This window comes from Fundulus heteroclitus, unplaced genomic scaffold (assembly GCF_011125445.2).
Source record: "Fundulus heteroclitus isolate FHET01 unplaced genomic scaffold, MU-UCD_Fhet_4.1 scaffold_123, whole genome shotgun sequence".
Lineage (NCBI taxonomy): Eukaryota > Metazoa > Chordata > Actinopteri > Cyprinodontiformes > Fundulidae > Fundulus > Fundulus heteroclitus.
Genome location: NW_023396535.1, coordinates 372,116 through 423,062, shown reverse-complemented (window position 1 = coordinate 423,062; position 50,947 = coordinate 372,116). Strand labels below are relative to the sequence as shown.

The 50,947-nt window shown below is 38.1% G+C and overlaps 2 protein-coding genes and 2 long non-coding RNA genes across 5 annotated transcripts; all 4 read left to right on the top strand.

Annotated features, from left to right (window-relative positions):
- Positions 1–9,513: 9,513 nt before the first annotated feature.
- Positions 9,514–18,599, top strand: LOC118558331. 2 transcript variants are annotated; one of them, XM_036128849.1, is made up of 8 exons: positions 9,514–9,807; positions 9,911–10,003; positions 11,028–11,126; positions 12,726–12,803; positions 12,894–12,922; positions 13,318–13,329; positions 14,049–14,105; positions 17,970–18,599. In XM_036128849.1, exons 1-8 carry the CDS (start codon positions 9,753–9,755, stop codon positions 18,084–18,086), a joined length of 540 nt encoding a protein of 179 aa, XP_035984742.1. In that variant the 5' UTR covers positions 9,514–9,752; the 3' UTR covers positions 18,087–18,599. The 2 variants fall into 2 exon arrangements, with proteins under 2 accessions (XP_035984742.1, XP_035984741.1); XM_036128848.1 differs by having other exon boundaries at positions 9,911–10,249.
- Positions 18,600–23,046: 4,447 nt separating this feature from the next.
- Positions 23,047–34,936, top strand: LOC118558341. Its single transcript, XM_036128856.1, has 6 exons — positions 23,047–23,232; positions 25,463–25,560; positions 25,664–26,002; positions 34,254–34,484; positions 34,719–34,817; positions 34,914–34,936. Exons 1-6 carry the CDS (start codon positions 23,168–23,170, stop codon positions 34,934–34,936), a joined length of 855 nt encoding a protein of 284 aa, XP_035984749.1. The 5' UTR covers positions 23,047–23,167.
- LOC110367477 lies at positions 26,041–28,105 on the top strand. Its single transcript, XR_004928315.1, has 4 exons — positions 26,041–26,370; positions 26,602–26,697; positions 27,493–27,566; positions 27,884–28,105. It is a non-coding gene; the product is annotated as an uncharacterized LOC110367477 (long non-coding RNA).
- A 3,212-nt stretch (positions 34,937–38,148) lies between the features above and the next one.
- Positions 38,149–42,663, top strand: LOC105921631. The gene is made up of 3 exons (XR_004928314.1): positions 38,149–38,171; positions 38,566–38,634; positions 41,107–42,663. It is a non-coding gene; the product is annotated as an uncharacterized LOC105921631 (long non-coding RNA).
- Positions 42,664–50,947: the final 8,284 nt, after the last annotated feature.

The following is a 50,947-nucleotide window of genomic DNA, read 5'->3' as shown; positions in this document are numbered from 1 at the left end:
TCACTCTAACCTGCTGAACATCCTTCCCATCTCTGTGTTTCATCCTCGGCAGCCTATGAATCCTTCTTTCCCTCCTTACTGTCCAACCTATCATAGAAGTCAGTGTAAACCCTTTGATTGGCCTTAGCTATCTCTACCTTCACTCTCATCTCTATGTACTCTTGGTGACTCCCTTCAGTCCTCAGTGTCTGTGCCCAACTTCTTTTTAGCTGATCTGTGTCTGTAAAGGCGACCCTTAACTACTTTGTTCCACCACCAAGTCTCTTCATCAACTTTCTGTCCCAAAGCTATGAGGGCTATCGTCCCCTGAGAATCAAATAAATCACCAGTTCATAGTCTGTTACATGTTTACAAACATGCTGCTGGTTCCACAGTTCTAGATCCGATTGAGAATTATTTACTCTGTCATATACTACTGTATATTTGCATGGTTTTAGTTTCTCAGGGAGTGTTTGTTTGGACATCCATGCAAATTACACAGTTCATTCACTGAAGACTCAAATGTTTTGCTATTGTTTATTTATAATGGTGGACATGGTCATGCTAATCTGCAAACAAATAATTGTGGTGCTAACTTTTCATTCATCATATTATTGTTCTTTTATTTTTACAGTCTTACCTTTTATTAATATAGTCATACCTGTGGGATCTTTGCAGGCAGGCAATGAAGAATGCTGGACATCTACTCAGTGAAGGGTTTTTAATAATCTGGTATCATGATATTGTGGGAGACCAGTAGATAAAGGCAGGCAGGTGAACAGGCGTTAGTACTTAGCTGGTGTAGGAGCTGCTGCCAGATGATCACAGGTGAAGCAGAAAAAGAGGATAAGAAATTCCTTTATTGTTCCACAATGGAGAAATTTGGTTGTGACAGTGGCAAAGACGAAAACAGAGTTACACACAATAATTAGTGATGAAAAATAACAAACTAGACTAATTTAAAGTTAGTTCTACAAAAAAAATGTAAATACCAGGGTAAATATTGCACAATTGTTGATAATATGACACACTTGGGTAAAAAAAGGAGGAATTATTCAAGTTTAACAGTGGAAAAAACTCCAGCCCATTTAAAGAACATGCATGATAGTGCAGCAGCATCTCAAAGTAGCTAAGGTGACTGCAAGTTTACCTTATTATCTGAAAGACAATGACAACAATTCATGATCAGATCAGAAACTGTTCAACCATTAGCATGTTGTAAACACTTATTGAGTCTTTTATGAGCCGCAGAGATTATAAAGTCTAACTCAGCAGATGGCATGAACAATCAGCGGAAACATTCCTTAGAGCATCTAGGGTGCAGCAGTATGTCACTAATAGAGCTCTCCATTTCTGCAGCAGCTCCATGCATGGGGTGAGAGACATTGTCCATCAGTGATGTGATTTTCCTTACAGTCCTTCTGTCTCCCACCACCAGCACTAGGTCCATGGGGGCATCCCTGGACAGAGCTGGCTCTCCTAATGAGTTTGTCCAGCCTCTTCCTGTCAGCTACAGATAGGCTGGTGCTCCAACAAACCACACCGTTAGAAGGCAGCTGATGCCACAACAGAGTTAAAGAAAGTCTTCAGGAGCGCCCAACTAAACCTTGTCAGCCCCCTTTGGGAAACGGGACCCTGGATTAGACTGAGTTGAAATGTTTAAATCTTCTTTTGTGCTTCAAGGTCACTATGCAGCTTGGGTGAAAATAGAACATCATTGTATGCGTCTGCAGATCTGTTGCTACCTGCTAACTGTTTATAACTGCTCCTACATCGAAAGTCTTCTCACTTTCTTTTTTCTGTTGGGTTGGTTGCTCATCTGTGAGAGACAAGAGCAACCTGAACAGCATCGTTAAAATGAGCTCTAGAATTATCGTTCGTCAAAGAGATCTGGTCTCACTCTGGGAGTCGCCAAGAAGGCTGGTCAGGTCATAGACTTGGATCAGAGGCATGTCTTATTGACAGGATTTAGTTTAATGCACTCAGGTCGCCGTTATTGCATGCATATAATCAAAACTACTCGTTATTCTAAATCTTATATACCTTCTGCAATTAGGTTCTTAAGCTTGAATTAAGTGTCTTGGTGGAATTTCTGGCCGTTGTGTATGAAAGGTTGCAGCACCTGTCTGCTTGTCTGTTTCTGATTCAAATGTGTTGTGTTGCAGTATTACTATAGGAGACATTTCTATGAGATCTGGAGATGAAAATAAAATCTAATTTAGTCAAACAATGTTAAATGTTTGCAACAGCAAAGCTAAGAAAAGCTAAGAAAAGCTGAGATGTTGTTGGGATGCGACTGATGAATAAACAGAAGCTTCCTGGTTTTGCAACATGTGATCATGTTGTCTATAAAATTATTTTTGTTTAAATCCTAATTAACTATTGTGCTTATTTAATTCATAGCCTTTAATCTGCATGTATAATCTGTTTTCACATCTTTTCTTGTTCATAAAGATATTCTCCCATGATACTCATGAATAATAGAGAATGCGTTTTTGTCTTAAAATGTGTGACTTTGTAGCTGCAGGTTTTAAAATAAACGGACTTGATGTGAAAAATGTCACCATCAATGTGCGAACCGCATGTATTTTGCTGGTCACTGTGGGTCAAACCCTCCAGAGCTCTGCTGCTGCTGTTCACCACATTCTCATCAAATACTTCCTCATCAGTTCACAGAAAAAAAGTTCTGAAACTGAAAGCCACTTCTTTGGTGTTGTGTCATATGAAGGGCCACCAGTCCTTGAACTAGAAGAGTCTGAGTTAACCTTAACCTTATGTAAAATAAACATATTTTCCATGCTTTGTTTGAGACATTGTCATTTGTCTCAAACAAAGGGGACCACATGTCGGCATGTGGTCCCCGGGGGCTATTTGGTGCCCATGGGCCCTGTTACGCCCCAACTCGTCTAGGGGAGGGGAAGTAGCATTTAAATGTCACAACCAGGAAGGTTTTTTAAAAACACGGTAATTTATTGTCCAGTTCGGGGTATGAACAAAAGAGGTTGAAACAATAAATACACCCCCAAGGGACACAACACAAATGACAAAAGAAAAACCCACAATGACTTAAGGCCACAAAACCTAGTCCTGATGCTGCAAACAGCATCAAGGCTTAAGCAAAATAAAAAAGGGCAAAAGCCAAAATAAACAAAGCCTACACAAAGCCTTCAAGAGACAGCTACGAATAAGACCTTGTAGCACAACCGTCACCAGGTTCACAAAGTATCACATACAAACAATATTGTTCTGACAGTCAACAGGCTAAACCACCCAGCAAAGAGGCAAGCTGCTCTAAAACACAGCTGCCCTGTCTGTGTGGGAGAGCTGGGTTTAAATAAAAAGGTCTCTCCACAGATTGGTGGGGCAATCAGGTCTTGTCCAATCCAAATGAGGATATTTGCAATAGGGAGTGGCTGAAGGCAGACCAGAAAGCGACACATGAAGGTTGGAGGTCTGGAGGTTCCCACAGTGGCACCAGCTGGCAGGAAGATGCACCTACACCTGCAAACTTGCACCAAGAAAGAAACACAAAACAAAACAGACAAAGGCCACTGGCCGTAACAGGCCCCATGTTGGTGACCCCTGCTTTAGAGGTTAAACTGGGAACCAGCAGGTTTTTGAAAACTAAAATACAATATTTCCTGTGTGACAGATCTGTAAAACTGGACCTCTGATATCCTGCAAACACTTATCAGGTCTCCTGGATTCTTCTTAATTCTTCAGGTTTCTAAAACATCCAAACAAACGAGGAAGTTCATTTTTTCACAACATTTTATCTGAACTAAAAATCTTTTCACGCTGGTCTTCTTCCACTTTTAAAAGACTTCTTGCACGTTACTCTCTGTAATGTAATTTAATAGGATTGGACAAAATGCCCTCTTCATGTCTTTACTTCTTAAGTCATCTTGCTGCCCCGAAGATGGATCTAGAAATTGGTGCATTATGATAAATGTGATATTATTTAGTCCTGAATTCTGAGTTAAAGCAACTAATTGATGTGACCAAATAAAGCAATGAGCTGATCATCAGTCAGTGAGGAAGTGGTGAGTCTCAGGAAGTAGAAGCTGCATCTGTGTTCAGGAGGCAGTCAGACAGTTCTGAGGGTGAGAGCAACAGACGCACAATGGCTCAGCTCACATGGATTCAAGGGTTTTTATTAATGATCCTGCAGCTCACAGGTAGGAAGACAGAAAACATTTCTATAGAGTTAGAACATTATAGATCTGCTTTATTCACTGTGTTCAGATTTAATATTTATGGTTCTGTTTTATCTTCTAACAGTCACTGCAGATGAAACATCAGTTTTAACGAGAGCTGGAGATGAAGTCACATTGTCATGTTCAACAGTGATCAAATGTCAACAGCAGTGTGACGGTACTACATGGATGTTCACTGGTTCAGGAAACAGAGCAGCAGTAGAGCTGGTTAATCTGGGTCAGATTAATCAGAATAACAATATTAAAGCAGACAGACTGAAACTAGCAGCAAACTGTTCTCTGGTTATAAAGAAGGTCAGAGAGGAAGATGTTGGACGTTATGACTGTCAACAATGGAAACGAGGAGATAACGGTCCACACACTCTGGTTCATGTCTCCACTGTAGCTCTGTCTGTTCTTCACAGTGAGTATCAACATTTGTTAAATAAATACTAACATATCTTCATGTCAGATTATTTAGTTTCATCAATAAAGGAAAACTGTTACAGTGATGGAGGTAATTTATCTAATTCTGTGTTGTTTTACTATTTCTGTCTTCATCAGTGACTGAACAGAAGGAGAATCAGAACGTGACAATAAGCTGCTCTGTGGTGACCTCTGACCCCTGTAGATACAAAGTGAAGTGGGTTTATCAAGATGTGGACAACAGCCAAACTCCAGCAGAGACTGGCTGCTCTGCTACTTCCCCTTTATTAGCAGGGTCTAAGTTACCTCAGTGTAAAGTGACTCATAGTTCTACTAATGAAGAGTTTACCTTCAGTTTTCAGTCCTCAGGTGAGAAACAGGTTAGAAGATGATGAACTGTAGAAGATGACTGACATCACATGAAACTCTGACTAGCTTCATGATCTGGATACACTTAGACTGTTTCCTCATTTAGTTACTAAGGAATTGTTGTAAATTATTAAATCACCAAATGTAATTGTGTAATCTGTTGAAGTTTTTTGAAAACTTTAAAATAAACTAATATGAACATTGTCTGATTGTGAGACTTCCTTCTTGTTTCTAGAAACATCAGGAGGAAAAGTTCAGCTAACAACAAAACCTGGAAACAAAAACTCAGAGACAACCAAACCAAATACGGACAACGTTCCACCAACCTTTCCAGGTATTGATCTTATTAATTGTCATGTTTGGTTTAAGATGTATATATATATACATAAATATATATATATATATATATATATATATATATATATATATATATATATATATATATATATATATATATATATATATATATATCAACCTAGGAACGTATTATTTTTATGCAAATTAATGTTAATGGATTGTTGATAGTTTTCTCCTCCTCCTTTATACATTTTTGCTATTTCTGTAACTGCTGCTCAACTCTTTTTTACATCCCACTCCCCGACTCTTTTGTTTTGGGTGGGTTGCCTTTCTCATCTAACTAACTCCTGATTAATCAGTCCTCTCTGACAAACTGTATTCCTGTGTACCTGGTGAGAGATGAAGATAAGTTGATCTATTGGAGATGCATGTTAAAGGAAAGTGTTTGGAGAAGATATGCAGCAGGAAAACAGATGACCAGTAACCGACTGAACTTCTGGTTATTAATGAACCAGAGTGAAGCAGCAGCAACACCAACAGAGTAGAAGAACAAAGGAAACACCACCACTCTGACCATTTTATATTTATTTAATTCTAGACCTGCATCACAATGACCCCCCCCCCACACACACACACACACACACACACACACACACACACATACACACTGTGCAATTGATTGCAGCTTAGTTCCATCTTCTAAGCTGAATATAAGTTTATAAGTCTAAAGTTTAGTTTAATTAGTATAATTTAGAATTTAAACAAATCTGACTGCTGATAAATAAGATTAAAAGAAAAAGTCAAATTGAACCAAATTAATATAATCTTTTAAACAGGTTTGTGGTACATCGTCATCGTCTCTGTGGGGTTAGCAGCACTTTCAATAACTGTTGTAAGCGTCAGCATTTGGGTGAGAACTAAAGGTGAGGAAGATAAAAAAAAAACCTTTATAATCTGTTTAATAAAAAAACTCACTTCACATGTGATTAATTAAAACCGTTGGCATATTACTCAGAAACTGTATATTCATGAGTATACTGAGAGAACGGTTTATTCTGTGTGTTGATTTAAGCTATGAGATTTTAATGGCACTATTTGTATTTTTAAAGTCCTCTAAGGCCCTGGAATTACTAAGAAATTAGTTAAAATTGTTTAACAGTGATTTTATGGCTTCTAAAAGCGCTTTTATTTTAGCTGGTTTTAAAAGAACTAATGCATGTTTTTATTTTTCACAAACAGAATAAAGAAGATGACAGTGCACTGATCTGTAAGTGATGACTTGTTAGTTTCTCTGAAACTTTTCTTAACATCAGCTTCATCTGAAAAACAGTCATTGATTTATATTTTCACTGCTCACTTTTTGAGAAAAATGTTGGCAATACAGTTTCTGTTGTACCACAGCTGTAAAAAAGTATACTAAATGTTTTAGATAGATCAGGTTTTAGGTTTTTATGTGTCGTACAGAAGTTATTCTTTGCTTTTTTTTTTGCAAAATGTTTAATCTGTCAGATGACATTTTACTGCAACAGGAAAAAAGCAATCGTCACCTTAAAAAACACAATCAGACACAATAATAATGTTTGTACAAATGCTTTATGATACACTCTTACTATGTCTGCGGTTAGCATTAGACCTGGAGATGAAAATAAAATATAATTTAGTAAAACAATGTTAGATGTTTGCAACAGCAAAATTGAAGAAAGCTAAGAGGTTGTTGAGTATGCAGTTTGCGGTTGACGAGTCAGAAGAGGCTTCCTGGTTTTGCAAATTATTTTTTATTTAATTGTTTAATTATTCAGGGTTTGTATCCTGATTAAACATGTGTTTAGCTCTTGAAATACTTTGTGTTTAATAAAAATGTTAACTACACTCTGTAAGAATGTATTTATTTCTGACAATTATGCCAATTTAATTTACTACCTTCAAACCAGTGGTTTAAGTGGAAAGAAATAAGTGTCGGTACTCCCCCTACTGTCAGATACAGATGTGACAGTAATATGGGTAGCATTTAGCCTCTTTTGTTAGAATTTTTTTTTTATTGTTTTGGTGGGTGGGGATGGTACCAGCCTGAGTAAATGTGTTGTATTTATAATAACAACATATTTATAATAAAAACATATACTTAAAACGTTCCTTTTTGACAAAGCTTCTAGTTAAAGTGGCTTATGTTACTCTGAGCTACCTCTGTAGTTATGCTGCTATAGGCTTAGGCTGCTGGAGGACATCAGGGTCTATTTCTCTCACTCTGCTGAGTTCTACTGTTCTCTAATTTGCATTGTTTGTCGTCATTTAATCTTTTCACTTTTTGTTCTCTCTCTTTTTCTCTCCATAGAAGGTACACCTGGTCTGACGTTCTGTTAGCTGTGACATCATCCAGGGAAGACAGATCATCCTCTATTACCATCTAACATAGAAAGTACCCCTGGGTCAATGTGAGCTTCTGTGCTTTCTGTGTCTCTGCTCTGTCTTCTCTAAGCCCCAGTGGGTGGAGGCAGATAACCGTTCACACTGAGCCTGGTTCTGGTTCTGCTGGAGGTTCTCCTCCCCGTTAAAGGGGAGTTTTCCTCTTCACTGTTATGCAATACAAAAATATTTGCACAACAAAAAGATGGAGATTTCTCCTGTGGTGCCCCCCTCCATGAACCCAATATGTAATTGAGTTGTGAAGAAAGGTACCTCTAAAGGTTTACTATGAGCAGCAGTGTTAAAGTCTGCTAATTTAAAGAATTATGGAGAAGTTTTGTAGACTTTGAGCGTCTTTAGTTTTAATGAACTCCTCCTAATGACTGTTCCTTGGGAAAACTAAACTTCTTACTATCATAGGGACAGATTTTCTCTGTAAAGTCAGATATTTTCAAAGTTTCTGGAGTTTAGCATCAAACAATTACAACATATGAAAATAACACAAAAAAGTAAGTATTTTTCTAACAGATATTTATAGGATGAGTCCTGGTTCTGTATTTTACTCTCTGTTGTTGCAGTCCATTCATTGTACTTTATTTGTTTCCTCATTTTGATCCCTATTAAAATCTATTGTCTTTGATAATTTTCCTCCTTGATAGATAGAAAACAGTTAGCTTGACTGGAAGTATATGAACCATTGTTGATATAAAATTGGTTTAGTTTTGCATGATTTTAATTCCTCCTCTTAATTGTTCCAACTATTTTCTAAACATTAATATTGAGAAGTGATTTCTGAAATAAAGAGAAACACACATAGAAACCCTGTATTGTTTTTTTTTTTCACGTGAGGGCACCATAGAGCATTTGTGCTTAGGGCCTCCAAATGGCTAGCACCACCCCTGATCTTATCAAAGCGTTTGTGCAACAGCAGGTTCCCTGTTGGACGCGCTAATGTCAGCTGAGTCCGACTTCCGTTTTCTTGTGTAGTGAAGGACTGTTCAGAGTTATCATTCAGCTCTGCTCCAATTCAGGACCTCTTTGAGCCTCTTGGAGTGGTCATGCGAAGTGCCTACATCCATTTAAATGTACAGCGTGCATTGCATGCCAAGGCAATAGGTTTGTGATGAGGCAATTTTTTTTTTTACATCAATAAGTAGGCCACAAGCTGTAAACTGCGCAGAGGTCGGCAGGGATGCGAGTAGAAGTCCAGGTAAACTAAGGGGTGAAATTGCTGGCCCACTTAAAACACTGCTTAAGTCTGTATGGTCAATCTGTATTCACATTTTTCCTTTTCTTAAATATATTCTCCATTTTTCCCATTTAGTATTGAAGAAAAGTAATCCCCTTTAACAATAGGAAATTGTCTTTTGTGTGAACATGTGTGACTTTGTAGCTGCAGCTTTAAAATAAACTCAATTGATGGGTGTATAAATGTCACCATCAATGTGCTAACCACGTGTGTTTCACTGGTCATTGTGGGTTAAACCCTCCAGAGCTCTGCTGCTGCTCTTCACCACATTCTCATCAAACACTTCCTCATCAGTTCACAGTAAAAACACTTCAGATGTTAAACTGGGAACCAGCAGGTTTTTAAAAACTAAACTAAAATCCTTCCTGTGTAACAAATCTGCAAAGCTGGACCTTTGATCTGCAGCTCTTCATTAACACTAATCAGGTCTCCTGGATTCTTCTTAATTCTCCAGGTTTCTAAAACATCCAAACAAAAGAAGAAGTTCATTTTTTCACAATATTCAGACTAAAAATCTTCTCACGCTGGTCTTTTTCCTCTTTTGAAGACATCTTGCATGTTACTGTCTGTAATGTCATCTAATAGAAATGGACAAAATGACCTCCTGACGTGTTTACTTCTTAAATTGTCTTGCTGCCCTAGAAATTGATGCATTAAAAGGAATAATGTGTTTAGCCCTGACACCTGAGTTGAAGCAACTAATTGATGTGACCAAATAAAGCAATGAGCTGATCATCAGTCAGTGAGGAAGTGGTGAGTCTCAGGAAGTAGAAGCTGCATCTGTGTTCAGGAGGCAGTCAGACAGTTCTGAGGGTGAGAGCAACAGACGCACAATGGCTCAGCTCACATGGATTCAAGGGTCTTTATTATTGATCCTGCAGCTCACAGGTAGGAAGACAGCAAACATTTATATAGAGTTAGAACATTATAGATCTGCTTCATTAACTGTGTTCAGATTTAATATTTATGGTTCTGTTTTATCTTCAAACAGTCACTGCAGATGAAACATCAGTTTTAACGAGAGCTGGAGATGAAGTCACATTGTCATGTTCAACAGTGATCAAAGGTCAACAGCAGTGTAACGGTACTACATGGACCTTCTCTGGTTCAGGAAAAAGAGCAGCAGTAGAGCTGGTTATTCTGGGTCAGATTAATCAGAAAGTCAACACTAAAGCAGACAGACTGAAACTAGCAGCAAAATGTTCTCTGGTTATAAAGAAGGTCAGAGAGGAAGATGTTGGACGTTATTACTGTCAACAATGGAAACGAGAAGATAACCGTCCTGACACTCTGGTTAATGTCTCCACTGTAGCTCTGTCTGTTCTTCACAGTGAGTATCAACATTTGTTAAATAAATACTAACATATCTTCATGACAGACCATTTAGTTTCAGCTCTAAAGGAAAACTGTTATAGTGATGGAGGTAATTAATCTAATTCTGTGTTGTTTTACTATTTCTGTCTTCATCAGTGACTGAACAGAAAGAGAATCAGAGCGTGACATTAAGCTGCTCTGTGGTGACCTCTGACCTCTGGCGTCAAACTGCTCATTAAAATTAACCAGTTGAATCTATGAAGAAATTAGGAATCATCAGCACAACATTGAATAATATCTGTGAATAATTTACCTATAAATCAAACCTTAGTCTTCATCAGTGACTGAACAGAAGGAGAATCAGAGCGTGACATTAAGCTGCTCTGTGGTGACCTCTGACCCCTGTAGATACAAAGTGAAGTGGGTTTATCAAGATGTGGACAACAGCCAAACTCCAGCAGAAACTGGCTGCTCTGCTACTTTCCTTTTATTAGCAGAGTCTAAGTTACCTCAGTGTAAAGTAACTCATAGTTCTACTAATGAAGAGTTTACCTTCAGTTTTCAGTCCTCAGGTGAGAAACAGGTTAGAAGATGATGAACTGTAGAAGATGACTGACATCACATGAAACTCTGACTAGCTTCATGATTTGGAAACATTTAGACTGTTTTCTCATTTAGTTGCTAAGGAGTTGTTGTAAATTATTAAATCACCAAATGTAATTGTGCAATCTGTTGAAATTTTTTAAGAACTTTAAAATAAACTAATATGAACAATTTCTGCTTCTTGTTTCTAGAAACATCCGAAGGAAAAGTTCAACTAACAGCAAAACCTGGAAACAAAAACTCAGAGAAAACCAGACCAGAAACGGACAATGTTCCACGAAACTTTCAAGGTAGTGATTTAAATAATGTCCTAAATATATTCATATATTACATCATATGTTGAGATGATTAATATATTTATTTGCCAAATTTGCATTTCAGTTTCTCAATTTCTTTAGGGACTAAACATGCGTCAAACTGCTTGTTAAAACTAATCAGTTAAATCCATTAATAACGAGGAAATATCAGCATAATTTTGTATAACGTCTGGTAATAATTTCCTCATAAGTCAAACCTTAGTCTTAATGAGACATTGTGTTGCAGCTTATTTAGAAACTTTAGTCTGTTTTCTTATTTCTCCTGGAAACTCAACAAATAAAGCCACCCAGATCAATGAGGTCTGATGTGGGAGAGACATTTGTTTTTATAAAGACGCGGTCACATGTGTACATGGCCTGATTAGATCTCCAGTGGTCCTTTCCTACTTTAACAATTATTGATCAATTCTTGTTTTCTGGTTTTCCTTGTCTTGCCTTTCTGGACATTGACCTGGACTGGTTCTGACCACATTATTCACCAAATCCATTGGACCTGTCAGCTGTCTTTTACCCGCCTCAAAGTGTATAATCCAAATTCTGACTAACGGACCTATCTGCAGCCTCAGCCATTTTCCACCATTCACCCCCTGCAGGGAGTTGTCACTTGTCACCCTCCCCAGACTCCTGTTAGGGTTCTGTCTGTCTGCACCAGGGTTTCTTTATTGTTGTGATAAACATTTTATAACGCAACACTGTCTCCAGCTGAATCTTGATCTGATGATTTTCTATGGGCATTACATATAATGGGAGATTCCCCGAAATAAAACTCAGATTCTGATGCAACAAACCAGATTTGTTGCATTTTTTGTCATTTGAACAAATAATCATTTAAATTAAAATGGATAAGTTAGCGAGGAAGGCTGCAGGTTCAGATGGCATCAGCTCCAGACTCCTGAGGAGCTGCAAAGATGAGCTGTGTTGCATCAATGGACACATAGTCAGGATCATTCTTAAGCAGAGGAGAGTACCACAGCTGTGGATGACCTGCTGTGTAGTACTGGTGCCCCCTCCAATAAACTGGACTGGACTCACAACACTGATGTTCTTTACAGGAAGAGTCAGAGCAGACTCTACCTTCTAGGGGGTTTACATTAAATTGTGTGGTTTACATTAGCTTTCTATTCATATTACATAATCTAGTGTGCTACTCTGGTGTATCCTGTCTTTGTGTTTTTGCCACTGTCAAACCTGAATTTCTCCATTAAAGGACAATAAAAGTATTTCCGTAATTTAAAGTAGGAACATATTTGATCCCAATTTACTTGCTACTAAACAAAATGTTCACTTTACATTTATTTAATTAACTCTTTGAGAAAATTTTATTATATTAGTTAATAAGGTAATATCATATGTTATTAATACTTTTTTGAGACACTCAACCACAGCAGAGACAACAACTAATGTTAAAATCACAAAATCGTCAACTAATTTAAGTGAAGAGTTTTGCAGCTTCTATGGGAAAACCAATTTTTTCATATGACGAACCTGTTGCTTGTAGGACCTCTTAAAAAGCTTAAATACCTTGATTTCTACAATCACACTAAAATTTAATTATAAATTATTGCTTTTCAGCTCCAATTATTGCCGTAGCTGTGGTTTCAGTCATTATCTTGATTGTTGTCCTGGTGATCGTCAGATGGAGAGCTAAGGGTGAGAGCGCTGACTGATAAAACTAAAAATACATCTTTCTTGTCTTTCCTGATTATCTGGTTAAAATATATCAAGCTCTTGTTCTTTCAGGAAAGAAACCTCCAGCTGATGAAAATGCTGTGAGTTCAGTTTACACAAATTTCAACTCATATATCTCTGTGCTACACTTTCTATTCTATTCTCAACAACTGACATAAAACCTCAGACATCTCAGCCTGAGCCCTGATCTAATCAGGACTCAGTGTGATCACTAACTACACTCTGAATAATTGTTCCTGAAAGTGAAAACTCCAGGGATGAAACTTTAGAGTCTGACAGCATTAAAAAGGTTTTATGTTGCAACAGAGTGAGCAGCTGTTTAAAAGCTGTGGTTCAAAAGAATAAAAAGAATATATGAGAACTTAGAAGAACTGTTTATTTTCCCCTTTTTAGGAGAAGAAGTTAAGCATTTTAACCATGTAAATTAATAAAAGATATTGATCTTATTTACATCTTAAGTCTTCCTTCTGTCCAGGTTGATCTGGAGGTGTGATGAATTTAGGAGGACCCAAGAAATACCCAAAAACAAGTGAGTACAAAATATTATCAGTCTTTATTTTGACGCTGGCGGCGCGGTCCCCTGGCTCGGCTCGCACTCTGCGACTGGCCGCTCCTGAAGGCAGAGTCGCAGGTTAGTGACCAGCAGATATTAACAGGTTGGTTAGAGAGAAGTGGGGTCACTAACCTGGACGTGCTGAGGGCAGAACTCTGACTCCTTATGACGAAGGCGTCTGAGAGGGGGTTATCCAGGGCTCTTTGTCCAGGTCCGGTCCAGGTCTTTGTCAGGGGAAAATCCGTTTAACTCAGGCAGCGGTTTCCAAGGGAGAATCCAACAGGGCGTCCAGGTCCAGGTCACAATCCAGAAAGCACAGACAGAACAGGGGGCAGGCGAACTCGTTTTACTCACGGACAGGCTGGGGTCAGAAACACGGTGAGGCAGTCCAGATCTCTGAGGCTGACAGGCAGGACCCAGGCAGGCAGACAAATCCAAAGGGGCAGGCAGGTTTCCAAAAAACAGAGGCAGAACAGGTCGAGAGGCAGACAGGCAGACAGGAATTCAAAAATGCTGGAAGCGCTCACCGTATGGCTAGAGACGTTCTGGCACTGGAGGCTGCGAGGAGCAGAGCTTATAAGCAGCCAGGGCGGAGACAGACACAGGTGTGCTGATTGCAATCAGCAGCTCCAGTGCCAGAAACGTTACAGGAGGACAATGTTTCCTACGCCACCATCAGTCATGGAAAGAACACCAAAAGAAACGCTGAGGTAAGATATTTGTTATATTGCTATAATTAATGTCATCTTGTAAAAAAAGAAACAAAGACTGAAAAAAAGCAAGACGTTTCGATAAGCCTGACAGGACAGCCTTATTAGAATATTGTGAGATTTACACCAGGGCATTGTCTCCAAGACCTTCAAAGCTGGTTGATAGATAACTATGGTCACAAACTATATCAGTAATATTGGTAAAAGAGGATGAAAATTATTTAAGTTCTTCTGTTGCTGGAGAAATGGACATCTGGGTCTTCCTCTGGTCTTCCCTTCAACATGTCCAACATCACTGTGTTAAGGCCAGGCTTGGCATCCACAGAGCTCATCTACCTTGATAAGACATACGAGTAAGAAGCTTTATTTTAGATTGTACAGAAAACGCAACATTTTTGTTTGTAATCATATATTATGGGTGCCCTGATCAATAGTTTTTTGGCTGCTCATTAATCACTGGCAGCAGTATTGTCAGAGGTTAATAATGGCGGATGAAGGTGTGACTTTCACTCTGTTCAATTAAAACTGTGAAAAAAATACATCACTGAGCCCTTTGCATAGTGTGGCATTGAATCATAGCATCCTTACAGCACAGTGACCATGTGGAGGTGAGCTGGGAACCAGGAGACTGAATTAACAACTCCAGCTCTGATCCTGACAGTCTGACCCGTCCTGTCTAAGTTCTCTGGTCTAAAACGCTCACAGTACATAGATAACCGACTCACAGCTGTTTCCAGAGCTGTCGCAGCTCTGGAAACAGCTTTGTTTGGACAGTGATGTTATAATGGGTAAATACAATCATATGTGTTCATTATTACCAGTGAAAGGTAATTCCCGTTGATCTAATTAGAACAAAAGCCTGGATTTTGCTTGATATGGCCCTATAATATAGGACATGAAGGAGATATTTTCAATGCACTTAAACACATGACCTCTGATAGTGTAGATTTAAGATTTTTAAGTTTTGATATCATTTCTTCCTGATCATACAATAAACATGAGTCACTACAGCTGATTATCGGATCCAAAAATAGAAGAAGAACATGAGCAGGATAAAAAGCTCAATGGTGCCCCCCTAAGAGAAGCAGTGGTACTGCCTGTCTCCCCTTGTGATTTTAATGCATTTTATTAAAGGTATACTATGCAACCGGGGTTGATTTTCCAGCGAGGCTCCCCCCAGAGGACGAAAGTAAAAGTGCACTGTCATAAAGATGCACAGCTGTTTCTCCGTCAAGCCAGGCGCGGTTGTTTTGAGCTTAGCAGACAGGCGAACGCAACGAAAAGTGGAAAAAACGGCAGTACAAACAATGACTAACACAGTGAAGGTATGAACATCAGGGTTTCCCGCAGCGCTATCTTGGCGAGGGGGCCGCCTCGCCAAACTCACTCCACCGCCTCGCCAACATAAAAAAAAAAAAATTTATACAAAAAAAAATTTATAATAATAATAATAAAAAATAATAACACAAAAAAAACTTGATATGCTTGCATGTTTATTTGACGTTAACACACGGTTCTTTGTTGTTGCTTTCGCGCGAGCATATAGTGAATAGCAGGGCAAAAACACATGGAGTAAAGCAAGACCGACTCTCGCGGTCTTGCACGAGACTTCTGAGCCTGTGGGTGCGGGCCGAGGGCTCCTGCAAGTACGGTATTTCCCCTACAGACCATCAGGGCGGCCGAGAAAACCTTTGTTCGACCTGAAATGACTCATTTAATCATCCAAAACGGTATCGAACACATTAATTAACTGAAAAATGTTGCATAGTATGCCTTTAAATCACTTCAGTATTTAATCTTTGTTTACTTTTCATACACATCAAACAAAAAACTTTACATAAGAAAAAACAGAAGGCAATAAAAGCCAAACAAGCAAACAATAGCAAAGACAAAACAAAGAAAGAAATAATGTGCTGAACGAAAGATTAGTGCAAAAATGTGTATTTAATTAATGTGCTGGATGGCAATTCTGGGGAAATGCAATTAAGTTACAATGAGCAGAAAGAAAATGTGTTCTTAAAAATATTCTTTGAAATATATGTTGTCCTGTGATGAACTGGTGACCTGTCCAGATTATACTCCTCCTCTCACCTGATGGCTGCTGGAAATAGCCCCTCCACCCCCACCTCATAGATAATGGATGGATAGATGGATGTTTTATGTAAATTGATGGAATAAGGGTAAACTAGTATAATCTAGCACAATTTGATTTTCAGATTAGATTTTGATAACCACAACAACAAAATCAATAAATGTATGCAATTATTTAAAAACAATGAAAAGCCAATCTAAGAGACATTCCTGATTTTTTTTTATGAATAAACTTAATTTGGTTTTGAGAAGGAGGAGAGTGTCAATTCTGCAGAGGTCAGGTGGGAATGAGTTCCAAAGCGGCTGAAGGCTCTGCTCCCCATGGTGACGAGTCGAGCTGGGGGTGGAAGAGGAGGATCTGAGGGAGCAGGAGGAGGTGGCGATGTGAAGGAGGTCTGATAGATATGGAGGAGCAAAGTTATGGATGGCTTTGAAAGGATGCAGAAGGATTTTAAATTGTATTCTGAATTGAACTAGACACCAATGGAGCTGCTGAAGGACAGGGGAGATATGGTGAAAAGAGGAGGTTTTGGTGACGACACGAGCTGCTGAGTTTCTGAAGAAGTTGGAGTTTATGGAGGGATTTATGAGGGAAGAAGATAATTACAATAATCAAGATGGGAGGTGATCAGGCTGTGTATAAGGATAGAGGCAGTGTGAGTGGTGAGGGAGGAACGGAGGAGGTTAATGCTGCGAAGGTGGGAGTATGCAGACCGGGTAATGTTATTTATGTGTGGCTGAAAGGATAGGGAGGAGTGGAGGATGACACCCAGAGTCTTGACCTGAGGGGAGGAGGAGACCAAGGAGTTGTCAATGGGTAGTGAGAAACTTGTTTTTGGATAAGGTGGATTTGGTGACAACGAGGAGGAGTTCAGTTTTATCACTGTTTAGTTTAAGGAAGTTTGAGGTGAACCAGTTTTTAATTTCAAGTAAGCAGTTAGTAAGGGACAAGGAGGGGGGAAGTGAGGAGGTGGGTTTGCTGGATAAATAGAGCTGGGTGTCATCTGCGTAACAGTGACAATGAATGTTGAATTTGCAGAAAATATTGCCAAAGGGATGAAGGTAGATGATGAAAAGGAGGGGACCGAGAACTGAGCCTTGAGGGACACCAGTAATGACGGGGGAAGAGTGGGATGTGAAAGATTTGAGTTGAATAAACTGAGTGCGGTCAGAGAGATAAGAGCAGAACCAGTCAAAGGGGGTGTGAGAGATGCCAAGAGAGGATAATCTGTTGAGGAGAATAGGGTGAGAAATGATATCAAAGGCCACAGTAAGATCGAGGAGGATGAGGAAGGAGAGGAGTCCAGAATCAGCAGCTATGAGAAGATCATTTACACTATTAATGGCTTTTATGGCCAGTTTGCAAATTTTAAAAATATAATCTGAACAGATAAAACATGTTTTGTATTCGATTGAAAGTGAGACCACATTTTACAGCTATACTGAAACTATCATGGTGTACAAATAAAAGTTAACAAATTATCTACAGACAGAGAATCTATAGTGGTTATAATGTCTCTTAATGTCATTATTTTCCTATTCCAAGCACCCACACAGATGCAGCCAGTAGTTTTTAGAGGAGTAAACCTCCTTCAGTCAGTAGGTGTGCTTTAAATGAACAACAGAGCTCTGTTGGTCAGTGGAAAAGCTGAAAACAAACAGCTCTGGGAGGATTAGGAGGTCTGGGTACCTAAATCTGGACCATGAAGGTTCAGGCTAGCATGATGTGAACTTCTCTTTAATAAAGCTGTAACGTTGTGTCTCTGTTTCCAGGCTGGTGGTGATCATGATGCAGTGACCTACAGCACTGTGAGAGCCTGTTCCTCTTCTGCCGCAGCCTCTGATGATCCCAACAGCGTCTACAGTGTTATAACCTCCACAACCAACTGAAACAGCAAACCAGGCCCTACTCCCACTGGTGATAACAGGATTAATGTGGAAAAATATACATATACATATATCTTTTATCAGAGAATCAGCTAAAAGTTTATGTGTCAAGTGAAAGAGAAGAAACAGGGTAATATTGAGGCCTTTTGGTCCCGATGCATCTCAATAACCCAGATAGAAAAAAATAAATTTGATAAGTCCTCTGGACAGGTTCTTCTTTCTTGAAACGTTTCCCTCCTTCTCTGATAGACTTTTGTGTTTGTTTTATATCGTAAATGTACATTCTGGGGATCACAGTAATCCTCATTAACTGTCTTTAAAATTGAACTTTTCATGTTTTGTGCACTCCTCTGTGGAGGGTTGTGCAACAAAATAAAGTACAAGTAGAACCATTATTAATAATTATCTTAAATTTAACTAAAGATCATCAGTTTTAATTGCACTGCTTATCAAAAGGACTTGTAGAAAAACATGCAGATAGATTTTTTTTAAAAACTTTTATATGAAAACGGGTCAGAGATATTTTTTTTCTAACCTGAGATAATCATAATAATCTTTTTCTATTTTCTTTTCCTAATAAAGTATCTTTTATAATGTATTTTTCAGTTTTTGGTTTTGTCCTTTAACCTATTATTGCACTAATATGAGGTTTAAAAAATGGGGAAGCTGAAAAAAAATGTTCAATAGAAACTTTTGTTCAGTAATTCATGTTTTGGGTTCATATGTATTTTCTTTCATGTATAATATATCATTTGAGCATAAATATGAATATTTTTTCTAAGTTAACTGGAGGCTTTTGTATATCAAAGTTTACTGTTGTCAGCTATGCTTTTGAATTTCAATGTTAACATTAGTCTCAATTGATAGATGTGTGTGTTGTATACATAACAGTTAGAAGGAAAACTGTTCTGTCTTTTTGTTTCAGTTCTGTTTGATTTTATTGTTTTTTATTTTATTAAAAGGAGTCTAAGTTAAGTTAGAAAGAACTCAGTGTTGAACTATTTTGGAGACCACAGGTTTCATTTCTTCCACAACAGAATGATGAGATTAACATAAAAAAATTCACTGAAACAATCTAACAAACACGGCTGAAGACCTGTGCTTCTTTTAAAGACTTGTTTTATAATTTACTCTGCTAATAAAATATGATATTTTGTAAGAAGATTTTTTATTGTTTTTTTATATTGCTGATGTTATTTCTATTTTTAAGACTTTCAGACAGTGGATTGGGTTGAGAGATCCACCGATCATATTTTATTGGCCGATATAAATACTGATTTCTGATCTATGGATTTAGATTTTCCTTCTTAAGACTGTAACACCTACAAAAAATTATGTGATTTCAGGTTTTATTCAACATTTAATGATGCAAACTTTGATCATAATATAATATCTGTGCTGCTATGTCCTTCGTAGAGAAAAATTAAGATTCTTCAAATTTATGAATCAAAACATAAATCTTAAATCTAAATTTATCAGATTAAAGCTGATGTAATAAAAGTGGTAGAGAAGTCAAACATTTTAAATATGTTGATGTTGCTGCATAAGAAAATGTGGTTTCAGTTTTCTAGCATTAAAGAAAAAACAATGATTACTAATGAAATTCCAGATGTTGTAAAGAACATTCAGGTCTGTAGAGGTTCTTCAGAACTGACCTTCCCTCCATCCAGGACTTGTACAAGTCTAACATCAGAAATAGGGCAGCTAACGTCTCTATTGATTCACCTGCTTTGAAAACTACCAGACCATCAAAAAGACATTTAAACTTAATATCAATTAAACTTCAGATATAGTTTGTCAAGCATAAAATAACATGTTACACTCAGTGATCTAAGTGAAAAAAGTGCCAGTAGTCCACTTATAACAGCAGTGTGTAACATTTAGCCACTAGGGTAGCTAGACCTGTAACTTGCAGGTTTAGAGCCGCTCAAGGCCACTGGCAGCAATATGCTGGTGAAGATTCTTCTGGCTTTCTCTTAAGTTTCTAGGAGAGATTAATATATTGAAAGAAGCCATTTTAATTTAACCCTTAAAAGGACTTTTAAATCATTCATTAATCCTCCTGTCGTAGCTCCACTTCTGTGGGTGTGTCGGGTAATCTGTCTGTGGGCCTCTTGCTCTGCTCTCTCCTGCTGCTTCTCTGTGAGCTTAAGTTCTGGTTTTACTTTTCAACTTCACAATATCACTGCAAGCATCAGTCTCATGAAGCATTATGTGGCCTTGCAGGCAACAGTGACCTCTGCTGTTTAGAAAGCGATGTTATTATTAGGTAGGACGACTTATTATTTTGGGAAACTGTTTTTACCCTGTGAAATAATTACTTGCATTCAAATATCTTCCCAGAGGGAATAATAAAAAGCAGAAATCCGAGCCAAATCCGGTTCTACAGCCTTCCAAAAATGATCGACAAAGTGTGCGTTCTTTTCTCTCTGGACATTTTTCTTAATGTCCGTAGGGTGGGCTCTGCTTATGTCATGTAAAGGATTGTGGGATTGCTTATAGCTCTTTAGAGCGGTTTGTCTAATCTGCAACGGGCGTAAATAAAATCCAAGCTGAACTGTAAACAAAATAACGGTTAATAATGGTTAATTTTTAACCATTTTGCAACTCTGGTGTGATGGTGTTTCGCAGTCTCGCTCTGTGAGCGCCAGGTGCTGATCAGAGCGCACCACTGATGGATAGGTTGGGCAGACGCCTTTATGGTTGGGCGGGTTGCGCTGTGCGTCTTTGTTCTGAGCGTCGTTTCAGGAAAAACGTCTGATCTACCCTTAGTAGAAAGCTGCTGCTCTGAGTAGTTCTTCCTCCCTTTGTCACACTGAGCATGTCTGATTTCAGAACAGATGATATTAGGTAACTAAACACAGCGCCCGATCAACCATTGAACGTGAGCATGAGCCTGACAAAAATCCCGATCACTGGAACGCAAATAACGTCATTCACCATGGCAATGACAGGAAATAAGGTTGGAAGTACGCATGTCCTACAACTAGAATTAGAAATCTTTAAAGAAGGCATGTGGACAATATTAAACCATAAGAAACAATGCCTTTGCTGTTGAAAACCGCAAGAGAATTGTTGAAAAAGTCAATGCATGCGCAATATGAAAGTTATGTGACTCATTCAACACAAAAGGGGGAGTATGTGTGTGTGTGTGGGGGTGGGGGGGGGGGGGCGGCATTTGAAAGGACATGGCAGCAAAAAATTTGTAAAAAAAATAAATAAAAAAGCTAGTCCACAAGCATCCTCGTTCACATTATTTATTGACTATCTAAAAAAAAAATCAAATATATGTTTAATTCAAATGAAAATATAAATTGATACAGTGACACAGTATCAATACAGTTTGGCAATGTGTCCAAACGCTTCATGACGCCTCATCGACCCATCACTAGTGTGTATACATGAAGAACAGCATACTACTTGGATGTAAAATAATTGCTATCATGGCTTTGTCAAGCTGCTACCTTTGTAAAGCAGGAAAAAGACTAATACAAAGTGAATCCAGTAGAACAAGTGAGTGTCGGGAAAGAGAAGGCTGCGTTCAAGTGACATACAAACATCAAAATGGTATCGGTGCCCTATTTGTTGGTACTCGCCGATACCAATACCACCATTTTAGTGCTGTATAGGGCGCCCGGGCCCAACACTACTTGATATAAATTTACCCGCTGACTGGTGGTTAGACTGTAATTCATCTGTGAATAGACCAAAAAGAGGCCATACCAGGTTGTAACTAGTTTTTTAAAAGTAAATATTTTTATTACATATCAAGCCCACAAATATTTAGTTTTTCTCCTCTTGTTGCAGAAAATGCCAAGCAATGAATTTAATGATTCACATTGACCTCTTAATATAATCCTGATGTATATTTGCATTGTTTTTTTGACAGTTAATTTCCTTTATTTTCTTCTTTTTAAGAAAAAAATAAGTTTCCCACTGTAAATAAAGGGAACACCGTCTCCTTCTTTTAAATTAATGGAAAACATAAAACATTTCAAATGTAGCTTTTCAGATTCTGTATTATTTGTTTTTATTTTAAATATATTTGACAAAATAATCAATTTGTTATGTTCTCAGTGTTAATGGAATAGGATAGCCAACCTTTAAATAAAATAGAAAAAATTGGCAAATGAGATAATTGAACCACATGTTTATTCCTGATGAAGAACATAAATCTTGGTTGTCAGGAACATCTGCCTCTCTGTCTCCGTTGCGCTCCCTCACCGTATCACAACATCCAGTCACTGAGTGGTTGATGCAACGTGAATTGACTGAAAACTTCAGATTTTTTTACTCCAGTGAAATTCACTCCATGTTTGTTGTGGGTTTAACTTCGCTCTATTTGCTCTAATCGCATAGTTTGCATCGCTAGAAAGGCATCCTTTGCATTGCTTTGCTCCTGAATGAGACTCAACAGGGATAACATGTAAATCACTCACTCCATTCACGTTTCGTGTTAACATTAATTTAAGACAGAGGTGGTTATCTCCAGGCTCCAGGCCTCAGGGGTCTGCAACTGTTAGACGTGCCTCTGGTTCAACACGCCTGAATGAAGTGGCTAAATTACCACCTCAGCATGAAGTTAAGTCCTTCAGAGTCCTGCTAATAAACTAATTAGTTGATTCAGGTATGATGAAATAGACATAAAGAGAAACTAATGATTTCACCATTTATGAGACTTTTTGTGTGAGTTTAATTTTTTTTTTGCCGCTCTTATTTGAAATGCAGATTTTTAAACAATATTTTAATTAATATAGGACTTAGTGAATGTCATCAGTATGTTAACCATTTGCTCATCATCACCAGTTAAAACATCTACAGCTCTTATCTATAGTGTAGCAGGATGAAGTGGACAGAGACATCGTCTGCTGGCAGTGTGATGACTTGTTAATGCCAGTAGAGGGCGCTCCCTGTTAAAGCTTGAGTCAATATCTGGTTCAGAGTCACTTCTCGCTGGCTGAGACTTGTCATGGTGCACTTCCCTGTTGCTGGGCTTTCTGAGTGCCTCCTGTCATCGCTCTTGAAGTCTTTTTATTCTGCGCTCCTGCAGACAGATCGGTGGACTTATTTACCTGCACATCTCAATGAGGGAGGAGTGTTTGCTGTCGTTGGTGCTGCCCACCATCCTGCTGCTGCTCTGCCTGCAGAGGTTTGATCTCTTTTTGCTACAAATCAGTGGAATGGTCCAGACTCTCTCCTTTAGGTTTAACTGTTGCTTGTGCTGGATTGAGCTCAAGGATTTATTATTTCACAAAGTTTCTTTTTTTTCTATGTTTTTAACCATATTTTCATAAAGTTGTAATTCATGTGGTGGTGCTGTTAGCCTGGATGTCAGTAGCCATCCCTAGGGCGACTGTGGCTTGATGGGTTGAGTAGTCGTCTGGCAATCAGAAGGTTGTGTGTACCTTAATTGGGGTTTCTTGGGTGGTGTTGTTAGCAACTATCAAACTCTTTATTGTGTGTATTAAGTCTCTCCTAAATTATTTTCTCAGAACAGTCCACCCATTTAGTTCTCAGAAATTAACCCTTTCTTGGCCCAATAAGGAACTGAGATCAGCATCTTAACTGCGTCAAGGACGAGAGCATTCACACATTTATATTTAAAATAGGTTCTTGACATGTTCGTCATCTTCCTCTTTTTGACTGTCGGAAAACTTAATGATCAGCCTGAGGAACATTGTAATTTTATACTTTCGTGTAAAAGTAAGGTTATGTATGGGGGGGCCAACCAGCAGGACTTAGTGACTTATTCTCCTACTGGAGAAAAGCTTTTGGTGAGAGATGCAGTGTCACACAGCTTTTAGCTTTTCTACAACTGTAAACAGGAAGATGGAGAAGTTCTCCATGAATACACTCATGCACTGTCTCAGATGTTCTGTTGTAAAACAGTTTATTGAAGGATTAAGGAATGCCATCCTGATAGGGAGTTAAGAAAACTTTTCAGAGATAAACCATGCTCCAATTTGCTGAAGAGGAGGAATGAAGCTTTCTGTTGGGAAATTCAGGAAAACTGATCTTATTCTGCTAAAGGTGTATTAAATCATATGGTTCAGTCAGAAGCATTAGAAGCTCAGCGTTCAGTGACAAAAACAGCTCCACACATTGACCCATTCTGGTTTCCAAGAGGTGCAGTGGGCTGATACCCAGCAGGGGGAGCAGTTAGCTGAGTTAAGGAACACATTGACTGAGTTCTCAACTGCTGTATAGCTGTACTGTGTAAACGTGCAGAACTGACTTCACTGGAACAAACCAAGAGTCTAACCACAGCCCACATATACAGCAGGGCCAGTGTATTTTTAAATGCAGAAGCTTTGGACATATTGCCAGAAAATGTCTAAGTAGGTTGGCCATCTCTGTTCAACAGGAGAGACTTAAACAGGCCCACAAACAAGTCAGAGAGTATTCTGTGCAAGAATCAGCAGAGCAGATTTTCTCTCTAAACAAGAGAGTCCAGTACGACGAACCATTTGAAGAAGAAGATAAAAGTGAGAAAAAGCCACTGAATGACAAGGGTGAGTCCAACCTTTTAACTGGTAGTGTGTGTATTGTATCTGTATCTGTTTTTCTGACCATTGTCCTTATTTAATTTACTGCCTTCAGTCTGAATGTTTAAACCTTATTTACAACTTTTCTTGTTCTTAAATATATTCTCAGTTTTCCCATTTAGTGTCTAAGAAGTGTAATACCCATAAAGAATAGAGAAACGTTTTTGTTCTGTAAATGTGTGACTTTGCAGCTGCAGCTTTAAAATAAACTGAGTTGATGGGTGTATAAATGTCACCATCAATGTGCTAACCACGAGTATTTCTCTGTTCATTGTGGGTTAAACCCTCCAGAGCTCTGCTACTGCTCTTCACCACATTCTTGTTCACTTCCTCATTAGTTCACAGAAAAACACTTTAGATGTTAAACTTTAATAGTTTAACAGCAACCAGCAGGTTCTTGAAAACAAATTTGTTTGAAATCTAAAATACTATATTTCCTGTTATCAGCTCTAATCAGGTCTCCTGGATTCTTCTTAATTCTCCAGGTTTCTAAAACATCCAAAAAGAAGTGTATTTTTTCACAACATTTAATCTAAAGTGAAAATCTTCTCACACTGGTCTTCCTCTTTTGAAGACTTTTTGCATGTTACTGTCTATAATGTCAGATAACGAGACTGAACAAACTGCCCTCCAAATGTTAATATTTACTTGTCAAATCATCTTGTTGCTTTTAATATGGATCTTGGAAACTGATGCATTATAATAAATAATATGTCTAGTCCTGAATTCTGAGTTGAAGCAACTAAATGATGTGACCAAATAAAACAATGAGCTGATCATCAGTCAGTGAGGAAGTGGTGAGTCTCAGGAAGTAGAAGCTGCCTCTGTGTTCAGGAGGCAGTCAGACAGTTCTGAGGGTGAGAGCAACAGACGCACAATGGCTCAGCTCGCATGGATTCAAGGGTTTTTATTAATGATCCTGCAGCTCACAGGTAGGAAGTCAGAAAACATTTCTATAGAGTTAGAACGTCATAGATCTGCTTTATTCACTGTGTTCAGATTTAATATTTACGGTTCTGTTTTATCTTCTAACAGTCACTGCAGATGAAAGATCAGTTTTAACGAGAGCTGGAGATGAAGTCACATTGTCATGTTCAACAGTGATCAAAGGTCAACAGAAGTGTAACGGTACTGCATGGACCTTCTCTGGTTCAGGAAACAGAGCAGCAGTAGAGCTGGTTATTCTGGGTCAGATTAATCAGAATAACAACATTAAAGCAGACAGACTGAAACTACCAGCAAAATGTTCTCTGGTTATAAAGAAGGTCAGAGAGGAACATGTTGGACGTTATTACTGTCAACAATGGAAACGAGAAGATCATCGTACACACACTCTGGTTCATACCTCCACTGTAGCTCTGTCTGTTCTTCACAGTGAGTATCAATATTTGTTAAATAAATACTAACATATTGTCATGTTAGACCATTTAGTTTCAGCAATCAAGGAAAACTGTTACAGTGATGGAGGTAATTTATCTAATTCTGTGTTTTACTATTTCTGTCTTCATCAGTGACTGAACAGAAGGAGAATCAGAGGGTGACATTAAGCTGCTCTGTAGTGACCTCTGACCTCTGTAGATACAAAGTAAAGTGGGTTTATCAAGATGTGGACAACAGCCAAACTCCAGCAGAAACTGGCTGCTCTGCTACTTTCCTTTTATTAGCAGAGTCTAAGTTACCTCAGTGTAAAGTGACTCATAGTTCTACTAATGAAGAGTTTACCTTCAGTTTTCAGTCCTCAGGTGAGAAACAGGTTAGAAGATGATGAACTGTAGAAGATGACTGACATCACATGAAACTCTGACTAGCTTCATGATTTGGACACATTTAGACAGTTTCCTTATTTAGTTACTAATGAATTGTTGTAAATTATTTTATCACCAAATGTAATTATGTAATCTGTTGAAATTTTTTGAGAGCTTTAAAATAAACTAATATGAACAATTTCTTATTGTGAGACTTATTGTTTCTAGAAACATCAGGAGGAAAAGTTCAACTAACAACAAAACCTGGAAACAAAAACTCAGAGACAACCAAACATACGGACAACGTTCCACCAAACTTTCCAGGTATTGATCTTATTAATATCATATATATATATATATATTTATATATATATATATATATATATATATATATATATATATATATATATATATATATATATATATATATATGTATATATCTATATATATTATAGATATATATATATATATCTCTATATATATATATTATATCTCTATATATATATATATATATATATATATATATATATATATATATATCAACCTAGGAACGTATTATCGTATTATTTTTATGCAAATTAATGTTAATGGATTGTTGATAGTTTTCTCCTCCTCCTTTATACATTTTTGCTATTTCTGTAACTCTTTTTTACATCCCACTCCCCGACTTTTTTGTTTTGGGTGGGTTGCCTTTCTCATCTAACTAACTCCTGATTAATCAGTCCTCTCTGGAAAACTGTATTCCTGTGTACCTGGTGAGAGATGAAGTTAAGTTGCTGCTATTGGAGATGCATGTTAAAGGAAAGTGTTTGGAGAAGGGATGCAGCAGGAAAACAGATGACCAGTGACCGACTGAACTTCTGGTTAATAATGAACCAGAGTGAAGCAGCAGCAGCAACAGAGTAGAAGTACAAAGGAAACACCACCACTCTGCAATTGGTTGCGGCTTAGTTCCATCTTCTAAGCTGAATATAAGTCTATAAGTTTAGTTTAATTAGTATAATTTAGAATTTACACAAATTTGACTCCTGATAAAGAAGATTAAAAGAAAAAGTCAGATTGAACCAAATTAATATAATCTTTTAAACATGAAACTGCAGAAACTTTTTTCTCTTTCAGGTTTGTGGCACATTGTTATCGTCTCTGTGGGGTTAGCAGCACTTTCAATAACTGTTGTGAGCGTCAGCATTTGGGTGAGAACTAATGGTGAGGCAGATAAAAAATAACCTTTATAATCTGTTTAATCAAAAAAACTTACTTCACAAAACCGTTGGCATATTACTCAGAAACTGAATATTCATGAGTATACTGAGAAAACGGTTTATTCTGTTTGTTGATTTAAGCTATGAGAGTTTAATGGCACTATTTGTATTTTTAAAGTCCTCTAAGGCCCTGGAATTACTAAGAAATTAGTTAAAATTGTTTAACAGTGATTTAATGGCTTCTAAAAGTGTTTTTATTTTAGCTGGTTCTAAAAGAACTAATGCATGTTTTTATTTTTCACAAACAGAATAAAGAAGATGACAATGCACTGATCTGTAAGTGATGACTTGTTAGTTTCTCTGAAACTTTTCCAAACATCAGCTTCATCTGAAAAACAGTCATTGATTTATATTTTCACTGCTCACTTTTTGAGAAAAATCACGGTAATACAGTTTCTGTTGTACCACAGCTGTAAAAAAGTATACTAAATGTTTTAAACAGATACAGTTTTAGGTTTTTATGTGTTGTACAGAAGTTATTCTTTGCTTTTATTTTTTACAAAATATTTAATCTGTCAGATGACATTTTAATGCAACAGAAAAAAAAGTAATCATCATCTAAAAAAACAAATCAGAAACAATAATAATGTTTGTACAAATGTTTTATGTTACACTCTTACTATGTCTGCGGTTAGCATTAGACCTGGAGATGAAAAAAAAAATCTAATTTAGTAAAACAATGTTAGATGTTTGCAACAGCAAAATTGAAGAAAGCTAAAAGGTTGTTAAGTTGCAGTTTTTGGTTGACGAGTCAGAAGAGGCTGCCTGGTTTTGCAAAGTGTTTTTTTGTTTGTTTAATTATTTGGGGTTTTTATCCTGATTAAACATTTTTTTAGCTCTTGAAATACGTTGTGTTTAATAAAAAATGTAACTACACTCTGTGAGAATGTATTTATTTCTGACAATTGTGCTTATTTAATTTACTACTTTCAGTCCAGTGGTTTAAGTGGAAAGAAATAAGTGTCGGTACTCCCCCTACTGTCAGATACACATGTGACAGTAATATGGGTAGCATTTAGCCTCTTTTGTAAGATTTATTTATTTATTTTTTGGTGGATGGGGGTAGTACCAGGCAGACCCGGCTGCAGAAACAAATCACAGGGGGGGCATTCCATTTTTTTAGGGGGGCACACTTTTAAAAGTTTTTTATTACTTATTTATTACATATATATATATATATATATAGCAATAGTGTAGTCAGTTTTGTCAAATTAGGCAGGCTTCACAGCAATTAGGCATTTGAACACAAAAGCCTAATTTTTGTTCCAATTAGCTGGAACAAAAATAGTTAATGGGCAGGTTGTAAAAAAATTAGGAAGCTTTTCACAACATTTGTTGGGCTTTTAGAAAGAATTACTAACAAAATATATCAAAATAGTTGTCAACGTCGGACAGGAAACCAAAACATTTTAATAAAATGCCATCTCCTACAACTCATACTGGTCAATTTATTTTTTTAAATAAGTCGAATCTGTCGATCTGACATCATCAATGAATAATAGTTATAATGAATAATATTGATTGGTATGATAAAACAAGAAAAGAATAATGGTTAATCAAGTGTTTGGTCAGTGTAAACGCCCAGGAGGGGTTGAGTTCTACTTATCAACTTAAAAATATTTCATGACTGCATGTAAGAGATATGTTTAATTGACCTATACTCAGAGAAATTAAGTTTATATTAAGGTAGATTTACAACTCATGTTGGGAAGCTATTTATAAATAATTGTTTTCCGGTTGATATATCATGATTGTTAAAGAGATTGTGTGTGTTATGTGGTTGTCTGATTGCATATTTTGTTCGGAGGCCGTATGCACAGTTTTTTTCTTTGCTTCAGTGCAGTTGTGTGCTAATGGCATATTCTTATGTTTAATAGTTCTTATGTGTTTAATAGTTCTGTGCTTTAAACGTGTGAGTTTGAGATTTGGGCTTTTTTTTCTTTTAAGTTGGGCAGGTTTTATGTTGGGTTACTGGAAACTATCAGTGAGATAGGGTAACCTGTAGTGCTGTGTCTTGACTCAAAGTCCAGCATAAGCTACATGCTTATTAGCATGAGATCAGGCTGAACACTGACTGAAGTAAAAATTCACACTAAAAGAGGTTCTGTAATTACAGCAGGTATGGAGCGCAAGGAGCAGAACAAAGCAGAGTTCCCTTCTGTCTGCAAGTAAACCAAGTTTCTCCAGTTTGGCAGTAGATCTGCTCCTGGTGCTGCTAACTGTCGTAGCTAACCCTCCTAGCGTCAATGTTTACGCCACTTTAGACTTCAGTGCTGACATTTCAAACAGTAATTAATCGCGCTGCTTCCAGCTCGCTCTTGTCTGCTTCGTTGTCACTTCTTGTAATTGTTTGGTAATCAGACCAAATTTCCATCCCGCTCTACCAACGGTGACCACAGCCGAACACCGTGTCGGCGACTGAAGGCTATAACTCAGTGTCCCGCCCCACTCCATCTGTGATTGGCTAGCATGTTGCCTTCAGTCGTTGATTTGATTGGTTAAATTGTATGATTGACACATCAAAGATAGTACTAATAGAACGATGGCCACTCCGAGGTATATATATAAAAACAAAAGACAGCTTCCAGTCCAGGGCGGGCACAGCTGGCTCACAGGGCGGGCACGGCCCCCCAATGCCCGCCCATGCCGCCGGGTCTGGTACCAGGCATAGTAAATTTACTGTATTCATAATAACAACATATTTAAAATAAAAACGTTTGAAGCATGTTATTAGAGGTAAGCAATACAAAAATATTTGCTCAACAAAAAGATGGAGATTTCTCCTGTGGTGCCCTCCTCCATGAACCCAGAATGTAATTTAATTGTGAAGAAAGGTACCTCTACAGGTTTACTATGAGCAGCAGTGTTAAAGTCTGCTAATCTAAAGAATTATGGAGAAGTTTTGTGGACTTTCAGCATCTTTAGTTTTAATGAACTCCTCCTAATTAAAGGACTGATGTCTCAGCAGGATCTGGAAAAACTAATCCATGCGTTTATTTTTAGTAGAATTGATTACTGCAACGGTGTTTTCACAGGTCTTCCTAAAAAGTGGATCAGACAGCTGCAGCTGATCCAGAACGCTGCTGCCCGCGTCCTCACTAAGACTAAGAAAGTAGAGCACATAACCCCAGTTCTAAAGTCCTTACACTGGCTCCCTGTATCTCAGAGAATAGACTTTAAAATACTTCTGTTAGTCTATAAATCTCTAAATGGCTTAGCACCTAAATACATCACAGACTTGTTATCAGCGCATCAACCCTCCAGACCACTCAGGTCTTCTGGCTCCAGCCTTCTCTGCATACCTAGAACCAGAACTAAACAAGGAGAAGCAGCATTTAGTTCCTATGCTCCACTTATCTGGAACAAACTTCCAGAAAACTGTAAAAGTGCAGAAAGCCTGAGTTCCTTTAAATCGAGATTAAAAACACATTTGTTTAGAATTGCCTTTGAATGTTCAAGTTAAAATGTTTTACTGTTTTCAAATGTTCTTTTTTGTTTCTACACTATCCCTACTTGCTTTTATTCTGTTTTATTTTCCTATATTTTAATCATGTAAAGCACTTTGCATTGTCTCTGTACTGAATTGTGCTATATAAATAAATTTGCCTTGCCTTGCCTTGCCTTGCCTAATTAATGTTCCTCAGGAAAACTAAACTTGTTATGATCATAGGGATACATTTTCTCTGTAAAGTCAGATCTTCTTGATGTTTCTAGAGTTTTGCATCAAACAATTACAACATGTGAAAATAACACAAAAAGGTAAGTATTTTTCTAACAGCAATTTATAGGATTAGTCCTGGTTCTAGGGATTAAGCGGGTCAGAAAATGGATGGATGGATGGATAGAGTCCTGGTTCTGTATTTTACTCTCTGTTGTTTTTTCAGTGTGTTGTTACAGTCCATTCATTGTACTTTATTTGTTTCCTCATTTTAATTGTCAGGATTCAGCAGGCAGTGCCATGCAGTTTACTGCCGGCTCTTGTGTGGTACACCTCAGTTGGCCAGTGCTAATCCTCGTCTCCTGTCTCTCAAGTCACCTCACACTCTGGATCCCGTTCCAGACGTTTCCCCGTGCTCAAGTTCCGTTCCGAGGCTCCCTTGGTGTTACCAAGCCGGGCTGAGGACTCCCACTGGATCTCCCTGGTTCCTCCAGCTGTCCCCAGACCACTTCTCCCATCAGCGCTGCTCGGGCCACTCATGGGCTACACCTGCCCTCCCATCGGCTGCTCTGTCACCTGCTGCCATCTTGGGAAGTCTCTCGCTGAGTCCTTCTCTCTACTCCGCTCCACCCGGCTAGGTCTTGGTGCTCGGCGGTAAGCTCTCACCTCCATCCTCTAAGCGTTGCTTAATTCTCTGCCTCTCGCCCAAGCTCGTTCTTACATCTCCCTCCAGTGCTGCTTTACAGTGGGTAAGCCACTCAGTCATACGTCTATGAACTGTGTGTCTTAATGAACACCCAAACACCTTGAAACCATGACATTAATCCCTCTTAAAATCTATTGTCTTTGTTAATTTTTCTCCTTGATAGGTAAAACAAAGTTACCTCAATTGGAAGTACATGAACCATTGTTGATATAAAATTAATTTATTTATTTATGGTTTTAATTCCTCCTCTTACTTTACTACTACTTTCCCAACATTAATATTGAGGAGCAATTTTGGAAATAAAGAGAAACACACATACAAACCCCGTATTGTTCATTTGTACGTGGGGGCACCATAGAGCATTTGTGCTCAGGGCCTCCAAATGGCTAGCACCAACTCTGATCTTATCGAGGCGTTTGTGCAACAGCAGGTTCCCTGTTGGATGTGCTAATGTCAGCTGAGTCCGACTTCCATTTTCTTATGTAGTGAAAGACTGTTCAGAGTTATCATTCAGCTCTGCTGCAGTTCAGGACCTCTTTGAGGAGGCAGGTAAACATCAAAGCCGTGATAATTTTCCTCCGCTTTTCTTCTCACATGCGAAGGGCCTACATCCATTTGAATGTACAGCATGCATTGTGCGCCAAGGCGATAGGTTTCTGGTGAGGCAATTTAAAAAAAAAAAAAAAAAAAATCAATAAGTAGGCTACAAGCTGTAAACTGTGGAGAGGTCAGCAGGGATGCGAGTAGAAGTCCTGGTACACTAAGGGGGGAAATTGCTGGTCCACTTAAAACACTGCTTACGTCTGTATGTTCAGTCTGTAGTCATGTCTTTCCTTTTCTTAAATATATTCTTAGTTTTTCCCATTTAGCATTGAAGAAGCATAATCCCCTTTAACAATAGGAAATTTTCTTTTGTGTGAAAATGTGTGACTTTGCAGCTGCAGGTTTAAAATAAACTGAGTTGATGGGTGTATAAATGTCACCATCAATGTGTTAACCACGTGTGTTTCTCTGGTCATTGTGGGTTAAACCCTCCAGAGCTCTGCTGCTGCTCTTCACCACATTCTCATCAAACACTTCCTCATCAGTTCACAGAAAAACACATCAGATTTTTAAAAAATAAAATAAAATCCTTCCTTTGTAACAAATCTGTAAAACTGGACCTCTGATCTGCAGCTCCTCATCAGCACTAATCAGGTCTCCTGGATTCTTCTTAATTCTCCAGGTTTATAAAACATTCAAACAAAAGCAGAAGCTAATTTTTTCACAACATTCAGACTAAAAATCTTCTCACGCTGGTCTTCCTTCTCTTTTAAAAGACTTTCTGCATGTTACTGTCTGTAATGTCATTCAACAGGATTGGACAAAATGCCTTTCTCATGTGTTTACTTCTTAAATCATCTTGCTGCCCTGATGATGGATCTAGAAGTTGATGCATTATAAATACAATATTATTTAGTCCTGAATTCTGAGTTAAAGCAACTAATTGATGTGACCAAATAAAGCAATGAGCTGATCATCAGTCAATGAGGAAGTGGTGAATCTCAGGAAGTAGAAGCTGCATCTGTGTTCAGGAGGCAGTCAGACAGTTCTGAGGGTGAGAGCAACAGACGCACAATGGCTCAGCTCGCATGGATTCAAGGGTTTTTATTAATGATCCTGCAGCTCACAGGTAGGAAGACAGAAAACATTTCTATAGAGTTAGAACATTATAAATCTGCTTTATTAACTGTGTTCAGATTTAATATTTATGGTTCTGTTTTATCTTCTAACAGTCACTGCAGATGAAACATCAGTTTTAACGAGAGCTGGAGATGAAGTCACATTGTCATGTTCAACAGTGATCAAAGGTCAACAGCAGTGTAACGGTACTACATGGCTGTTCACTGGTTCAGGAAACAGAGCAGCAGTAGAGCTGTTTACTCTGGGTCAGATTAATCAGACAGTCAACTCTACAGCAGACAGACTGAATCTAACAGCAAAATGTTCTCTGGTTATAAAGAAGGTCAGAGAGGAAGATGTTGGACGTTATGACTGTCAACAATGGAAACGAGAATATAACGGTTCACACACTAAGGTTCATGACTCCACTGTAGCTCTGTCTGTTCTTCACAGTGAGTATCAACATTTGTTAAATAAATACTAACATATCGTCATGTCAGACCATTTAGTTTCAGCAATAAAAGAAAACTGTTACAGTGATGTAGGTAATTTATCTAATTCTGTGTTGTTTTACTATTTCTGTCTTCATCAGTGACTGAACAGAAGGAGAATCAGAGGGTGACATTAAGCTGCTCTGTGGTGACCTCTGACCCCTGTAGATACAAAGTGAAGTGGGTTTATCAAGATGTGGACAACAGCCAAACTCCAGCAGAGACTGGCTGCTCTGCTACTTCCCCTTTATTATCAGGGTCTAAGTTACCTCAGTGTAATGTGACTCATAGTTCTACTAATGAAAAGTTTACCTTCAGTTTTCAGTCCTCAGGTGAGAAACAGGTTAGAAGATGATGAACTGTAGAAGATGACTGACATCACATGAAACTGACTAGCTTCATGATTTGGACACATTTAAACAGTTTCATATTTTAGCTGTTAAGAAATTGTGGTTAATTATTAAAATCGCCAAAGATAATTGTGTAATCTGTTGAAGATTTTTGAAAACTTTAAAAGATACAAATACAAAACATTTCTGATTGTGAGACTTCCTTCTTGTTTCTAGAGATATCAGGAGGAAAAGTTCAACCAACAACAAAACCTGGAAACAAAAACTCAAAGACAACCAGACCAAAAACGGACAATGTTCCACCAACCTTTCAAGGTAGTGATTTTATTAATGTCCTAAATATATTTATATATATTACATCATATGATGAATATTTGTATCTGCCAAATTTCCATTTGCACTCATTTTTAGATTCTCAATTTTTTGCGGAGTAAACTGGTGTCAAACTGCTCATGTCCTAAATATATTTATATGTTACATCATATGTTGAGACGATGAATATTTTTATTTGCCGAATTTGCATTTCAGTTTCTCAATTTCTTTAGGGACTAAACTGCCGTCAAACTGCTCGTTAAAACGAATCAGTTAAATCCGTAAAACCATTACGAAATATCAATATAACATTGAATAACATCTGCCGATAATTTCCTTATAAGTCGAACCTTAGTCTTAATTAAACATTGTGTTGCAGCTTACTCAGAAACCTTTGTCTGTTTTCTTATTTCTCCTTGAAACAACAACAAATAAAGTCACCAAGATCAATGAGGTCTGATGTGGGAGAGACATTTGTTTTTATAAAGACCCGGTTAAATGTGTTAATGGCCTTAGTAAATGTTCAGCGGTCCTTTCCTGCTCTGACAGGGTATTGATCAATTCTTGTTTTCTGGATTTCCTTGTCTTGCCTTTCTCCCTGTCCTTTTCTTGACATCGACCTGGACTGGTTCTGACCACAATATTCACCAAACCAATTGGACCACTCAGCTGTCTTTTACCCGCCTCACAGTGTATGAACCAAATTCTCACTAGTGGACCTATCTGCAGTCTTAGCCCTTTTCCACTGTTCATCCCCTGCTGGGAGTTATCACCTGTCACCCTCCCCAGACTCCTGTTAGGGTTGTGTCTAACCCTAACAGGATAACGGGAGATTCCCCAAGATAAAACTAAAATCAGATTTGTTGCATTTTTTGTTATTTGAATAAATTAGCAAGGAATGCAGCAGGTCCAGATGGCATCAGTTCCAGACTCCCGAGGAGCTGTGAGGATGAGATGTGTCGCATCAAGAGACACATAATCAGCAGAGAAGAGTACCACAGCTGTGGATGATCTGCTGTGTAGTACTGGTGCCTAAGACCCACACAACAAAGACCTCAGCAGCTTTAGGCCAGTAGCACTAACATTAAACCTGATGAAGAGCCCCAAGAGAATGATCCTCAACCTTTCAACACCATCTAATCATGACTGTGTCTTGGAAGTTCATATTTTGGGCGTAAACACGGTATTCTGTTTGTCATATTACTGTTCTAAAATTAACACTAGCTAGCTCTGTTAAAGTATACATAGATATCCAACATTTTAAACTATGTTGATAATTAGCTATGTTCTCTTTTGATTTAGAACCAGATAATGCTGATGTCTGGTTTGGAGGCTGGCTATTTGATGGTTATTTGCTGTTTTTTGTATTTATTCACTTGTTAAGATACAATTTATTAAGATAATGATGTGCTCATATGATGAAAAACTTATTTGGAGCAGTTTTATGAAAGTATTCCCAGTTGGGGGAGGTTTGTCTCTTGTTTTTGCTGCTGAAAAATACTGTTCTCAGTATCTCTATCTCTGCTGACAAGCTGACTAAACTCCCTACAACAACCCACAAGGCAACAAAATTCAATGTGTTTTTATTTTAAATTCATTGCTCTCAAAATGAAGCAGTCATATGTCCAATATAATGTGAGGAATGGTTTGTGATTGGTCACGTGGTTTTCAATACTAGTTAAATGGAGGTAAGACAGAGGAGCTGGTGGAGGACTTCCGCAGGTGCAGACCACCCCATTCACACCAATTAACTTCCAGGGAATTGTGACTGGACTCACAACACTGATGCTCTTTACAGGAAGGGTCAGAGCAGACTCTACCTTCTGGGGGGGGTGAGGTCTTCGGGAGGGCAAGGGGATGCAGCTGAAGACCTTCTTTGACTCTCTGGTGGCATCAGAATCAGAATCAAGTTTAATCGCCAAGTAGGTTTGCACATACAAGGAATTTGACTTGGTGTTGATGGTGCAAACAAAATAAGAATACAATAAAATAAAATGCAATTTAATAAAATGGATATATATATATGCACAGTGGCGCAGTGAGTAGCGCTGTTGCCTTGCAGCAAGAAGGTCCTGGGTTCGAGTACACCCCTGGGTCTACTCGTTGCATGTTCTCCCTGTGGATGTGTGGGTTCTCTCCGGGTACTCCGGCTTCCTCCCACAGTCCAAAAACATGACTGTTAGGTTAATTGGCTTCCCCAAATTGTCCTTAGGTGTGAGTGTGTGCGTGAATGGTTGTTTGTCCTGTCTGTCTCTCTGTGATGGCCTGCGACAGACTGGCAACCCGTCCAGGTGAACCCTGCCTCTCGCCCAGTGAACGCTGGAGATAGGCACCAGCAACCCCCGCGACCCCATGAGGGATTAAGCGATTAAGCGAGGGATATATATACAGAAGCTATATACACTCAGTAAACTGTGCGTTAATGTAACGAAGAAGCTTGTAAGTCCTGAACAGGGGAGAGAGACAGTGTCCAGTGTCACAGGCAGCTCTTGGCCTTGTTCATAAGGCTGGTAGCAGATGGAGAAAAAACTGTTCTTGTGGCGTGAGGTTGTGGTCCTGATGGACTGCAGCCTCCTGCCAGAGGGAAGTGACTGAAATAGTCTGTGACTGGGGTGAAGGGATCAGCCACAATCCTGTACGCCTCAGAGTCCTGGAGGCGTACAGGTCCTGGAGAGATGGAAGATCAGCCATCTCATATTGTGTAAAAAGCTTTTTAATTATAGCTTTTTATTTATATTATATAATGTAGTGTGTTACTCTGGTGTATCCCGTCTTTGTGTTTTTGCCACTGTTAAACCTCCAATAAAAGTATTTCTATAAATTAAAGTAGGAACATATTTGATCCCAATTTACTTCCTGCTAAACAAAATGTTCACTTTAATTTAATTAACTCTTTGAGAAAATGTTATTATATTAATTAATAACGTACTATCATATGTTATTAATACTTTTTTAGGACACTCAACCACAGCAGAGACGACAACTAATGTTAAAAATCACAAAATCGTCAAGTAATTTAAATGAAGAGTTTTGCAGCATCTATGGGAAACCCATTTTTTAATATGACGAAATTGTAGCTTGTAGGACAAAAAAAAAAAGCTTAAATACCTTGATTTCTACAAATCACATTAAAATCTAAATGTAAATTCTTCCTTTTCAGCTCCAATTATTGCTGTAGCTGTGGTTTCAGTCATTATCTTGATTGTTGTCCTGGTGATCGTCAGATGGAGAGCTAAGGGTGAGAGCGCTGACTGATAAAACTAAAAATACATCACTCTTGTCTTTCATGATTATCTGGTGAAAATAAATCAAGCTCTTGTTCTTTCAGGAAAGAAACCCCCGGTCGTTGAAAATGCTGTGAGTTCAGTTTACACGTATTTCATCTCATATATCTCTGCTATACTTTCTGTTCTTTTCTCAACAACTGACATAAAATCCTGAGACAACTCAGCCTGAGCCCTGATCTAATCAGGACTCAGTGTGATCACTAACTACGGTCTGGATAATTGTTCCTGAAAATGAAACTACAGGAGAGAAACTTTATAGTCTGACAGCATTAAAAAAGGTTTTATGTTGCAAGAGAGTGAGCAGCTGTTTAAAAGCTGTGCTTCAAAAGAACAAAAACAATACATGAGAACTTAGATGAACTGTTTGTTTTCCCCTTTTTAGGAGAAACAGTTAAACATTTTAACCATGCAAATTAATAAAAGACATTGAGCTTATTTACATCTTAAGTCTTCCTTCTGTCCAGGTTGATCTGGAGGACAACGTTTCCTACGCCACCATTAGTCATGGAAAGAACACAAAAAGAAACGCTCAGGTAAGATATTTGTTATATTGGTATAATTAATGTCATGTCGTAAAAAAATAAACAAAGACTGGAAAAAAAGCAAGACGTTTCGATACACTGGCATGCAGCCTGACAGGACAGCCTTATTAGAATATTGTGAGATTTACACCAGGGCATTGTCTCCAAGACCTCCAGAGCTGGTTGATAGATAACTATGGTCACAAACTATTTCAGTAATATTGGTAAAAGAGGCTGAAAATGATTTAAGTTCTTCTGTTGCTGGAGAAATGGACATCTAGGTCTTCCTCTGGTCTTCCCTTCAACATGTCCAGCATCACTGTGTTAAGGCCAGGCTTGGCATCCACAGAGCTCATCTACCTTGATAAGACATAATAGTAAGAAGCTTTATTTTTGATTGTACAGAAAACGCAACATTTTTGTTTGTAATCATATATTCTGGGTGCCATGATCAATATTTTTTTGGCTGCTCATTAATCACTGGCAGCAGTATTGGCAGACGTTAATAATGGCAGATGAAGGTGTGACTTTCACTCTGTTCAATAAAAACTGTAAAACAAAACACATCACTGAGCCCTTTGCATAGTGTGGCATTGAATCATAGCATCCTTACAGCACAGTGACCATGTGGAGGTGAGCTGGGAACCAGAAGACTGAATTAACAGCTCCAGCTCTGATCCTGACTGTCTGACCCGTCCTGTCTAAGTTCTCTGGTCTAACACGCTCAGAGAACATAGATAACCGACTCACAGCTGTTTCCAGAGATGTGTCAGCTCTGTATATTTGGGAAACCTACACAGCATGAAAAGCATTTGCTAAGCAGCTATTAATTTCAATAATTTATTCAAGCTTATTTAGTTAAATAGAAATATATATAGGTTGTTTTCGGGCTGATTTCACAGTAAGAATTCACGGTGTTATGCAGAAGAATTCATGGTATTAACTACTGGGCCAGCATTTACATTTGTTAAATTATGTTATAATGGATAAATACAATCATATGTGTTCATTATTTCCAGTGAAAGGTAATTCCAGTTGATCTAATAAGTACAAAAAAATGGATTTTGCTTGATATGCCCCTACAATAGAGGATATGAAGGAGATATTTTCAATGCACTTAAACAAATGACCTCTGATAGTGTAGATTTAAGATTTTCAAGCGTTGATATAAATTCTTCCTGACCATAAAATGAACATGAGAGTCACTACAGCTGATTACTGATCCAAAAATAGAACATGAGCAGACTTTTCATACACAGCAAACAAAACACTTTACATAAGAAAAAAACAAAAGGCAATAAAAGCTAAACAAGCAAATAATAGCAAAGACAAAAGAAACAATGAGGTGAACGAACGATAAGTGCAAAAATTTGTATTTAATAAATGTGCTGCATGGGAGTGCTGAGGAAATGCAATTAAGTTATTGATGATAATGAGCAGAAATAAAATATATTCTGAAAAATATTATTTGAAAAATTACTCTGTATCTCTATGTTGTCCTGTGATGGACTGGTGACCTGTCCAGGTTACACTCCTCCTCTCACCCGATGGCTGCTGGAAATAGCCCCTCCACCCCCCACCCCATAGATAATGGATGGATAGATGGATGTTTTACGTAAATCGATAAAGTAAGGGTAAACTAGTATCATAATTTAATCTGCAGAACTTGATTTAAAGATTAGATTTTAATAACCACAACAACAAAACTAACTGAATGTATGCAATTATTTAAAATCAATAAAAAGCCAATCTAAAAGATCAATTCCTGATATTTTTAGGAATAAACTTAATTACTGAACATGAACTAAGCGTCAGTTTAAAAAGAACTGTCTAATATCTATATAACACATCAATCGTCTCTGAAGTTTGTTCTACAGCTGAGTTCTGCTAGAACATTATGAGGACTGTTGTTCTTACTTAGGTTATTGGGTTGGGCTTGTTGGGTTTTAGAAGGAACCTTTTTCAGAAGACCTGAGGAATCTGGATGGCATTTTAAATGAAATCACAAGTGATAAAACAGTGTAATTAACACAATTAATGGCTGTTATGGCCAGTTTGCAATAGTAAAAATATAATCTGAACAGATAAAACATGTTTTGTATTTGATTGAAAATGAGACCATATTTACAGCTATACTGAAACCATCATATTGTACAAATTAAGGTTATTTATCTATCTATCTATCTATCTATCTATCTAGAGAGCATCTATAGTGGTTATAATGCACCTCTTAATGTCATTATTTTCCTATTCCAAGCACCCACACAGATGCAGCCAGTAGTTTTTAGAGTAGTAAACCTCCTTCAGTCAGTAGGTGTGCTTTACATGAACATCAGAGCTCTGTTGGTCAGTGGAAAAGCTGAAAACAAACAGATCTGGGAGGATTAGGAGGTCTGGGTACCTAAATCTGGACCATGAAGGTTCAGGCTAGCATGATGTGAACTTCTCTTTAATAAAGCTGTAACGTTGTGTCTCTGTTTCCAGGCTGGTGGTGATCATGATGCAGTGACCTACAGCACTGTGAGAGCCTGTTCCTCTTCTGCTGCAGCCTCTGATGATCCCAACAGCGTCTACAGTGTTATAACCTCCACAACCAACTGAAGCAGCAAACCAGGCCCTACTCCCACTGGTGATAACAGGATAAATATGAAAAAATATAAATATACATATATCTTTTATCAGAGAATCAGCTAAAAGTTTCTGTGTCAAGTGAAAGAGAAGAAACAGGGTAATATTGAGGCCTTTTGTCCCGATGCATCTCAATAACCCAGATAGAAAAAAAAGAAATTGGTTAGGTCCTCTGGACAGGTTCCTATTTGTTGAAACGTTTCCTTCCTTCTCTGAGAAACTTTTGTGTTTGTTTCTCATTTAAACTCATATCCTAAACGTACATTCTGGGGATCACAGTAATCCTCATTAACTGTCTTTAAAATTGAACTTTTCATGTTTTGTATACTCCTCTGTGGAGGGTTGTGCAACAAAATAAAGCTAAAGTAGAACCATTATTAATAATTTGGTTAAATGTAGCTAAAGATCGTCAGTTTTAATTGCACTGCTCATCAAAAGGACTTGTAGAAAAACATCCAGATAGATTATTATTTTTTAAGCTTTTATATGAAAACAGGTCAGAGGATGTTTTCTTTTACTAACCTGAAATAATCATAATAATCTTTTACTATTTCTATATATTTTTTCCCAATAAAGTATCTTTTATGATGTAGTTTAGGGGTTAAAGGCACCAAATGTATTTATTTGAAGGTCCTGCTCCATAGTCTTCCAGGATTTTTTTCTTCCTTAGGACTTTAGCAAATTAGTTCTTCATAAAGGTCGAACAACAATCGCTCAGGATAACCATAACCCTCTTCTTACCTTCAGCTCAGACTGGATTTTGCATGTGTTTTTGGTTTTGTCCTTTAACCTATTATTGCAGAGTCAACTATCATAGTTAGACTGGACTAATTGCCAGATAATGAAAGTTTAAATTGTCTTGGAAAAAGAGACAAACGCATTCACTCAATATTCAGTTTTTTTTCTTTTTTCTACAGTCATAAAATCTAAATAAACCCAGATTTCCATAAATAAACCCACTTTTACTGGTAATGTGAGGGTTAAAAAATGGGGAAGCTGAAAAAAAAATTGTTCAATAGAAACTTTTGTTCAGTAATTCATGTTTTGGGTTCACATGTATTTTCTTTCATGTATAATATATCATTTGAGCATAAATGTGAATATTTTTTAACTGGAGGCTTTTGTATATAAAAGTTTACTGCTGTCAGCTATGCTTTTGAATTTTAATATTAACTTTAGTCTCAACTGATAGAAGGAAAACTATTCTGTCTTTTTGTTTCAGCTCTGTTTGATTTTATTGTTTTTTATTTTATTAAAAGGAGTCTAAGTTAAGTTAGAAAGAACTCAGTGTTGAACTACTTTGGAGACCATAAGTTTAATTTCTTCTGCCACAGAATGATGAGATTAACATAAAAAAAATCACTGAAACAATGTAACAAACACGGTTGAAGACCTGTGCTCATTTTAAAGACTTGTTTTATAATTTACTCTGCTAATAAAATGTTATTTTTTAAAAAGATATTTTTTTGGTTTTTTTATATTGCTGATGTTATTTCTATTTTTAAGACTTTCAGACAGGGGATTGGATTGAGAGATGCATCGATCATATTTTATTGGCTGATATAAATACTGATTTCTGATCTATAGATTACATTTTCCTTCTTAAGACTGTAACACCTACAAACACAATTCTGTAATTTCAGGTTTTATTCAACATTTAATGACGCAAACCTTGATCATAATATAATATCTGTGCTGCTATGTCCTTCGTAGAGAAAAATTAAGATTCTTCAAATTTATGAATCAAAACATAAATCTTAAATCTAAATTTATCAGATTAAAGCTGATGTAATAAAAGTGGTAGAGAAGTCAAACATTTTAAATATGTTGATGTTGCTGCATAAGAAAATGTGGTTTCAGTTTTCTAGCATTAAAGAAAAAACAATGATTACTAATGAAATTCCAGATGTTGTAAAGAACATTCAGGTCTGTAGAGGTTCTTCAGGACTGACCTTCCCTCCATCCAGGACTTGTACAAGTCTAACATCAGAAATAGGGCAGCTAACGTCTCTATTGATTCACCTGCTTTGAAAACTACCAGACCATCAAAAAGACATTTAAACTTAATATCAATTAAACTTCAGATATAGTTTGTCAAGCATAAAATAACATGTTACACTCAGTGATCTAAGTGAAAAATGTGCCAGTAGTCCACTTATTACAGCAGTGTATAACATTTAGCCACTAGGGTAGCTAGACCTGTAACTTGCAGGTTTAGAGCCGCTCAAGGCCACTGGCAGCAATATGCTGGTGAAGATTCTTCTGGCTTTCTCTTAAGTTTCTAGGAGAGATTAATATATTGAAAGAAGCCATTTTAATTTAACCCTTAAAAGGACTTTTAAATCATTCATTAATCCTCCTGTCGTAGCTCGGCTTCTGTGGGTGTGTCGGGTAATCTGTCTGTCGGCCTCTTGCTCTGCTCTCTCCTGCTGTTTCTCTGTGAGTTTAAGTTCTGGTTTTACTTTTCAACTTCATAAAATAACTGCAAGAATCAGTCTCATGAAGCATAATGTGGCCTTGCAGGCAACAGTGACCTCTGCTGTTTAGAAAGCGATGTTATTATTAGGTAGGACGACATATTATTTTGGGAAACTGTTTTTACCCTGTGAAATAATTACTTGCATTCAAATATCTTCCCAGAGGGAATAATAAAAAGCAGAAATCCGAGCCAAATCCGGTTCTACAGCCTTCCAAAAATGATCGACAAAGTGTGCGTTCTTTTCTCTCTGGACATTTTTCTTAATGTCCGTAGGGTGGGCTGTGCTTATATGTCATGTCATGTAAAGGATTGTGGGATTGCTTATAGCTCTTTAGAGCGGTTTGCCTAATCTGCAACGGCAACGGGGCGGGGAAGGCACACTTGGCTCAGCTCTTCTACAAATCAGAACAGCAGCAGGACCAGGTAAATACCCCTGGTTAATACATTTCCAGGGACAGCTTTTGCCGTGGAGAAGTCATCAAAAATGGGGACTTACCCTGGAAATCGGGGACTGGTCACCCTCGGTAAGAAGGGACATCTCAAGGTTCTTATGCTAAATTACCCACGAGAGCAAACATACAGGCTCCTTTTCCTACTACCTTCCTTACTGACTTCACAATTCTGACAACATTTATCATGTCAACCGCTGACACACTTCCGCACCAGTGGCAGGTAAGTGGCTGCGCTCATTACCAGCCACTGGTGGGCAGAGGAGTGAAGAGAGGCAAGAAGGGCGCGAGTCCAAATCCCAGCCCACTCTGGAACACCATGAGCAGCCCAGAGGACACAAAGCCTCAGACCGTCCTACTCACTCAGTTACCTGCATAGATAAATCAAAACCTCCAACAAAGATCAAGAAATTGTCCCCAAACTGATTGACTCTTCGTATCTCAGTGTGTGCTTTACTTTAGTTTAATTGAGCACCTCCTATGTTTGACTGCAGCTGGTTATCTCAAAGTTTAATTCCTTTATGTGGTGGTTTCATCATTTATCAGCACAGTCGGTTCTTGACATTGGCCAAATTGCATAGAGTGCCAGGAGCTGTAGGGGGCGCTGCTGCAAAAGCAGACAAAAAAAAATACAACACATTTAAATAATAAAAAATAACAATAAAGAAAAACAGCACCAGTGTGAAGCCCTGATTGGCTCCATTTTCTCATCCTCTGGTTTGAAAATTAAAATTCAGAAAATGTAAACAACTCCTAGCTCTGAGTCATGTTGTTTCTTATTCTGATGGACCTCCGACTGCTGTCATTCAAACACTTCTCCTTACTGAAAATGTTACTAAAATGATAAACTGAACCTACCTACTGATGAACCCCAATCAGCTCATCCACCAGAAGAACACAAATAAATATTTAGATTAATTAGTTCATGTTAAAGAGAGTTTGCAGAGTGTCTGTGATAGATTGTTCACATTTCTAACATGTTTTTATTTTCTAAAATGCTGTGAACCGATGTTAAAACTGCTTGATATTAGTGTTGCAACCGATACCCGATACCTGGCTGTGCAGTATCGGCCGATACCGATACCATACCGACACCTTTACTTTGAACTTTATGTGTGTGTGTATTAGTGATGGGTCCAGCAACACCGATGCGTCGGCGCATGTGTCGAGCTCATAGAGCAAAACCCGTGTCGATGCGCGTATCGACACGGGAAAGTCACGTGACCGATACAGGAACTGTTTCGAACTGACTGACGCGCCAAATTGTTTCTGTTCCCTCTAAGCTGCACGCATGTGCATTCGCGCACAGCAGCGCGCACAGCAAAGCTATGCTGTGCAGTAAATAAAATCCAAGCTGAACTGTAAACAAAATAACGGTTAATAATGGTTAATTTTTAACCATTTTGCAACTCTGGTGTGATGGTGTACCACAGTCTCGCTCAGTGAGCGCCAGGTGCTGATCGGAGCGCACCACTGATGGATGGGTTGGGCAGACGCCTTTATGGTTGGGCGGGTTGCGCTGTGCGTCTTTGTTCTGAGCGTCGTTTCAGAAAAAAACGTCTGATCTACCCTTAGTAGAAAGCTGCTACTCTGAGTAGTTCTTCCTCCCTTTGTCACACTCAGCATGTCCGATTTCAGAACAGATGATATTAGGTAACTAAACACAGCGCCCGATCAACCATTGAACATGAGCATGAGCATGACAAAAATCCCGATCACTGGAACGCAAATAACGTGATTCACCATGGCAATGACAGGAAATAAGGTTGGAAGTACGCATGTCCTACAAGTAGAATTAGAAATCTTTAAAGAAGACATATGGACAATATTAAACCATAAGAAACAATGCCTTTGCTGTTGAAAACCGCAAGAGAATTGTTGAAAAAGTCAATGCATGCGCGATATGAAAGTTATGTGATGGAGAATTAAAGCTGTTTTCTCACACGTCACTCATTCAACACAAAAGGGGGAGTATGTGTGTGTGTGTGTGTGTGTGTGGTGGGGGGGGGGGGGGGGCGGCGGCATTGAAAGGACATGGCAGCAAAAATTTTGTAAAAATAAATAAATGAAAAAGCCAGTCCACAAGCATCCTCGTTCACATTATTTATTGACTGTATCTAAAAAAAAAATCTAATATATGTTTAATTCAAGTGAAAATATAAAATAATACAATGCAACATACAGTGATTTAAATTGTATTGTGTATACTTGGTCATCAAATCAGTGTCAGTTAACTCTGTCAACCAGGTTGCCTGTAGGGATTTTTAAGGTCCAGCAGGTGTCAGTATTCAGTGACACAGTATCAGCACAGTATCAATACAGTTTGGCAATGTGTCCAAACGCTTCATGACGCCTCATCGACCCATCACTAGTGTGTATATATGAAGAACAGCATACTACTTGGATGTAAAATAATTGCTATCATGGCTTTGTCAAGCTGCTACCTTTGTAAAGCAGGAAAAAGACTAATACAAAGTGAATCCAGTAGAACAAGTGAGTGTCGGGAGAGAGAAGGCTGCGTTCAAGTGACATACAAACATCAAAATGGTATCGGTGCCTATTTGTTGGTACTCGCCGATACCAATACCACCATTTTAGTGCTGTATAGGGCGCCCGGGCCGATACTGGTATCAGTATCGGTGCAACACTACTTGATATAAATTTACCCGCTGACTGGTGGTTAGACTGTAATTCATCTGTGAATAGACCAAAAAGAGGCCATACCAGGTTGTAACTAGTTTTTTAAAAGTAAATATTTTTATTACATATCAAGCCCACAAATATTCAGTTTTTCTCCTCTTGTTGCAGAAAATGCCAAGCAATGAATTTAATGATTCACATTGACCTCTTAATATAATCCTGATGTATCTTTGCATTGTTTTTTTGACAGTTAATTTCCTTTATTTTCTTCTTTTTAAGAAAAAAAATAAGTTTCCCGCTGTAAATAAAGGGAACACCGTCTCCTTCTTTTAAATTAATGGAAAACATAAAACACTTCAAATGTAGCTTTTCAGATTCTGTATTATTTGTTTTTATTTTAAATATATTTGACAAAATAATCAATTTGTTATGTTCTCAGTGTTAATGGAATAAAATAACCAACCTTTAAATAAAATAGAAAGAATTGGCAAATGAGATAATTGAACCACATGTTTATTCCTGATGGAGAACAGTTATAAATCTTGGTTGTCAGGAACATCTGCCTCTCTGTCTCCGTTGCGCTCCTTCACCGTATGTCACAACATCCAGTCACTGAGTGGTTGATGCAACGTGAATTGACTGAAAACTTCAGATTTTTTAACTCCAGTGAAATTCACTTCATGTTTGTTGTTGGTTTAACTTCGCTCTATTTGCTCTAATCGCATAGTTTGCATCGCTAGAAACGCGTCCTTTGCATTGCTTTGCATCATTTTGCATTGCTTTGCTCCTGAATGAGACTCAACAGGGATAACATGTAAATCACTCACTCCATTCACGGTTCGTGTTAACATTAATTTAAGACAGAGGTGGTTATCTCCCGGCCTCATGGGTCTGCAACTATTAGACGTGCCTCTGGTTCAACACGCCTGAATAAAGCGGCTAAATTACCACCTCAGCATGAAGTTAAGTCCTTCAGAGTCCTGCTAATAAACTATTTAGTTGATTCAGGTATGATGAAATAGACATAAAGAGAAACTAACGATTTCTCCATTTATGAGTCTTTTTGTGTGAGTTTAATTTTTTTTTGCCGCTCTTATTTGAAATGCAGATTTTTAATATAGGACTCAGTGACTGACATGCATGTTCTCATCAGTATGTTAACCATCTGCTCATCATCACCAGTTAAAACATCTACAGCTCTTATCCATAGTGTAGCAGGATGAAGTGGACAGACAGCGTCTGCTGGCAGTGTGATTACTTGTTTATGCCAGTAGAGGGCGCTCCCTGTTAAAGCTTGAGTCAATCTCTGGTTCAGAGTCACTTCTCGCTGGCTGAGACTTGTCATGGTGCACTTCCCTGTTGCTGGGCTTTCTGAGTGCCTCCTGTCATCGCTCTTGAAGTCTTTTTATTCTGCGCTCCTGCAGACAGATCGGTTGACTTATTTACCTGCACATCTCAATGAGGGAGGAGTGTTTGCTGTCGTTGGTGCTGCCCACCATCCTGCTGCTGCTCTGCCTGCAGAGTTTGATCTCTTTTTGCTACAAATCAGTGGAGTGGTCCAGACACACCTATGTGTGGGAGAAGAGGAAGCGCATCATCCAGCTTTCTCTACTTCAGGTTTAACTGTTGCTTGTGCTGGACGTAGCTCAGGGATTTATTATTTCACTAAATTTCTTTGTTTTTAACCATATTTTCATAAAGTTGTAATTCATGTGGTGGTGCTGTTGCCCTGGATGTCAGTAGCCATCCCTAGGGCGACTGTGGCTTGATGGGTTGAGTAGTCGTCTGGCAATCAGAAGGTTGTGTGTACCTTAATTGTGATTTCTTGGGTGGTGTTGTTAGCAACTATCAAACTCTTTATTGTGTGTATTAAGTCTCTCCTAAATTATTTTCGCAGAACACTCCACCCATTTAGTTCTCAGAAATAAACCTTTTCTTGGCCCAATGAGGAACTGAGATCAGCATCTTAACTGCGTCAAGGACGAGAGAAGGATGTAGCATTCACACATTTATATTTAAAATAGGTTCTTTACATGTTCGTCATCTTCCTCTTTTTGACTGTTGGAAAACTTAATGATCAGCCTGAGGAACATCGTAATTTTATACTTTCGTGTAAAAGTAAGGTTATGTATGGGGGGGCCAACCAGCAGGACTTAGTGACTTATTCTCCTACAGGAGAAAAGCTTTTGGTGAGAGATGCAGTGTCACACAGCTTTTAGCTTTTCTACAACTGTAAACAGGAAGATGGAGAAGTTCTCCATGAATAAACCCATCCACTGTCTCAGATGCTGAGTTCTGTTGTAAAACGGTTTATTGAAGGATTAAGGAATGCCATCCTGATAGTGAGTTAAGAAAACTTTTCAGAGAGAAACCATGCTCCAATTTGCTGAAGAGGAGGAATGATGCTTTCTGTTGGGAAATTCAGGAAAACTGATCTTATTCTGCTAAAGGTGTGTTAAATCATATGGTTCAGTCGGAAGCATTAGAAGCTCAGCGTTCAGTGACAACAACAGCTGCACACATTGACCCCTTCAGGTTTGCAAGAGGTGCAATGGGCTGATACCCAGCAGGGGGAGCAGTTAGCTGAGTTAAGGAACACATTGACTGAGTTCTTAACTGCTGTATAGCTGAACTGTGTAAACATGCAGAACTGACTTCACTGGAACCCAAACCAAGAGTCAAACCACGGCCCACATATACAGCAGGGCCAGTCTATTTGTTTTAAATCCTGAGGCTCTGGACATATTGCCAGAAATTTTCTATGTAGGTTGGCTATCTCCGTTTACCAGGAGAGACTTAAACAGGCCCACAAACAAGTCAGAGAGTATTCTGAGCAAAAAGCAGCAGAGCAGATTTTCTCTCTAAACAAGAGAGTCCAGTCCCCCCCCCCAGTTTACATTGAGCATCTTGTGTTTCTTTGCCATCAGCCCATAGGAAGGCACAAAATCCAGGATGCATGGGGGCCAATATTTACAATGTTATAAATAAAGAAAGCACCACACACTGTTGAACTATTTGAAATAAAAATGAGAAAAAGCCTATTTTCTTAACTATAATCTGTAAGACTGTTTTTCTGACCATTGTCCTTATTTAATTTACTGCCTTCCGTCTGTACGTTTAATCTTTATTCACAACTTTCCTTGTTCTTAAATATATTCTCAATTTTTCCCCTTTAGTATGTAAGAAGTGTAATACCCATAAAGAATAGAGAATGAGTTTTTGTTCTGTAAATGTGTGACTTTGCAGCTGCAGGTTTAAAATAAACTGAGTTGATAGGTGTATAAATGTCACCATCAATGTGCTAACCACGAGTATTTCTCTGTTCATTGTGGGTTAAACCCTCCAGAGCTCTGCTGCTGCTGTTCACCACATTCTCATCAAACACTTCCTCATCAGTTCACAGAAAAACACTAACCATGTAAAACTTTAATAGTTTAACAGCAACCAGCAGTTTCTTGAAAACAAATGTGCTTGAAATCTAAAATACTATATTTTATATTTTGTGTCATCAGCTCTAATCAGGTCTCCTGGATTCTTAATTCTCCAGGTTTCTAAAACATCCAAAAAAATGAAGAAGTGCATTTTTTAACATTTAATCTAAAGTGAAAATCTTCTCACACTGGTCTTCCTCTTTTGAAGACTTCTTGCATGTTACTGTCTATAATGTCAGATAATGAGACTGAACAAAATGGTTTCTGAATGTTAATATTTACTTGTCAAATCATCTTGTTGCTCTTAATATGGATCTTGGAAACTGATGCATTATTAGAAATACTATGTTTAGTCCTGAATTCTGGGTTGAAGCAACTAATTGATGTGACCAAATAAAGCAATGAGCAGATCATCAGTCAGTGAGAGGAAGTGGTGAGTCTCAGGAAGTAGAAGCTGCATCTGTGTTCAGGAGGCAGTCAGACAGTTCTGAGGGTGAGAGCAACAGACGCACAATGGCTCAGCTCGCATGGATTCAAGGGTTTTTATTAATGATCCTGCAGCTCACAGGTAGGAAGACAGAAAACATTTCTATAGAATTAGAACATTATAGATCCGCTTTATTCACTGTGTTCAGATTTAATATGTATGGTTCTGTTTTATCTTCTAACAGTCACTGCAGATGAAACATCTGTTTTAA

Coding starts and splice junctions, on each gene's coding strand:
- LOC118558331 (XM_036128848.1), top strand. CDS start 9,753: ATGGCTCAGCTCACATGGATTCAAGGGTCTTTATTATTGATCCTGCAG. Junction 9,808..9,910: donor ATTGATCCTGCAGCTCACAG/GTAGGAAGACAG, acceptor ATCTTCAAACAG/TCACTGCAGATGAAACATCA. Junction 12,804..12,893: donor CGTCAGATGGAGAGCTAAGG/GTGAGAGCGCTG, acceptor TTGTTCTTTCAG/GAAAGAAACCTCCAGCTGAT.
- LOC118558341 (XM_036128856.1), top strand. CDS start 23,168: ATGAGGGAGGAGTGTTTGCTGTCGTTGGTGCTGCCCACCATCCTGCTG. Junction 23,233..25,462: donor CTGCTGCTCTGCCTGCAGAG/GTTTGATCTCTT, acceptor CTCTGTGTTCAG/GAGGCAGTCAGACAGTTCTG. Junction 34,818..34,913: donor TGTTCCACCAACCTTTCAAG/GTAGTGATTTTA, acceptor ACTCATTTTTAG/ATTCTCAATTTTTTGCGGAG.